This window comes from Prionailurus viverrinus, chromosome F2 (assembly GCF_022837055.1).
Source record: "Prionailurus viverrinus isolate Anna chromosome F2, UM_Priviv_1.0, whole genome shotgun sequence".
NCBI lineage: Eukaryota > Metazoa > Chordata > Mammalia > Carnivora > Felidae > Prionailurus > Prionailurus viverrinus.
Window position 1 is genome coordinate 24657602 of NC_062578.1, and position 72089 is coordinate 24729690.

Below are 72089 nucleotides of genomic sequence, written 5' to 3' on the forward strand. Positions count from 1 at the left end.
CTTTATTGCAATGGTTTGGAAATTAAACCACAAAATCTCTGAGGTATGCCTGTTCCTACTTTTGGAAGTGCAGGGATAGAAAAACACATACAAATACATTTAAAGACAGCACCTAAGTATGCACATTAGTATAAAATGATAGCAGCATGGAGAAAGTGACATTGCCAGAGGAAAGTATCTTCTTTGTAGAATATGTCTGTTTGAATACTTTGAGCTGCAAGTATTTGAATACCCAAGTCAACATGGCCTAAACAATACGTTTAATATCTCTTGCAGGCAGAAACATGGAGGCTAGGTGTTCAACAACAGGTCAATGGCAGAGAGACTCAGACACATCTGTCTTTCCATTCTGCCATGTTGGTAATTCTCTGCTCTCAGGCTTGCCTGTCTTCTTTGTACAAGAACTGCTGCATCTTTAAACTTCACAAACTTATCAGCACCTTCAGGGGCATTTTCTCTTTCCGCATCTCTTTTTATCACAAAAGAAAACCTTGCCAGCCCTCTTCCTCATACTTAAGCAGATTTCCTCCATCCTTTCAGTAACCACTGTTGCCTGTAAATCCATGCTAAATCAATCACTCCTAGCAGGGATACATTGTGTTGATTGGCTTTGACTAATCAACATTCACCTCCTAAGGATGCCAGTTTGACAGCATGTGAAAGGGTGACCACCCCCAGTATACCAGAGGCTTGGAAAAAAGGGGTAGAAGGCTGGTTGTCTGGTTAGGCAATCAATAGTGTCTCCCACAAGACAGTAGAAATCGTAAAGACAAACATGGCTTTCCAAGGAACATCCTTAGCCACAAACCAATGTGTCATTTTTACATGCACTCAGTGCTGAGATGTTCACTCTCCCTGCATGTAGATTTCTTAACAACAAATAAAAATGTGAAGTGATCATCTTTAAGTATTCAAGAATACTGTGTTTCATTTTGCTATTCAAAATATTTGCAGCACATACATTAAATCATATATGACCAGATGTATTATCAAAATGTTAATATTTAATACAATGAATGTTTGAATCATTCTTTTACATAAAAATATGACCGGCAGCACCAAATTGGAAGCCAATTTAAATGCTGAGCCAAAGGATACAAATTTTTTATCCTTGTCTGGTGAGTTTGGAATTAAAACCTTAAAACCAAATCTAATTTTCTTTAATGTAAGCCTTTAGGTATACGATTTGTATATTGTGTGGAAAGGTTTATAATGGAAACATTCAAATATAAATGCATTTAACTTCAAGTCCTTATCTTAACTCCCTTCTTCCCAATTTAAATTCACTTTAAAAATATTTTAAGTAATGGGGCTCCTGGGAAGCTCTTTTGGTTAAGAGTCTGACACTTGATATCTGACTCAGGTCATGATCTCATGATTCATGAGATCAAGCCCAGCATCAGGCTCTGTGCTGACAGTGTGGAGCCTGCTTCGGATTCTCTGTCTGCCTCTTTCTCTACCCCTCTCCCACTGTCTCTTGTGTTTTCTCTCTCTCTCTCTCTCAAAATAAATAAATAAGCATTTAAAAAATTTTCAACTAATGCTATTACTGTTAAGATTTTAAAATTTTTATTTATTTTTATTTTTTTAAAGTTTATTTATTTATTTTTTGAGACAGAGAGAGCAAGAACAGGGGAGGAAGAGGGGAGAGGGTGAGAGAATATCCCAAACAGGCTCCATGCTGTCAGCACAAGAGTCCCATGCATCTTGATCCCGAGTCCCATGCGGCTTGATCCCACAAACCGTGAGATTACCACCTGAGACAGAATCAAGAGTTGGGCGTTTAACCTACTGACCCACCCAGGCGCCTCACTTTTAAGATTTTTTATTTGCTACTCCATATACTTTCAATACCACATTAAAACTGTAGTTTCCAGGAGAGAAAGCCAGTTTTCTTAACCCTGCACAGAAGAGTTATAAATAATTTTGAAAAGTATAAATCAAGCCTTTGGGGCTTAAACTGCTATGAAGTTGCAAAATTACACCTTCTATGAAAGTCATATGTGCACCAAAATCTTTCACCTTCTGTGCCCTCGATAGGTGATGCTTCCCTTTTCTTTACTGTGAGAAGAAGCAAGGTCTCATACTCAACTAGAGGCTTAAATCTCAGTTTTTAGGTTTGATAAAGTGTAATTATATGGTGGAAGGAGACAGGTAGCAGCTTGGGATGATTTGGTAGTTACTGTCAAATATTTTACTTCTTTTGATCGTATGCTATATACTGTAGCATTTAGAAGTAAAGAATTAAAATCATGGTTCGCTATAGAAGGAAAGCAAAGGTAAATGAATTAAACAAATGCTTCTTAATAAAAAACCCTTCCTGTAGAAGGAGCACCACATTCAGTAGAATGAGTTTCCGTGAATTTAAAGTTAGTAATTTTAGTACTCCAGATAATAACACGGACAACAGGGAAACTGACGCTCATTTCCCTATCAGTTCTAGAGCTGGGTTTTTAATTCCTGTTAGTATAGCATTGATAAATTAATTGAGGGTGCCCTTCATATGTCAACTCCAAAACTATCTACATTCCTAGAAAAGAAAAAAAAAAACACTGGTCACCTTTTCTTCTGGTCACTTTGGGAAATGAATGTCCCATATCTTATGGATGACGAAGTGGGACTCTCAACTGTCAGGCAAGTGACAGCTCACAACATCATTCTATGAAACCCCTTCCCCATCTGGTCATCATAAGAGTTTAATGGAGCCAAAAAGAACAACATCTCAATTCTAGAACTGGGTCCTGGAAAACAGAAGTGATCTCCTGGAGAAAATAAAAGAAAAAGCCTTTCTTTCCCCATCCCCTTCTCCCCAGTACCTCTTCCGCATCTCTAGGGTCTAAGGTGTTAACCCATCCCTGCTCCCTCTGCATGCTCTCTGGAGCGCCCCCTTCTCTGTAAGGGTAGTTAAAGCCATTTTAGCATCTCTGGAAGGAACTAGGAAGAAGGCCTCCGAAAGCAGAGGAGCTGTGAGGGGCGGGAGGAGTGGGGGCCCTCCTTTTGCATACGTCCCCCCGCCAGGGTCCAGACCTGTACTCCGGGCCTCTGAATCCCAAAGCACGCCCACAAAGGCCAAGCGTCCAGGCTTCGCCGGGCCGGGGGGGGGAAACAGCGCGGCTGCTCCATGCTCCACAGCGGGCAGCGGGCCAGGCTGAGTAGAGGTGGGGGTGGGCGAGGAGGGGCGCTCACGTCACGTGCGCGCGCAGGGACCGCAATAAATGCCCGGGAGCTCGCGGGAGCGGCGGAAGCGCCCGGCGCCTGGCTCTGCGCACCGCGGCGGCAACGGGTGGGAGCGCTAGGTTGCCGCCAGCCTTCGCCTCCCAGCCCCGCTCCTGTCTCCGCCCCTTGCTCTAGCGGAGAACGCTCGGAGAAGCCCGGGCGCCCACCCCGGCTAGCTAACCGGGCGGCTCCCTTTCAGCCCCAATTTCGAGCTCTAACTTCGGAGCGCTTCGCCTGCTCCAGGTCCTGACGGAACCGCGGAGGCCCAGGCTCGAGTCCACCGCAGTCAGCGCCTCGGACGCGCCGCGCGGGTCCTTCCCGACCCGGCTGTGTGTGTGCAGTCGTGTGCGCAGGCTGGGGCGGCTGCGGGAGGCCGGCCGTCGTGTTGGGCTCCGCTCTCGTAGGGAACTTCACGCTGGAGAGGTAAAGGCATTTCTAAAACGCTTTGCCTAGTCGTCAGGCTCCACCCTTTCCTATCTACCTTTTTCTTCTAAACCTCCAGTTTAAAAAAAAAAAAAAAGCCAGCTTGTAGAGAATGGGCGGACACGGAATGTGGGTGGGCTACTTGGAAAGCTGCAGCAATGAGATTTGCGGGAGCTTGTTCTTGCAAGTGACTTTGTGGGCTTCACCTCCTCCTTGTGTCGCGCGCTTTCCGTTTGGGTTAAGTGAAGAATGTGCGCCTGCGGCGTGTGGGAGGAAAAGCTGAAGTTGCTGATGAACTGTTGGCTTTTTCGGGTGCAGGCCACAGGTTGGGCGCACACTTTCCAGGAAATAATGATTGAATTCTTCTTGCCCTGCGCCTGGTAAGAGGAGACTTCCTCCCAGACCATTATTTCCTATTAGTTCCGTGGGCCCTCTAGATGTGCCCGTGGATACATGTGTGGATGACATTTTGTACTTCTTTAAAACATTCACCACAATTCCAGAATGTGATGGACATTCCGAGTATCTGCGAACTAGAGATAGGACACTGGTCGAAAATAATACCTTACAACGGAGGTATTTACAGAAAACACTGTAAATAGATAATATGCTTTGCAGGCTGTATTTGACACATACATAGCCCTTTTAAGCTTTTCAATTCAGAAGTTAATTTGAAGGGTTGACTCTTTTTTTTGCCATTTGTTTTGTCCTCGTGCATGTTATTTTGGTAATTATAGTTGTCTATTTTGTGGAAACAATGCATTATGAAAAGTCCTCTGGAGGAAAAATGGATTGGAGATAAGTTATTTCAAAAAGTGCGTGGCCATTTGTTGGGATTATATAAACAAATCAAACTGGCCTTTGTTACTGTTACTTTACTTTTGTTATTAGAAAATTAATATCTGCCCAGATTTTCACCTTAATCACACTGCATGTCGTTATAGCCAAAAGGAGTGGAAGAGCCTGTCTTGGAGATTTTCCCGGGGAAATCCTGAGATCATTCATTATGAAGTGTACCGCGCAGGAGTGGCTCAGAGTAACCACAGTGCTATTCATGGCTAGAGCAATTCCAGCCATGGTAGTTCCTAATGCTACTTTATTGGAGAAACTTTTGGAAAAGTACATGGATGAGGATGGTGAGTGGTGGATGGCCAAGCAAAGAGGGAAAAGGGCCATCACAGACAATGACATGCAGAGTATCTTGGACCTTCATAATAAATTACGAAGTCAGGTGTATCCAACAGCATCTAATATGCAGTATATGGTAAGGAAATTTTTCAAATGGTATGTACAAAAAAATGTTCATTAATGCTTTCAGTCTTCCTGGTTAAATTACCTCATGCTATTATTTAATCTTTACCATTTGTCTTGTATGAAATTAAAATTTTTCTTTGGGAGTATATTCCTCTGCATATTCTTTTACTAGATTCCTTTTATTCCAAGAGTGCTTTGAATTTCGGAGTAGACTTAAATACCTTTAGATGCAATGTTTCTGCTAAAAGCTTCACATTCTACTCTTACTAGGAAGATTCCTATACTGAAAATCCTGAACAGCTGATGCATTTGCTTTTAAGTGAGTTAGTAGAACTATTACTTCCTAATTCCTAACTGATGGAACTTTCTTATGAATGGTGGATCTGAAAAATCAAGGAAGAATAATCTGAAGCAGTTTTCTAGATTGTCGATAACTTTCCAAAGGGTCCATGCTTCTTACCAATATGTAAATAACATTGTGAAGGGTATATTTCTGTGGTTGCTTTATGTTATGTGTGCTTTGGCAATGACTTTTTTCTTCTTCTGGATTTATTTATGCACTTTGCACTTTGACAAGTGAAAACAAGCCTGGACAAAGAATTTAAAAAAAATAAGTGACTTATCCTAAAAACCTCATATTAATTTTTAGAATTAAGTACCAAGTTTGGGAATCAAACTTACTTTTAAAAAGCTATTAGTATATAACTCATTAGTGTAATACTCTATGCCTGAAATATTTAGAAAACTTTTCAAATATTTATTATACTAAAATTAGGAAGGTACTAGCAAAAATTGATAATAATCATTGGTGATGGCAATGCCCCTTATGTAGGGTGCAGTTAATTTTATTTTATTTATTTTTTTTTTTTAATTTTTTTTTCAATGTTTTTTATTTATTTTTGGGACAGAGAGAAACAGAGCATGAACGGGGGAGGGGCAGAGAGAGAGGGAGACACAGCATCGGAAGCAGGCTCCAGGCTCCGAGCCATCAGCCCAGAGCCCGACGCGGGGCTCGAACTCACAGACCGCGAGATCGTGACCTGGCTGAAGTCGGACGCTTAACCGACTGCGCCACCCAGGCGCCCCTGGTGCAGTTAATTTTAAAGCGTTCTAGTTTTTGTTCTTTCTGCATTCACAATAGTGTTGAGGGGTATTTCTTATTTAGGCAGCTTTCATGATAGATAGAAGTTCTAAGTTCACATTACCCATTACAAAATATAGCATTATATTATTTTAACTTTTGCCAGAAAAAAAAAAAAAATTTACCCTGAAGAAAGTAGGTAGCACTCAAGAGCACTCAATAGAGGTTAAGAATCAGGACCTGAAAATCAGGTGGTCTGGGTTTAAAGTCTGGCACTTATAGTCACTAGCTGTGTGACTTAGGGCAACTTAATTTCTCTCTACTTCAGTTTTCTCATGTCCAGCATGCGTACTCACCTCAGAGGGTTGTAAGGATTGACAAGATAACCTATGTAAAGTTTAGCTCATTATCAGGCATATTGCAAGATCTCAGTAAGTGTTAGTATGACATATAGCTAATGTTATGTCTCCCCATACTGTTGCAGTAAAGTTCCTAAGAAAAGTCATTAGCTCTTTGCAAAAAATCTGTGTAGGATATGACATGGTAATGTCTCACATGTCTGCTTTTTGTGTATTTTAAACTGTTTGTCCAAAGTAAAAAATTCTAGGACTTCTTCGTTTGTGAGCTTTCAAACAGAAAGAGCCAATTATGGAGCCTTTCCAAGGAGGCCGCCATATGCTTATTCCATGTGCATAGATATTCCATTGCTTTGTATTTAAAATAAGGAAGAACTTGGGAGTTCAAACCCCCAAAAAGAAACCTGAAAATATTTGTGTGTGTTTTAAGTTATATGGAAATAATGAAAGAACAGTTCTGTAATTCGTTTTCATGTTGGACTTCCAAAAAAAATAACTACCTATTGTATGATGTCTAGTCTGGGCTGTTTCTGTGAGTTTCTTTTTAGTTTCGCTGGTTTCATTCTATCCTTGAAATGCAGATGTAGAAACCAGCCAGGGTTTATGTTGTGTTGCCCTTAGATACTGTTAGCACTGGAACTGTGTCTTGGCCATTAACGGGCTGCAGAGGACTTCATTGTCCAACTGTAATACTGGAAAACATTTTCTAGAATACACATTTAAGGGAAGTTTAAAAGAACAATACTACTTTATTTGAAATGTTGTTGACTTATGTAGTACATAGCAGTATAAGTACACATTTGATCAACTTTGTGAGAATATAATTTATTCAAATACTTATTTAAAGTGTATTTATTCTGAGAAAGCAAAATTAAAGTTTGGCTTAAAGATCTGCTTCCTGTAAAATCTGCAGTACTCTCTAGGTGCCACTGCTTTGTCTATTTGTATGCCATATGTCATATCACATTAAAAATGTGAATAGCCAGTTACCTTACTTATACTTGGTGCCTATTTTAGTCTACTCTTTGTCCTTGAACCTATGGCAGTCAAGCCACATCCACCTTTATTAACATCCCATCCCTACCCCTGTTCTTATCCTCATTTAACTAATAGGTTTAAAAATAGACTCTGGAAAGCCACATCTGCCCTTGGAAGAGCTTATAGACTGAGGAGAAAGAGTAGACACATTTGAAAATGTTAAATAAACAAGGACACAAAATTCAATGCTCTAGTGTGTGAATAATGTCAAGAGAGTACAGATAATGGAATATTCCTAATGGTGGGAGTTAATTAGTGGGGAAGATGGGTTTTATGGTGTTCCTGGAAGGTGGTCAGGACCCTGGATTGTGGCAAAGAGGGGAGGGCATATCTCAACTAGAGGAAGAGAAACAGACAAATGCTAGATCCAGGGAAATTTCTGGAAGAAGAGCAAGTGGAAGAAAGCACAGAACTGTGGCAGAATCAGTAAGGGCAGAGATGAATTATTGATTATAGAAACCAGTGATGCTTGGAAAGCCTCCATAATTGGCTATTTGAAAGCTCATATATAAGAAGTCATATAATTTTTTACTTTAGACACTTTACAGAGAGATATTACCCACATTTAATTTAGGGTAAATTGAAAAACTAGAGCTTTTAGGTAATCAAATTAAACTGTTGCTGAAGAGACAATGGATTTTAAAGGGAAAAATAGTAGCCGTGCACCTAGATAGCAGCAAGTTCACATTTGCCTCTGCTCCTCGCTGGTATGTGAGCTCTGTCAGTCAGCAACCACTCTGGGCATTGCTTTTCTCAGTAGTGGAATTGATGTAAAGAGGAGCCTGGGTGGCTCAGTCAGTTGAGCATCTGACTTTGGCTCAGGTCATGATCTCATGGTTTGTGGGTTCAGGCCCCACCTTGGGTTCTGTGCTGACAGCTCAGAGCCTGGAGCCTGTTTCGGATTCTGTGTCTCTCTCTGCCCCTCCCCCCCTCTTTCTCTTAAAAATAAATAAACATAAAAAAACTTTTAAAAATTGATGTAAAGAATAAAAACACAAGCTGTAATGAGATAAGACATTTGATACTGTTGTGCATACTCTTTTCAAGCCTTTCCTTTCCATGAGTTTTAACCTCATCATTTGGTTCTTTTACGTTTCTGGTTATATTATCAACATGTTCTTGTTTCCTGCTGGTCTCATAAAACTTTGTTTCTCAGGTTTTTCCTTTTGGCTGTCTCTCTTCCTGCTGGACATTATACTACTTTGGCTTAAAAACTTTTTTTTAAGTTTATTTATTTATTTTTTTTAGAGAGGGAGAGTGCACAGGTGAGCAGGGGAGGGGTAGAGAGAGAGGGAGAGAGAGAATCCCAAAAAGGCTCAGCACTGTCATTCTAGAGCCTGATGCAGGACTCACGAACTGTGAGACCATGACCTGAGCTGAAATCAAGACTCACAGACTTAACCACTTACCTGACTGAGCCACCCAGGCACCCCCTTACTCCTTTGACTTTAAATACCGTGCGTATATTGATGGTGTTTAGTCCATAGCATAGTGTATATCTCTATCTAACCATCATCTCTTTGAGCTTCATTTACATATTTCCTTCTGCTTTCTGAGTCGTCTCCGTGTGGTGTTACTCCACAGCTACTTCAAGCTTCAGATGTCTGTAAAGAAAATGAACTGCCTTACCTTTTTCCCTCCATCTTTGCCTGTGATCCTGCTTCCTTTCCTGGATTCTTTCTTAGTGGAACTCATTAACACCTGCTTAGTCCTCTGTCAACAAAACAAAATACTCCACAAAATAGAAGATTAAGCCCATTCCCAACTCTTGCCATGCTCCCATTTTTTCTCCCCACTTTAACATAACATATACATGCAAACATGAATACACAATTACTTGCCAAATTCTGTAGATTCTGTCTCAGAAATGTCTTTTGAATTCATCTCTTCCGTTTCATGCTAACCTTTGCTCATTATCTCACCTTTAGATTGGTACCACACCTTCTCACCCAACAGACTCTACCAGTCTGTTCCTACTTTATTTTAACTTTAGTCCACCTTCCTCACTGTCACTAAATCTTTTTATTCCAACAAATCTGTGGTGGTTACTTAGCTGCACAAAACTTCTGTTAACTTCTGTTAACTTCTAGACGCTCACAAGTTCAAGTTCACCTTGATAAATGTATAAAATGAGGCACATTCTGTCAATTCTGCCCCATGGCCCTCAACTCCCTTGTATATATCTGAATCTGTGTTCACATTGAACTATTCACTGTTCTTAAAGGTGGTTGTGCTTCCTCATGTTTCTGTGCCTCTTTACTCATTGATTTCTTCTGAGCCCAGAATGTCTGTGCATCCTATCTCCTCGTGACAATCTCTTACTCAAGACTAAGTTCAAATGTTGTCCTTCTGCAAAGCTTTCTCTTGTACACCTATTCCTCTGCCCTACTCCTTCTGTGCTCCTAAAATATTTTATTCAAACCTTTTTGTAGTATTAAAATTTTGTTGCAGTTAATGTTCACATGTATGATTTCTAAGACTAAAATCCTTGAAGGTAAGCATCAGTCCTTATTTATGTTTATGGCCCTGTGCCTGATGCACAGAAGTACTCAGTAAATATTTGCTGATTTAATATTGTTGGTTGTTCAATAAATGTGTGTTGAATAACAGGATGGATAGAAGAATAGGTAAGATTATATATGAGATAAGTATGAAATATGAGGACAGGCAAGAAAGAGGAATTAAAATAATAAAAGTTCTGAGAGGAAGGATATCAACAACACTGGAGATAGTGACATAGAAAATGGAAATACTAGAGATGAAGGATTAAATGTTTCAAATAATTCAATATTTAAAATACTTACGGTATACTAAAGACTATCCTGTAATACAGAGCTACTGAGATAGTAATAAATATATTCAAGTGTTCTGAAATTCAAGTAAATGGGTATTTACCTCTTGCTATAAATTTTTAACATGAGCCTCTGAAACATTATAGAGTGACTGAAATCCCAAATAGTTCACTGTGATGCAAAGTGTACCTAACTCTAGAATGTACTTTAGCAACCAAGAAATTTTACCTAAAAAAGGGCACATGGGCCAATGATATAAGCTGTTCTCTCACTAAGATAAGTATTTCCACATCTTTTAGGGAACTGTTGAAAGACATTCTGCTGGGAGGGTTGATGGCTGTGCCTGTTTGCTGTCACCTCACGTATGGGCGAAACTGTGGGTACACCTTGGCATTGCACTTGTCCAAATGTAGAACAAAATGCATCTGGATACCTCTCCTTCTGGTAGGCAACCAGAGGTTCGCTGAGCCAAACAACCAGCAGTCCTTTTGGCCCGTGGTGCATGTTGCAATGACTTGGTTCCAGGTTGCCACTTAGAGTCTTTCTAAGGCCATGTTTAACATGGGAAGTCAAGTTTTGTTGTTATTGTTCTTGTTTTTTCCTATATTTCAGTATATCACATGATCCCAGAAACTAGACATGAGTCAACCTAGTTTGCCATATTTTTAATATAGGACAGAATGTACACAGATCAGCTTTTTTTTTTTAATAGTCTGGGTTCTGCCCTATTTCTGTCTGTAGCCTGAATCCATGCCTGAAATAGTGATCTTTGTCTTGTGAGTTGCTGTTTACTCTCATAAATCCATATTTTCTTACATTATTTTCCACCTGCTACATATACTCAGAATAAATGCAGATAATGAAATGATGGCTTCATAAGTCATTTGGCCAAAAGCCCATGTTTACACATTTTTTATCTTGCTGAAAGTGGGAGGAATTCACATCAATTAAGATTTTGTTACAACTCTTGATTCCCCAAATGGTAATTTTTCTCTCTGTATATTGATACTTGCTTGGTAATTTTCAAAAAGTAAATGTTTTCATCTTTTATTGACATACAGTATAATCTACATTCACTTAAAAGTGCATGAAATATCTTTCTTAGTTCAAAGAATGTTATAATTATTTAAAGTTAAGATGTTTTATTCTGTATTTAAAATAGATTATTTAATTTTCCTAAAGTGTTTTTACTTTATCTTAATAATATTGTTTAGATAGAATAAAGTTATGTTTTATTTTCAGTATCTTACTCTATGGAAGTTAAAAATTTACAAAACCTTAATTTGAATAGATAGTTGTTGTTTTTTAAAGATATTAGCACTTGAAATTAATGTATTTTTCTTTTCAGAAGTTGCATTGTAAATGGCAATACCCATAGGAAGAAAGTGACATTACAGCCCAGTTTTATAGAATTTAGTAATTACCTTGGAGTTCTAGGAGATTAAAGATACCTCCTAAATGTAAGCAGCAAGTCAAGGGTCTTAGAAAGGAAAGAGAAGATAAGTAGTTTCAGTAGGAGAATGGAACACTCAAAGTCAGAAAAATGCCATATTTTGAAATTGTTGTTGTTATTTATTCCTTCAATCAGCAGGTATTGGAGGTTACAATTATGGCAGGCACCATCTAGGGCCCAGCGGTAACCACAACAAATATTCTTCCTTGCCTAGAATAGGTATGAAGACCCTGAATCTCCAAATTCAACAAAGGGCCCACGTGGTTGACACAGAGTGAAGGGCGGGAGGTGGGGATGTGGGGGTGGGGGTGGGGGATGTAATGTAGGAAATGAGATCAGGACAGATAAAAATCATTTTAAAAACTCACTTTCAGTCTGAGTGGTAAGAAGCCATTTGAACTGTTTGAACAGAGGAATGGTATGATCTTCTACTTATCCAGAATCCTCTGGCTTTGTTGAGAACAGAAGTTAGATGGTGGGAGGTGGGGCAAAAGTGTGAGAAAGGAGATGAAGCTATTGGAATAATCCATCTAACACTAGGAATAGGTTGGTAGCCATGAAGGTGGTGAGAGGTGACAAGAGTGTGAACACACACTAAAACCCCTTTGTAATCATAACATCAGTCTTGAAATTTTCAAGGAAGCCTTGTTGCAAGACTAATGAAATTGCCTTGGTGAGCCAGGCAGCAGCAGGCTAGGAGTTTCAGCATCAGGTGCAATTTTGAAATCCACTCAATCCCTGGCTATGGTTTTTTGAAAACTGGTGGGAGTTTCCATTCTGGTTTGAAGATCAATGGGGAAGATTCTATATTGTTCAACTGATAGTGGTTTCCACAATGGTTTTAGAGATCTCAGAAATGACTCAGTTACTGGATACACATTTTGCCAACCATATTCCAATAGATCAGAGGAGGTGGAACCAATCTCTGCCTCCCTGCTTTACAGGGTAAGAATGCCTGCTGTTTTCCCATGTGTTTTGCTCTCCTGTCCCACTTGCCTAAAAGCCAGTCTACCTCTCACTCCCTCCATAAACAACAGAGGATGAGAATTTTAGCATGAGAAGCAGAACAGGACAGTGGTCCAGTTCCTGTCCAGTAGTCACCAGTTTCCCTATCATGGGGTATGTCATTAGGATTTTATTTCATTTTGGAGTTAACAGATTTTGGATGTGGTGTATAGCTGTACAGATTTTGCCTGATGAACTAGAAATATTGGAGTTACCGTATTTTTAAGATAAGGAAGAATGTACACAGATCAGGTCTTTTTGTAAAAAAAATTTTTTTGTAATGTTTATATTTGACAGAGAGAGACAGAGTGCTAGCAGGGGAGGGGCAGAGACAGAGGGAGACACAGAATCCAAAGCAGGCTCCAGGCTCTGAGCTGTCAGCACAGAGCTCGATGTGGGGCTCAAATTCACGAATCGTGACATCGTGACCTGAGCCTAAGTAAGATGCTTAACCGACCCAGCCACCCTGGTGCCCCAACAGATCAGCTTTTGGTAGAGAAAGCTGGAGCTCAATTTTGGACATATTAAACTTAAGATTTAGCTTAAATATCCAAGTGAATTTGTCAAGAATGCAATTAGACACGTGGTGTGGGCTAATCTGGAACATGAAGTTAACACTTGTCAGCATTTAGATGGTATTTAAAGCCGTGAAAAGAAATGAGATCATCAAGGAAGTTAGTATAGGTAGAGATGTTTGAGATTTGAGCCCTTGAGACACTTTACAGTGTAGAGGTAGAAAGGTGAGGAGAAACAGCAAAGGGAATTGGAAATTAGGAAACAACAACAACAACAACAACAACAACAACAACAACAAAACAGGGAGCGTGATGTCCTGGAAGCCAGAAATGCTGATCAGCTCTATTAGATACCGCTTATGAAGATAAGTAAAATGAGGACTCTTGAGTTTAACAACATGGACACCACACTGAAGGTGTGATAAAATAGTCTAGGTGAAGTCCCAGTGGTCCAAGGGTAGTTGGGCAGAATAGGATGAAAAAATGAACATGCTTGTTCATTCACTTATTTGTCAAACATGTATGTTCCATGTTCTATGGGCCAGGTAGTATCTGCAGTCTTAACCATTTTCTAACCCAAATTTTTCAACTTAGTTTTAGAAGATGTGATTCAATTAGGGAACATATCCCAAATTTATAACGATGGTCAATAGGAAAATGCAGTTTCTTTGCATAATTATTTTTTTGCAATTACTGTTACTGAATGCCTTCATTACAAACAAAATAATTATCTAATAATTTATAAACACAAGCGAGTGACATTTAGTTCAAGAACATTCTTTGCTATTGTTCAGCTGTGTTCTCTCACACACAGTACTTTTAAGAACTTATACAACCAAATAATTATACATGATTTAAAATTTAAATTCTCATATTTTAATGATTTTTACTAATTCAATTAAAGCCAAATATTTACTAAACTGACATACATATGTCTTATATATTACTGTGTGTAATATATACATATATACAATGTCTAGTTCATTGGAAGAAAATGTACAAATTCAAGTGGTAATGAATTGTCTGTTGAAGGTATTATAATAAGGATGTTTAAGTAACCCTTTCCTTACCCTCTCTCTCTGTCCCTCCCCCATTCATGCGCGCACGCGCTCTCTCTCTCTCTCTCTCAAAAACAAAAAAATTTAAGGAACCCTTTCCTTATTTTCCTATATATGTGTTGCCTTCAAAATTTTAAGAAGTTACAGAAAAGCTGTTATAATTGATAAACCAATTTGTTACTGATAAATTTGTGTTTGAGAAAGCATTTAATTCAACAAAACTGATTGAACATTTTTATGCCTGGCACTGTTCTTGATGCTGGAGAATATATCAGTGTATAAAATGTTCAACAAATTAATGAAAATAAGGAGAATGAGACAGTAGGGAATGATAGAAGTGGAGCTGATCCCACTTATCGGGTGGTTGGGGCAGATTTCTCTGAGTTGGTGGCTTTAGAGCTGAGAGCTAAGTTACAAGAAGTAGTCAGCTAAACAAAAATACAGAGGTCTGGGCTTGCCAGACACAAAGTCTCTAAGTCAGAAATGAAGTGGGGGTCACAAAGAAGGTTAGTGTGACTGAATTTTATTTAGTGATGAGGAAAGTGTTAGAAAATGAAGTAGACTTATAAGCATGGGCCAGAAGTCCTTTTGGGTTATAGGTGAGGAGAAACTTGGATTTTATTCTGAGTGAAATCCACTGGAAAATTTCTTGCAAGGGATTGACCTGGTCAGTTTCCAGTTTCAAAAATTATTCTGACTTCATTATGGAGAGTGGTCCGCAGGAGAGCTAAGGTTGAAAGCAGAGAGACAGAAAGCCATTGCTATATTCTGAATGTGAGATGATGGTGACTGGGACCAGGGGGATAAGTGGTAAAGATGGAGAGTGGTGGGTTGTTTCAGGATATGATTTGACGCCATTGCTGAAGGTTTGGTTGATAGCTTTAATGTGAGGGTGAAGGATACAGAGGAATCTGAGTTGTTACTAGGTTTTTCCTAAGCAGGTTGGTAGATAGACAATTTTGAAATCAGTCATCAGGAAATTAAAGATAGCAAGTATTTTTCATGGAAAAGCAATTAGGTATGATTTGGGGAATAGGAATAAAGGTGCTTTAGTCCAGCACTGCTCAGACTTTAATGTGCATATAAATCCCCTAAACATCTTGTTAAAATACAGATTTTGAGTCAGTCAGTCTGTGCGGGCCTCAGGATTATGCAAGCTCCCAGGTGATGTGGCAGCACTGTCTGGGAATAGACTTTAGGCTCCCTGGAGGACTTGAAACTTTGAATAGACTTTAGGCTCTCTGGAGGACATGAAATATTGACTCTGCAATTCTTATTCTTTATTTTTCCCCTCCTCAACTATCACATTCACCTTCTCCATTTTTAGAAGGTAGCAGCTGTAACTACTAATGTCAGACAACAGAAATTCCTTTTCACTCTTTTAAGAAGTGTTAAGAAACCAAAAAGGTGAAGACATTTGAATGATAAAATCCCCAATGCCTAATGTTTAAGTCAGTCTAATTGGAGGAGAAATGGAAAATGAAATCTTAAAATCAGTCAATGGCACGGTTCTGCAGGATAGTGAAAAGTGAGATGCAGTCAATGACAGAGTAAACAATAAAGGCCATAGAAGTGAAGATGGAGGCAAGTATGGAGGGGCAACTAGATAAGACCCAGGAACGAACATGAGAGTTTTGTTCAGAGACTTCCCCACGTGTGTGTGTTATCTCAGACAATAGAAAATAATCCTGCAAATGGGGCAAGCCAATCAAGGTGTTGGGAGAAAAACAAAACTGTTATCTTATATTTCCTCCAGACATGGCAAATCCATACCTGAAATACCGAATGGCTGTATATAGTGAGACCGGATGTTGTCCAGAAAAGGGATACCAAAGTTCTAGAGGTGTTGGGGGAGCCGTAGCTCTGGACTGAGATGGAATAAGAGCATCAGAACTCCTGCCTACAAAGAAAGGGCAAGAGGTCTGTTCACCAAGAGTTCTGTGAACACAGAAAACTAAACAAAAAGCATCAGTATTTCACAGGAGCACCTGTGCCATGATTCCATATACCTTGGGTTTTTTGATGTTTTTTTCCAGATCTTGCCAAGCCTGCTTACCTTTGCACATGTTAGAATGCTTTCCTTGTTTTCTCTGTAATGGATTTCTTCTCTTAAGAATCTGTTTTTGTCTAAACCCTCCATACAGAGTTAGGTGCACTCCCACTCACTTCCCTGGCTTCCATAGCATTTCATATTTGCCTGTGCCCCTGGTGTTTGCATCCTGTCTCTTTCTCTGACCTTCCATTCCTTTATGGGAAGCGGCTGTGCTTTAGTAATTTTTGCATTCCCCAGCTAAGTGGCTGACAGATGCTTTAATTTGAATTTGAAATTTGCAATTCTACTTCCTCCATCTTCACTCCTATGGCCTTTATTGTTTATTCTATCATTGCACCTCACTTTTCACTATCCTGCAGAACTGTGCCATTGACTGATTTTAAGATTTCACTTTCCATTTCTCCTCCAATTAGACTGACTTAAACATTAGGCATTGGGGATGACAGATGGTAGTTGGAAGGGGAAAAAATGGAATGAATAAATGAAAAATGAAAAGATGACTAGATTTCCACCAATAATTTTAAAATGGGTGCATGCAAAATAATTTGAGTATTTCTGTTCTGATGACAAAATGCTCTTAAAAATTGAAAAAGCATTCTTTTCAGTGAAGTATAGTGTTACATTTTACTTAATTTTATATATTGGTTAGGTAATTTTTTTTGCATTTTGCTTAGGTAAAATCATTCTTTAATAATTATGACAGGTGGCTAATTTAGCATTGGATTTCAGTGTTAAAATGGCCTATGTCTCCTGAAGTGAGGATGTCTAGATCCCTCAGTAAGTAGGGAGACTCAGGAGATATAGGGATCAGAATACTATGGCTTTTGCTGGAGAACTGCTTCTAAAATGTCAATCACAATGTGGTAAAAAGTACAAATTAATATATTTTAAAGTGCATATAAGTCTTAAAGAATTTCAGAAAAAGCAATAATCAGGAAAGGCTTCTTAGAAGAGGTATGTTTTGAAATAGTATGTGGAAGAAGTTTTAGTTATTGTATGGTGGGGAGTCTGGAAGAGCATTTGGGTGATGAGAACCTTCTGAGTAAAGGGGTTGATATGAAAATATGTGTGCAGTTGATTTGAAGGCAAGGACATGGAAGCCACAATCTGAGAACTGATCTAAGCCTCTATTATGGAGATATTTGGGACATATTTTTTCTATATATGATGAAAAGAACCTTTTCAAATGCATATCATGACAGACTGGAGCAGCCTAACCTTATTCATCTTTGTATCCAAATCTAAAAGGAAAAAAATAAAAAAGAAATACATCCTTTGACATAATTTGACAGTATTTGTTTGATTTTTATAAGTGAAACTTATTACAATGGATTTCTAAGCTTAGTGTTTATGAACACTTTTTAAATTATTCCTGTGTATTTATCTGTATCCTATATATGTATGTATGTGTATATATATATATATATATATATATATATATATATATATACATAAAATCTTACCTAAACTTTGGAGATACTTGGGAGCTTCAGTGGAAATATCATCTTAGAAATGTATTCAGGGTGCCTGGGTGGTTCTGTCAGTTGAGCGTCTGGCTTCGGCTTAGGTCATGATCTCACAGCTTGCAAGTTCAAGCCCTGAGCGAGCCCCATGTCCAGATCTGTGCTGACAGCTCAGAGCCTGGATCCTGCTTCAGATTCTGTCTCTCTCTCTGCCCCCTCCCCTCTCCCACTCTGTCTCTGTCTCTCTCTCAAAAAGAAATAAACATTAACAAAATTAAAAAAAAGAAATTTAATAGAAACAAAGGTCTTAAGTTCAAAAGTTTATTGCTAATAGACTCAAAACAAAACTAGGAATAACTTACTTATATGTATAATTAATAGTCTGTTAAATTTGAATTATAAGACTATTTACTTTTTCATTGGGACTTTAGGTGGCAGTAATTATCTTGTTTTTCAGTTACTCAGAATCTTGGATTTGAATTTCTTCCTTAGTCACATAAATATCAGCAATGTTCGCTTGAAAGGCTATGTGAATCACACCAAATTAAGCAGATCCTTAAAGGAACAGGGAGAAAGAGAACATTTATTAAGATCTAATATGGTAGGCAGTTAGCTGATATAAATTCTGTGAGATATTTTTATTCTCAAATATTATTTAGCAGGAAACAATGCCACAAAAACAAGAGTTCACCAGAAGAAGTCATGGGGCTATATTTAGAGTTGTGGACAGGGCTAAGCTGAGCCATAAGGGACCGGGAAGGGGCACCCAGGATTGAATGGCGATGTCACACCCAGGTGAGGACTGGCGTCTGGAAGTAGAGCTGTGTGACAGGACACTGTTGCCATCAGAATGAGGCAGAGGGTTCAAAGGAGATGAGTAGGGTTGGTGAGGGAGTAATGCATACTTAAATACACCTCCCACCCTCTGACTTCCTGTTCATGTCTTCCATTAGCCAAATCCAATTGGAATCCAGGGGCAAGAGAACCTAACCTAAAGTAAGTTAATGTGTAGAACTGAGTCTTTTGAGACATAGAGAATGGTACTTAGGGACTGAGAATGGCTTTGTGGAAACAAATGAAGAATATTTAACATAATATTCTTTCTCAGATTTTCAAATAAGGACCTTTATAAACCATATTTCTTAGAATCATCATCTTAGTCATTGTTAATTATTGAAGAAGACAGACCTAAAGGCATATTCCTAAAGGGCACCTGAAAACCTGATTGCTGTGGTTATTAACTTCCCTTGAGTTTCCTAGCAGCCAAGGAAAACGGGAAACCATATTTACATAGCTCCTATTGACTTCTTGGAAGCATAACAGTTTATCATTCTTGAGATGGGAATTAGTGAAAAGTTAACACAGAATTCTCACTATAGGAACAATGAGCAACTTACTATAGCAGTTTCATTAAAACTATGTAAACATATTCTTTTAAATGTTTCCTATATTAGCATTTGGTTAAAATTGAAGGTACACTGTTAAATTATAGGCTTAGGTTTCTATGTGTCCATCAGCTTTTTATTTTCCTGGTTTGCCTAAGTGTTTTATTTGTTAATCCATCTCTTTATTTCTGAAAACTAGAAAAGCATCCCTAAATATAATACATAAAAGCAATTAATATCTTATTTACTTTCAAAACCCAAGTTATATTCAAATAGTGAAATACAAAATATAAACTATGGGAATGCAACCTGGTGCAGCCACTCTGGAAAACAGTATGGAGGTTCCTCAAAAAACTAAAAATGGAACTACCCTATGACCCAGCATGCACTACTAGGCATTTATCCACAGGATACAGGTGTGCTGTTTTGAAGGGACACATGCACCCCCATGTTTATAGCAGCACTACCAACAATAGCCAAAGTATGGAAAGAGCCCAAATGTCCATCGATGGATTAATAGATAAAGAAAATGTGGTATGTGTATATACATGCGCGCGCACACACACACACACACACTGGAGTATTACTCGGCAATCAAAAAGAATGAAATCTTGCCATTTGCCACTACTTGGATGGAACTGGAGGGTATTATGCTAAGTGAAATTAGAGAAAAAAATCATATTGCTTCACTCATATGAGGACTTTAAGAGATAAAACAAATGAACATAAGGGAAGGGAAACAAAAATAATATAAACATAGGGAGGGGGACAAAACAGAAGAGGCTCAAAAATATGGAGAACAAACTGAGGGTTTTGGGAGGGGGGATGGGCTAAATGGGTAAGGGGCACTGAGGAATCTACTCTGAAATCATTGTTGCACTATATGCTAACTAATTTGGATGTAAATTTTAAAAAATAAAAAATAAAACAGGTTACAATAATAAAAAAAATGTTAGATTTAATTTCCTAAATCAGGTACCAAATTTAGAGGCCACTAGGGTAGGAGTCAGATCCAGCAATTGTCTTGTTTATTCTTGTTCATCCTCATAAACATATACTGTTGTGAAGGAAGTTTGAAAAGAGTTAAGTAATAAAAAGTTACTGCCTGATTTAAAAAAATATATATATAAACTAATGCGTAAGTAGATACTATAGGGTGATTTATTATGAGAGTTTATATTTCCTCTCATATATTTTTCTAGGCTTGACTCATTGATCAATCTTGCATTTCTCTAAACTTAATGAGCTGTAAATAAACTAAAACACAGGTGTTAATTCTTATAAATTTATCCATTGCCATAAATCAAGGCTTATATAAGTGATGGATGGTACTTTTTCAGTTACTAAAAGATTTCTTTAAATAATGAAGTCTCCTCAAACATCTAGAACATGGTCTTGAAGATTATTAACTACTCCTCTCTTAAATGACTAAAAATAAGGAAGGCATCACAGCCTTGGATTAATCACAAAGTCAGTACAAAGGTATGATATTTACAAAGCATAGGTACATTATGAATACCCTTCCGTCTGAGTTTATATCACACATGTATGTTTAAGGCAGAGAACTTAGGTCCTGGATCTTCATCTCAGTTAGTGTCCCGTTCCCATGCCAGCTATGAGACAAGAGGTAATTGATGGGTCCATACCGGCAATGCATAATATGCCATATTTTATATTAGGTGCCATGGAAAACACACACAAAAGTGTGAAGCAAAGTTTTTATTTCAAATTCTAGTTTGGGAGTTAAGACTCAAAACAATGGAGACAGATCAAGGGGAATATATAGTAATTGGTAAATTACATGCTTAAGAAGGTTCAGAGAAGTGTGTGATAAATGGAGTATCATAGTTGGAATGACTTCCAAACGGGGAGAGACTATGAACAGGACTTTGGTGAAAGGATTAAGTTTGAGTAACTAAGAACAGAGAAAGAGCAGTTCCTTTTGGGGAAAATATCTAATGGATTCAGTTGTCCAAGAAACTAGACAGGTGCTAGAAGCTTGCAACTCTGAGTGTGGTTATTCATTGTGTGGTCCTAGCTCCAGGTCTTAGAAAATAGCTTAGAGTTGTCTCCTAACCTACAAAATTGGAATCTGCATTTTATTTATTTATTTATTTATTTATTTATTTATTTATTTATTTATTTATTTATTTATTTATTTATTTATTTTAACGTTTATTTTTGAGAGAGACAGACGGAGCGCAAGCGGGAGAGGGACAGAGAGGGAGACACAGAATCTGAAGCAGGCTCCAGGCTCTGAGCTGTCAGCAAAGAGCCCAACACAGGGCTCAAACCCACAAGCTGAGAGATCATGACCTGAGCCCAAGTAGGCCTCTTAACCTACTGAGCCACCCAGGTGCTCCTGGAATCTGCATTTTAAAAAGTTCTTCTGGTGATTTACAAGCTCTTTAAAGTTTCAGGGGCGCCTGGGTGGCGCAGTCGGTTAAGCGTCCGACTTCAGCCAGGTCACGATCTCGCGGTCCGTGAGTTCGAGCCCCGCGTCGGGCTCTGGGCTGATGGCTCGGAGCCTGGAGCCTGTTTCCGATTCTGTGTCTCCCTCTCTCTCTGCCCCTCCCCCGTTCATGCTCTGTCTCTCTCTGTCCCAAAAATAAATAAACGTTGAAAAAAAAATTTTCTTTTAAAGTTTCAGAAAGTCACTGTTGAGGGTCCCTCTTGAATAGAGGGTAGGATATAAGTGATGTAGTTAAGTTATGGCTGGACTGGGAGGGCCTTGGCAGTGAGATGAGATGAGATGAATCAGTAGATGTTTTGTAGAAATAACAAGGATTGTGTCAAGTTAATGGCTCTGCTGTCTCACCAGGACAATCTCCCCTGCATCATGCATTCAGTCTCTCTGTATAATAGCGAAATTATGTGTTTAATTGAAATCTTCATGTGTGTTTTTCCATATGTTAAATTTCCATTTAAAAAATATTTCAGTTTTAGGGGTGCCTGGGTGGCGCAGTCGGTTAAGCGTCCGATTTCAGCCAGGTCACGATCTCACGGTCCGTGAGTTCGAGCCCCATGTCAGGCTCTGGGCTGATGGCTCAGAGCCTGGAGCCTGTTTCCGATTCTGTGTCTCCTTCTCTCTCTGCCCCTCCCCTGTTCATGCTCTGTCTCTCTCTGTCCCAAAAATAAATAAACGTTGAAAAAAAATTTAAAATAAAAAAATAAAAAATATTTCAGTTTTAATGAAGTGAAGAGGCAGATCCCTAAATTACAGGTTGCTACTTTTTAAAGGTTTTAAGGCTTTGTTTTAAAGTGGATTTTAAGTGAAATACTGCCACATCTGCCTCTTATCCCTGTAACTTCCCGGAGCCCCTCAGAAGTGCATCGCCTGGAGGTAATGCTACTTTCTCGGTACCTGCCCTCTGTGCGTGGTAACACAGGTGTTCCTTTTGAAATCTGAGCCTCGTACATTTTCCCTGTCACTACAAAGTCTTTTCATAACAGATGAAATACAGTAGTTAAACACCTGAGGTAATTTCCGAGTTGTAAGGAATGTGTTACTGTGGTTTTCTATAGTGCTTTTTATACCAGACAACTTTATCACAAAAAACATCATATACTCTTTCAGCATAGATTGATTTGCTTATTTATTTCCTTGATGTCAGTTTCCTTACTGTAAGTCTGATAATACCACCAAGAGGGATCAAAATAAGGTGACTTGAGAAATTTTATAATAAGGCATTTTATTTGGAATTTAAATCTGAAATCTCGTGAACTGTCAAATGTGTGACTTGCGTAGAATGACAGATTCTTTCTTGGAGGTCACGTTATTGCTGTTGAGAGAATCGTGTTGACAACTTGGCCTGTCAGATTTTTGGATTGCACTTTCTGATTCATATAGGAGAACACAAAAGTGATTTGGGGAGGGATTTAGTTTTGATGTATGATGGATAATTTATAAACCTGTTTTTCCAGAAGTGATGCCACAATAAGAATTATCTTTTAAATAAGGTGGTATTTGGAAAGACATAACTCTATATGTCTTTGATTTTCTTCAACCACTTCTACATTCATGAGCTGACTGAAAAATTCTTGTTCTATTTAGCTGTGCAGAAAAATTACATGTATATCACATGTATTTATGTCTTGGAAATCCATAAAACTATATCAGTTTTACAAAATGATATGAGCTGGCCAAAAATTCTTGTTCCTTTGGCTGTGCAGAAAAATTACATGTAGACGTCTGTGTCTTATTTCAGAGATTTTACCTTTATGTTTTCAGGATTAGGCTGAAAGGGTCCTGGTTTTAAGTTCTCAGCTGAGAATATATTCTTGTCATATTCATTTAAGTTTCGGTCATTTACCTGTTTTGGACAATATTAAAACTTTCTCTAACAGAGATGATTCAGAAACAATTGAGTTCTTCCCTAGACTTACAACTGGAAGATCTGAAACTTTTCTGGTTTTGTAATCTTGTAAGTCACAATACAGCTTTAATTTTATTTTTTTTAATTTAAGTGCAGCTGGTATACAGTGTTATATTAGTTTCAGGTGCACAACATAGTGATTTGACAATTCTATATATTATAGTTTGACAATTCTGTATATTTTGCAGTGCTTGCCATGATAAGTACAGTTACCATCTGTCACTACACAAAGTTATTATGCTATTATTAGCTATATTCTCTATGCTTTACTTTTCATCTCAAAACTTTTTTTTTATTTATAACTAGAAGTCTATATCTCCTAATCCCTTTCAAGCATTTCACTCATCCCCCTACCCCCACCCCTCTGTCAACTACCAGTTGGTTTTCTGTATTTATGAGCGTTGTAATGTTTTTTAACGTTTATTTATTTTTGAGAGAGAGAGAGAAAGTGTGTGTGAGTGAGCGGGGTAGGGGCAGAGACAGAGGGAGACAGAATCTGAAGTAGGCTCTAGGCTTGCCTGACACAGGGCTCAAACTCACAAACCATGATATCATGACCTGAGCTGAAGTCAGATGCTGAACCGACTGAGCCCCCTAGGCGCCGCCTTATGAGTCTGTTTCTGTCTTTGTTTAGATTCCACATATAAGTGAAATCAAATGGTATTTCTTTTCTTTGAGTTATTTCACTTAGCATAATATCCTCTAGGTCCATTCATGCATGTTGTTGCAAATGGCAAGATCTTTTTGTTATGGCTAAGTAATATTCCATTGTATTTTAATAACATATCTTCTTTATCAATTCATTTTTTGGTAGATATTTGGATTGTTTCCATCCTGGCTATTATAGATAATGCCACAAGGAATGAAGGGGTAGATATATCTTTTCAAATTAGTATTTTTGTTTTCTTTGTTTAAATAGTACTGGAATTACTGGATTATATAGTATTTCTATTTTTATATTTTGAGGAAATTCATTATTGTTTTCCACAGTGGCTGCACCAATTTGTATTCCCATTAACAGTACAAGAGGGTTCCTTTTTTCCACAGCCTAACACTTGTTATTTCTTGTTTGTTTTTTTTTTTTATATTTTTTATTCTAACCATTCTGATTGGTGAGGTAATATCTCATTGTTTTGACTTGTATTCCCTGATAGTTAGTGATGTTGAGCCTTTTTCATGTTCCTGTTGCTCATCTGTATGTCTTCTTTGGGGAAAAAAATGTCCATTCTAGTCCTCTGCTCATCACAAAACAGCTTTTAATCACAAAACAGCTTTTGCTTCTTAGTTAGAAATGCCCTTAATTGTCATCAGAACTTTTACAGACTTGTACAGTTTGTACGTTTTTACGAGGTTTTATAAACAATACAGAGCATTCTATAAGGGACAATAAGTGCAAAATAATAGAATTTTAAAGCTGAAAGCAATTGAAGAGACTTATATCAGCTTCCTATTTTTATAGATAAGGAAACAGAAGGCAAACTTGACATAATCAAGAGATAAGTTTGAAAGTACATAATTTAAATAGGAAAGAAAACTCTTCCAGGGTGTATCATGTGTTTTAATTACCCATTGAAATACTTTGAACAAGTGCAAGCTTATTTTTACTCTATACAAAGAAACGAAAGAAAAATTTATCACTAATGACCTTACTTGCATGTATCCAGAAGACTAGCACTAGGGAAAGAGTGTTTTTAATACAATTGAAAGCTAGTGTGCTGCCATTACTTCTGACAAACATTGACTGCTCAGAAATGAGGTAGGCCTGGAGATATAAGGGTGGTATTCTGAGTTAAATTTGCAGATGTATATGTCTCAAAACAAGAATGTTTGTGAAATTCTTTTTTGTCAAAATTTATTTCAAATGCTAAGATAGTTTTTAAAAATAATTTTATCATGCTATTTATAGTTTTCAGTGGTGGGAAGTAGACCAGAACTTCTAGCCTAGACTGGACTTCCAACATAATTGCCTTTTCAACACCACTGTGTGTTCATAACGTTATTACTTTGTCAGGAAGCAATGCATATTTTAAAAGTCCGTATTAAATTGCAAATTGTATCATGGACTGATGTTTGCATTTGATTAGGCTACCTAATAGTGTGATAGTCAAAGACCAATTTTGTCTTTTGCATTTATCTTGGAAATCCATTAAAAAATCAATTTGTCAAAAAGGTATAATGAGTTGGAACATTATTTCTGTATTAGATACTCTTTTGATTTGTTGTATAATTAATTACAACATTAATTATATTTTCCAGTTGTTTTGGAAAAAGTTTACTTTCACGATTTAAAGACATTTTTCTCAACAGGTCTTGGAAAAGACCTATCGTAGCTTCATCCACTTAGGTGGAGTTTTGTGAAATGGTAGAAAATCTTGCAATCCTATTTCTCCCTGCTTAGCATGACATATAACAATTCTGAAATTATATGAGAGTTTCTATCCAACAGATTATTTCTGTGTGCATTTAAATGTGTCAGACTGCTTAAAATTGGTTAATTTCCTATTGAAATGTCTTTATTTACTCATTTACATATTTTCTTTAGTGGTGAATCCAACTCTGTAAAATAAAGTACTTAACTTCAGTGTCACCTAGTGTATTCCCTTTGGTAGACTAATTATCATGATACCTTTATTAATAAGTGTATACTAGTAATTATGTGGGCTGATTGATGCCCATTGTGTCCACCCCTCTCACTGATCTTTGGGTAATTTATGTAGAGTCCTACTTAAATTTTCATCAGACAGATAATCTCACAAAATTTTACTCCATGTTCTTTAATACAGTCTAAAGTGAAAATGATTAATAAATCCTTTAACATTACTCTGTGGGAAATTGTTTGATTTTTATTTGAAAAATAGCCTACCTTTTATTTGAGCTTTTTAAATAACCGTTTTGAAGGTTCAATTATAAGAAAATGCTTATCTTCAGGAAAAGTCTTAATGACTAACTTTGGCCTTTAATTCGTTTGATGTATTATAATCATAATTTTGAAGCTATAAAGATTAAATGATTTCCAGGACATGAATTTTCAAATTATGTTTATCTGGAAAGAGCTGAAAATTTACTGTGGTCAAGAAGATATATTTGAAAATACTTAATCGTTTTCAAGAGACAAAACTATTCTGAGTTTCAAACAGAAAGGAAAAGTAATATCACTAACATTATCACTGGTAACCTAGTATTAACTCTGTTAAAACTACATTCCTGTGTGATTTCTCGCTATCATTATCTATTACTGTAGGAGAGCATGTATTTTGCTAAGAATATGAATTGTATATGTTCACTCATGTTTCACTGAAGATAATATAATAGTGGAATTTTATGTACATGTCTAGATAACTATATACTACATTTCCAATTTCTACCAGTATGATATTTCAGTACTAAAATTGCTTTGTATTTCTAGGTTTACTTTTGGAAGTCCTTTGTTAACATTTAGGATTTCTCATATAAGCACACACATACACAAGAGGAAATGATAAAATCTCCATGTTAAACCAGCTTTAAAAATATCACTGGAGACAAAGAATTCACTAGTATTCTAAATGTTTCTTTTAGTACTAAAACTTCATTGAACACTTCACTGTGCTCTGAGAAGAAGCACCTTACAGATGTAATTGGAAAATAGACTGGTTTTCATTTCTATACACCTCAAGTACCCATTTTTTAAAGAAATGGTAATTTTAAGTGTGGTTTGGGTTTAAATTAGTGCTGGGTTAATAGTTCAGAGGGGGGAAAAAACATCTGTCAGGACATCTTGATTTTATTTACAAACCTGAATTTAAATAGAAGTGTGTAAAGACTAACTTACATTTAAACGGGATGGGTATGAATTATTGGTGGTCGTAAAACATGTAATACAATGTTGTGGCATAAAAATAAACATTGTATGCTGTTTTCACAATAATATTTCTTCCAGGACAGCTATATTTTCATTAGATTTTTTTAAAGAGTCTTCTTGATATTCATTATTGAACTTTACCTAGTAAACACCTATGCTTGACTAGATTCTTTAAAATAATTATTTTAAAAATTGTCACTAATTAATTTGTTAAATATTAATAGGAAATTTTAGTTGTATGTTCCTCTGCCTCTGTTTTTATATTAAAATAATGTGTCCCTATTCTAGAATTACTACAGTTCATTTGATATGCTTCCCCCCTTATTTTTAGTGGATTATATAGAAAACCTACCATACCTTAAAAAAATAGCTTATCCATAGTGTATACTCAATAATTGAATTTTAGTCCTTGAAGGAACCTGAGTTATCTTCTATTTCACATTTTGCTAATAAGAAAGCCTAGCCTAAAGCATTTGAATGATATGTTTTAGATTTTATTTCAATTTCTATACAACAGAGTAAACAAACTTTTGCAATATAACATATTTGTAAATCTGGAGCTAGTTGTTTATCCTCTATAAAAAAGCATCCATCTTCAGTTTCATCAGAAAAACTGACGTCTGAGATTGTAGAATCAGATATAAAACAAGAGTAGATTGACCTTGAAGAAGGGTCCTATGGTCTCTCTTAAGGGCTCAGCTGAGTAGTTCCTATTTGTGATCTCTTACATGTTTGTTTGCAGTGACCTAAACTTGCAAACTGACTCATGCCTGGGCGAGGAAAACTCAATGGAAACTCGTCCTGCATCCCTCAGTCTGTGTGTGATCTCTCCACATTATCTTGCCAGCTAGGTCTTCAGGGTAGCCAGACTCTAATTGTTGCCCCAAGTCTGTCAAGATGTGTGTCTTAAAAGAGAACTGGATAGAGGCTGCATTTCTTAACCCAGTCTGAGAAGTCTCAGTCTCGTTCTGTGTGTTAGAAGAGAGCCACTCACTATCCAGCTCAAACTGAAGGGAAGAGGAGGAAATTCAATACCACCTTTGTGGGACTTGTGGGGAAGAGTATTTTAAAATCATCACAGTGGCCTCAAGGCTTGTGTGTGTGTGTGTGTGTGTGTGTGTGTGTGTGTGTGTGTGTGTCTTTTTCCCTTGGTGTGTGTTCCTTTGGCCTACAGTCATGACTATGTTTCTTCTATCCTTTAAAAATCAAGACAAACAAATCCTCCCTGAGAACCTGGCATGTTACTTTTCTTTAACTTCTGCCTATCTCTCTTCTTCTTTCTAAAGTATTAACAGAGTAACCCACACTTGGTTTCCCCACTTTCTCCTTCCAGTCGCATATGTGCCTGTGTGTTCTGATTTTCTCCCCAGCATTGTTCTGCGATTGCTTTTGATCGTGAATTAGTACTTAGCATCTCTTGTCTTTCTGGAATTTTCCGTGGCATTTGATTTTGTTGCCCACTCTCTAATCCTCCAATCCTTGTCCCATTGTTTGTATAACTTAATCTTCTTTCAGTGTTCCCTTAACCTTTCGATCCCATTTTCCCTGGTTTATGTTACTAATTCGTTTTTTTTTTCCTCCCTTTCAATTTTGATAGCCCCAGAATTTTCTTTTCATTCCTCTTCTCATTCTGTATCATCTTCCTGAAGAAAGTCATCTTTGGGTGATAATTCAAAATTCATGTCTTCATCACAAACTTCTTTTCCCAGAACCTCATTCATGTATTTCTACTCTACTTGGCATACATACTGCATGAATCACAGATATCACCCTAGAAATTTGCATTGAAATACATTAGACATATTTCCATGACAATAATCTATTCCTTCTCTATTTTCTTTCTCCGTATTTGTTAACCGTCATTGTCTTCATCTTTTTTTCCTCCCTCACCACCTACCTTTAGTCATCTGTCAACCTCTAGGAATTTAAATTCTGCAACATGATTTCAGTCTGTCTGCTCTTCTCCAGTCTCGTTGCTATCACCTTAGGTTGTGTCCTCATGTTCCAGTTCCAGAACTATTTTTCAGTCTTCTTAACATGCCCAGAGTTCTGTTATTTTACCAAGGTTGAACCCAGCTCTGTTTCTACCCTCACATTTACCAAACACTGCCGGTTTTTCAAATTAGCTAATTGAATATTAAACCTAGGACATAGAAAATAGTTTCAGTAGTAGTTTTGTAATTTTAAATACTTCTTTGTAAATTATTTTACTTTACTTATTTTTTAATGTTTATTTTTGAGAGAGAGAGAGAGAAACAGAGTGTGAGCGGGGGAGGGATAGAGAGAGAGGGAGACACAGAATCTGAAGCAGGCTCCAGGCTGTCAGCACAGAGCCTGACGAGGGGCTCGAACTCACAAACTGTGAGGTCATGACCTGAGCCGAAGTCAGCCGCTTAACCGACTGAGGCACCCAGGCGCCCTATGTAAATTATTTTAAAAGTACAGTTTAATCACTCTCATTGAATGTTGTATATAAAAATGCATATATATTTTTATAGGAATCAGATTCATTAATCATTCATGTACTCAATAAGCGTTTATTAATCACCTTATCTATATGACAGACACAAAACACAAAAAAATAGGCTAAAGATAAGTGGCATGAGTTAAATGATTGCCTCTGAGCAACTCATAGTCTTGTTAAAGAGACAGACACATAGACAGATACTAACACTGCATTGTAATAGCTGCTAAACAAAGAAGTATTACAAAGTTCTAAGAGCCCTAAGGAGAGAATAGCTTACATCTGAGAAAATTGAAAAGGTATCTAGACTGTATTATCTAAAGCTGGATTATGAAGAAAGAATAAGAGTCTGTCTGACAAATAATTGGGAGAAGAATGTTTTAAACAGAAAACAATGCCAGCAAGAGCTAAGAACAGCATGTTTTATAAGGAACTGTGTGACCAAGGATCTTGAACTTTATGTTTATGGGAGTTTGTTCTATGTGTTTAGACAGAAGAGTCAGTTAAGCATATTTGTGCTCACTTAGGTAATTCTAAAATTTTGTGGGGCAGATTGTAGGGATAAGAGATGGAGGCAGGGAGACTAGTTAGGAAGCTTGTGTAAAAATCTAGGTGGAAGATGGTGAGAACTCAGATTGAGATGTTGACCTTGCAAAGTAGTAAAAAGGGGAAAAACAGAACTGAATAGAACCACATTATAGCCTGAAGAAAAACCTGAATTCTACCTATACATCATATGTGTGTTTCTGTATTTTGTTTCTGTTTTGAACTATAGACATGGGATGTTGAGCTGGAAAGATCTGCAGAATCCTGGGCGGAAAGTTGTTTGTGGGAACATGGACCTGCAAGCCTACTTCCATCAATTGGGCAGAATTTGGGAGCCCACTGGGGAAGGTATGTAAAGTGTAACTTTTTTGTTTTTGAAAACATAAATGATTGAAATACTTATTAATTCATTAATGAGAAATTTTCTGAGGCTTAAAGCCTAAAAAGAAAGCAAATAATCACACCAACAAAATAAAAGTAATAGCAGAATAACCAGCAATATGTTAGACTTAGTTTTTGTTTTAAACCATTGATGTAGTGGTAACGTAATGGGTGTAGTACTTAAGATTAATAACTTACACAAGAATCTCTCTCTACCAGACTTTATCAATACATTTTGCAATATTTGATTTTACTTTTTCTCCAATTTTACTCACTCTTTTGTGGTTATTTTCTCTCAAATAGATATAGACCCCCAACATTTCATGTACAAGCATGGTATGATGAAGTGAGAGACTTTAGCTACCCGTATGAACACGAATGCAACCCGTATTGTCCATTCAGATGTTCTGGACCTGTGTGTACTCATTATACACAGGTATGTTTGGGGTATATTACGCCTCATTTTTCTAAGTTGAGTTTGTGTAACTGCAGCAGAATTTACACAACTGAATTTACATACTGAACGTGGATGTCTTTCTTAGTGAATTTGGTATGGTTATTGAAAAAAGATATTGATGTCTGTAGAATAGGTTTATCAATTTCTATAAAAGATAAAAGTAATTATTAGAAAAAGTCCAAAAGTCAGTTTAAAAAAAAGACATTATCTTGGGACACCTGGGTATTTCAGTCTGTTGAGTGACCAATTTCGACTCTGCTCATGATCTTGTGGTTTGTGAGTTCGAGCCCCACATAGGTCTTGCTTCTGGCAACTCAGAGCTTGCTTCTGATGCTGTGTCCCCCGTCTCTCTCTGCCCCTCACCCCCCCACAAAAATAAACAAACATTCTAAAGAAAGAGGTCATTTCAATGATTTTACATGTAAAACATGTTTAGTCTGGCCTCAGGAAATGCAAACGAGGAGGAATTTACCATCTTCAGTATTTTTTATTTTCCAAAGAATAAAACTATAGGTTATTTACCATGACATTCAATATTGACCTGTGTGCAGCGTTTACCTGTTTTTTTTAATTCATTGTTCACATTTCGTATTGGATAACTTCTAAACCTCTAAATTGAACAACGAAAGGTGGATTCAACTAGATAAACCACAGACCTGAGTTACTAGCATTTTTATGGCTGACTGTTAGTGAATATAAAGCAAATTGTTCTGTCTACCTTTGCATGTGACAAGATTAAGATCAGTGATGAATCCCATAATAACCAGTGGTGCCGTGAAAAATACACATTATATTAGAAATTGAACCCATAAATTTTTGTTCCAATACAGCTTAAGATGTGAAATTCTGTTCCTTTGTTAGGTAAGCTTTTTCATGGAAACATTAACATAGCATTTAGGTTTGTGAGGATGTAACTTTTGAACTATTTAGTAAATGTGTATTTTGAAGATGCTTACTTTTTATAGTTAGAGTTACTTACTCATAGCACTCTTCTTCAGATTGAATTAAACCCTGCCCAAAGCCTCAGGAAAAATATCCTTTTGGCATTGCCTTATTTCATCTTAAATGATAAAGATTCATTTCTCAAGTTCAGTTTTATACATTTCTCTCTGATATATATTGTTGTCTTCATCTCAGCCTACTTTCTCCAAGCTTTTTGGTTTTTTTTTGTTGTTGTTTTGTTTTTTTTTTTTTTAATTTAAATTCAAGTTAACATACAGTGTAGTCTTGGCTTCAGGAGTAGAACCCAGTGATTCATCTCTTACATATAACACCTGGTGCTCATCACAAAAAGTGCTCTGTTTAATGCCCATCACCCATTTAACCCATCCCTGCCACCAATGCCCCTCCAAGCAACCCTCAGTTTGTTCTCTGTATTTGAGTCTCTTATGGTTTGCCTCCCTTTCTGTTTTTATCTTAGTTTTCCTTCCCCTTCCCCTTCCCCTATGGTCATGTGTTGAGTTTCTCAAATTCCACAGATGAGTGAACTCATATATCTTTCTCTGACTCACTTACTTTGCTTACCATAGTATCCTCTAGTTCCATCCACATTGTTGCAAATGGCAAGATTTCATTCTTTTTCATCGCTGAGTAGTATTCCATTGTGTATATATTTTCTTTTCTCTAATGTAGGTGGTGTGGGCAACAAGTAACAGAATAGGCTGTGCCATTAATTTGTGTCATAACATGAACATTTGGGGGCAAATATGGCCTAAAGCTGTCTACTTGGTGTGCAACTATTCCCCAAAGTAAGTAGACAAAACATTACTTTTATATGTAAATTTGTATATATGTATTATCATATATATATATAGTTGAGTATATTGCTTTAACTCAGTTTACTTAATATGGCAACAATTATGGTTGCCTGATGCATAACCTCAGCCCTTAAAAGGAATATGAAAATTGAAAATATGATCTTTGTCAACACAGGGATTATATTTTTATGACTTCAGTTTTACATATTATTATATTCCACAGGTATTTTTAATACTTTGGATTTATTAGAGAAAAGCATCTATAGATTAAATGAGAAATGTATTTTCACCTGTGTAAAGACCATTGAATGATTATGTTGAAAATATTACAACTGTACTTAGGGTCAAATCTAAGTCTCAAGTCTGTTTATTAAAACGAATGGAATATAGATGAATATCCCATAATAGAGTTTGGTGTTCTGTAAAAGTTTAATTTTGTAATTTTTAACAATGTACATAACAATTACTTAGAATATTTTCAAAATAATAAGGCAGCAGTTTACATAGAAACCTAGTAACCAAAGGGACTCCGATGAAAAATATAAATGATTTAAATATGCATACCAAAGTCGTTATTTAGAAGATAGTAATATTTTATAGTGTCTCATAAATTATGTTATTAGACTACCTCTTACTAGAGTGGATCTTCTCTTTAAGGGGAAACTGGTGGGGTCACGCCCCCTATAAACATGGACGGCCCTGTTCTGCCTGCCCACCTAGTTTTGGAGGAGGCTGCAGAGAAAATCTATGCTACAAAGGTATGTGCTATTGTGTCACAGTATTCAGTTTGATTTATATTTTAATCCAACATCTGCATTAATTTGTACTTGAAAGGCAAAAAGCATATTTAATTATTACTTACAAAGTTTCCAGAACTCTATTCAAAATATCTGAAGCCATTAAAAATATTTTAAAAATATATGAATGTCTATTATAGCAAATTTGTATTTAAAAGAAAGTTTCATCATTATTCCACATAACCACTTCTAATTCTACTTTGAGATTATCCTAGAGTGACAAGTATATTTGCATTTTTAAAAGCAATCTTGATATATTATTGACTAGAGTTGTTTTCACAAGTGTCTTCATTTTTGAAGGATTTAGCAATCTAATGCAATTTATTTTTGACACTTTAAAAGTTTTTGCCCATATACCTATCCATGAATGTTACTGAATGATGGTCAATGAATTACACTAACTCTCTGCTTCTTGCTACAGAGTATATAATCTCTCATGGCCAACATGACAAATAAAAAAGATAAAATAGTATTGTAAAACTGTTGTAAAAGTAGTGCTCTGAAATGCATTTAATGTCCTAAAATGTGCATATAAATGCAGTGTCCTGTTTACAGCACATGAAGAGCAAACTTAGATGATAAAGCTTTGTAAAACTTCCACTCTTGTTGGGCATCTGAGTGAACACTTCTACTCCCTTATACTTTTTTCTTCCTGATGACCAAATGAAGATTAATGTAGACTAAGTGTTTTAGAAAACATGAATAAATGCAGCTCTTTTTCAGTATTCTTAAAGAGATGTGCCTTTTTTTCCCCTTGATGACTGAGTGCTCATTAGTATAATGAGCAGACAAGAAGTAACAGTATAGTATTTCACTGTTATGAGCCATTTTGCATTCCTGGAAGCATTTTTCATTGTGTGTGAGTCTGTTTTCCATTTTTGGCCATCCCTAAACCTCCGACTTACTTGCCCCTTCACCAGTGGCCACTGTTTTACTTAAAACTGACTTTCCTCTGAAGTCATACTTCCCTTTTCTAGGTTCAGAGTTCTTGGACATGCATGAAAATAACACACCTTTCCAAATTGTGCCACTGTTAAGCCCTTGATATAAATAACCTGGAAAAAAATTAAACTCATAAATTTCTGCATTTTGAATTTCCTTCTAAAAGAGAAAAACCTTTCTGTGGAAACTGATATTGTAGTAAATTAAAAGGGCATGTCAGTCCTTCTTTAAGCTAAATTTCCTATTGGGAGAATTTTAAATGTGACGCTTTTGGAAATTTTAAATGTGATTCTCCTAAAAATATGATTTCATGTCATACAAAAGCCCTGACTTCATCAGATCACTGCGTAGACTTCATGGTGGCATTATGAAAGGCAATCACTGATACCACTCTTAAGTATAAATCAAAGTTTAGAAATGACTCCATTTAATATTAGCTGATTGTTTTCATTTATTAAGCATAAATGAATCAAGAGCTCAAAGGCTTATCCATGTATTTTATTTACTCCAGCGCAGTACATAAGATCACCACCTCAAGCCAAAATCTGTGCCAAGAAACTACAGATTTTTCTAGTTTTAAATGTTACACAGGCATATAAACGTATACCATTATGTGATGATTTGTGCACATTTAAGGTGGAATCATATTTCTTACATCCATTCTCTCTAACAGAAGGATCAGACAGGTATTACCCTCCTCAAGAAGAAGAAACAAATGAAATTGAACGGCAGCAGTCACAAGTCCGGGACACCCACGTTCAGACAAGAGCAGATGATAGTAACAGAAATGAAGTCATAAGCACACAGCAAATGTGTAAGAGCTCTGCATTATTTACAAAAATGTTAAAGTTTATGTTGATGACAGATGCAACTATATTTTGTTAATTTGGACATTTTTAGAGTGGCAAAAGCTTGATGAATTGTAGTGACTTATACATTATCTAAATTATTTTGGTATATATATATTATATATATATATATATATATATGGATATATATGGTCATGATATATATATATGGATATATATGGTCATGTGTTGAGTTTCTCAAATTCCACAGATGAGTGAACTCATATATCTTTCTCTGACTCACTTACTTTGCTTACCATAGTATCCTCTAGTTCCATCCACATTGTTGCAAATGGCAAGATTTCATTCTTTTTCATCGCTGAGTAGTATTCCATTGTGTATATATTTATTATACTTTTTTCTTGTAATATATATTACAAGTGTAAATATATATACACTTTTTTTTTTAACTTTTCAGCCCAAATTGTTTCTTGTGAAGTAAGATTAAGAGATCAGTGCAAGGGAACAACCTGCAATAGGTAATGTTTATCCTTATTTTCAAAATTACCTGACAAAATACAAGTAATATTTTTATTTCACACTAACATTCAGAAAAACTAAATTTTGGTCCTGATTTCTTTCATCTAGATATGAATGCCCTGCTGGCTGTTTGGATAGTAAAGCCAAAGTTATTGGCAGTGTACATTATGAAATGGTAAGTATAATAAATATAATGATTTTGGAACAGGATCTTTCTATATAAAGTTTGATTTTTTTAATGCAAACACAATGATTTATATGAAGTATAGATATTTTGCTCAGGTATGTGTGTTTAATTTAAAGTCATTTAAGTAATAGCTAGTCATGTCCTATGTAGCAGTCTTAGTGTTTTAATATTCTTTTCTCCCTTCCTTTTTCTCTAAGCAATCCAGCATTTGTAGAGCCGCAATTCATTATGGCATAATAGACAATGATGGTGGTTGGGTGGATATCACTAGACAAGGAAGAAAACATTATTTCATCAAATCCAATAGAAATGGTGTTCAGACAATTGGGTAAGTACCCAAATGACCTTTTGGATGAGATGATTTTAAATCTTAATAATGAGTTGACAAATTCTTTTAGAACAAAGCATAGAAGAATTTATAGAGAAGTTTGGTAATTGTCATTTCAGCTCACTTCAGCTGTGTAATTTCAAAGACAAAAAGGAGCCAAAGTATCTAAATTCAACGTTGAACATTTTCTGCTTCTAAAGAACATGCTAAATAAAGCTCCACATTTTCTGGAGTTTCATTGAAGATGTATAGATTGACAGTTATCCCTAATGTAAAGCAATAGATTTTTCAGCTATAAAATAAAATAGCTCAGAGAAGGCTAATTGTTTTGTGTACTTTCCTGCCCTGTTTATGGAAAATGGATTATTTCATGCAACAGTAACTTTGCTAATAAGATAAACTATATTAGTAGGTAAAAGAGCATTTTGAAAAGTTCTCTAAAATGTAAATGTATACTATGTACCTTTTGTCCATCTAAATGTAATTGAACTCAACATAAAAGCATTAACTTTTGAAATGTTTCTCATATTAAATATATGAAACATATTATTTTAGAGCACGGCATATTTTGATATAAACTATACAAGTTAGAAAAATGTGGCCATTTGAAATAGCTTTGTAGTGTGTTTCTTCTGTGTAAAAAATAAACTTTGAACCTCATATGGAAATCCTTTTCTTAGGATGTATGACATAGTTTCTTTCCTTTGTTAACTATACAATTGCATGACTCCACAGTGGAGGATTCATAATGATAAGAAAGAATTTATTAAAAACTCTTGAAAATTTGATGGAATGTTATTCTATGTAAATAATTTTGTTCAAAGGCTTTATGGATGGTTTTCAGTGCCTAGCAATCTCTCTTAAGCAAAAGCTGTATAGAAGCATTTATTGATTGGCTTATTAATTCAGTAAAATGTATTAATTACCTTCAATGAATAACAAAAGTTATGAGCTTCAGTAAGCCAAACATTGGGTGTTGGATTCAAGAAAATTGGTCCTATTTACTTTTTTTTGTTTGAACTTAATTTTTGTTTATTACAGAAACTTGAAACATGAAGGGTGTGTCCTATTAAAATACTATCACAAATAAGCTTTATCTTTTGTAGTAGATATTTTTCTGAAACTCTGGGTATAATTAAGCCAAATAAAAATTTTGATACATAATGGAATACCTATTCTTCTATCCTGCTTTTTAATGATGCATACAATAAGGAGGAATTCATTCAGCGTTGACATTTTACTAGATACTGGGGGAACAAAAAAATGAATAACACACATTCCTTTTAGGTACTTATGATCTAAAAGTCTTTTTTTTTTTAAATTTTTTTTTTCAATGTTTATTTATTTTTGGGACAGAGAGAGACAGAGCATGAACGGGGGAGGGGCAGAAAGAGAGGGAGACACAGAATCGGAAACAGGCTCCAGGCTCTGAGCCATCAGCCCAGAGCCTGACGCGGGGCTCGAACTCCCGGACCGCGAGATCGTGACCTGGCTGAAGTCGGACGCTTAACCGACTGCGCCACCCAGGCGCCCCTAAAAGTCTTTTTATAATGCTACTTTGTATTTACCATTGTGAGAGCTTAAATAGTTCTGTTCTATGGTGACAGGGAATTAGTATAGTTAGAGTTTTAATTTTAATAGGAAACAAATATGTAGATATAAATCTATGTGGCTTTATGCTATTATCTATATGTTTTTGAGATTAGTCATGAGAAGAGATCGTCCTCTAATATCAAGAATGATTAATTTGGTTCGTATTGATTTGGTTCATACTTGAAGTTAATATGGACTTAACATAAAATAGATGATGTATTCTTATACTACAGCTTACTTAGATATTTAAGTAAGAATGTTTAAGAAGAAACAAAGTATTCACAGACCGAAAAAATACCAGAAACTATGTCGATGATGATGCATCTAAAAAATGATTGACATTTTTATGTTCTTATTTTCAGCAAATATCAGTCTGCTAATTCCTTCACAGTCTCTAAAGTAACAGGTTAGCACTTTTTTAAACCTTATTTTCTTACCACCCTGTTGCATGTTATTATTGCCAAAGAGTTGCTTATTGTCTTGTGTTTTAATTCTTCAGTTCAGGCTGTCACTTGTGAAACAACTGTGGAACAGCTCTGTCCCTTTCATAAGCCTGCTTCACATTGCCCAAGGTAATGTTTTCTAAATTGTCTCATTATTCTTGACCAGTGAACATACGTGGATTGGGCTTTTACTCTGTGATAACTGTTTTTGCCTGGACTTCTGCTGTCTCCAGGATTTGAAGGGTGTATGATCTTATGAATGGATAGAATTATCCATTTATAATTGTGGTCTTGAACTGCAAAGCAAAAGGGAGCATGGTTCATCATGAACTCCCTGCTCTCCAGACACTCCTAGTGTGCTTTCTCCAAACGCCAGAGTGCTTTTGTCTGTTCCATAATACCAGGGCTGTGCGTGTATTCTGTATGTTCACATATCTTAGTCTGCCCAGGCTGCTGTAACAAGATACCAAAAACTGGGGGGTGGGGGGGGGAGGGGGGGAGGTGTAAAAAATAGAAATTTATTTTCACGTAATTCTGGAAGCTGGAGACGAGATCAAGGTGTTGGCAGTTTTGGTTTCTTCTGAAGCCTCTCTCCTTGTTGCCAGATGGTACCTTCTCTTTGTGTCCTCACAAGGCAGGGGAGGTAGGTTGAGAGAGACAGAAAGAGAGAGAGGAGAGACTCTCCTTTCTTGGGATCAAGGCCCAATCCTGATGATCTCATTTAACCTTAATTAACTCCATAAAGGCCAATCTCCAAATACCATCACAATGGGAGTTGGGCTTCAACATATGAATCTGGGGGGGACACAAACATTCAGTCTGCAACACGTCATTACCACTGAAACTATAATGACACACATATTTTTAAGTATTTCCATCCACTTCCTAAATTAGATAAATCTAATTGAGATTGGTATGTCAAAAAGCCCATCTTCTGCCTTTCTTTTATTTTTGTTTTGTATACTGTCTTTTTAAAAATTATAATGGAGTTTATCTACTACACACTAATGAAAGAGTGCTTCTGGGGCGCCTGGGTGGCTCAGTCGGTTAAGCGTCTGACTTCGGCTCGGGTCATGATCTCACGGTTTGTGAGTTCGAGCCCCACATCGGGCTCTGTGCTCAAGCCTGGAGCCTGCTTTGAATTCTGTGTTTCTGTCTCTCTCTGCCCCTCCCCCGCTTGCACTCTGCCTCTCTCGTTCTCTCTCAAAAATAAACATTAAAAAAAAAAGAGTGCTTCATTTATCTTGACCACGCTAAGGTGAAAATTGTTAGAAGTATTATGGCTATAAGTCATAACCGTACATAGGAAAAATGAAGAAGTTCTTTTCATATCCACTCTTATTTCTATCCACGTTTCTTCCATTAATACAAGGAAATCACATATTAATTCCAAGAACCAATACTGAGATTTGAGATAGAATTATAATTGATAAACTGTAGTTACTAAAAAACTGAAGGAGCTCACTTTTTATGGAAAAGTTTATTTTGGAAAAGCTTCATCGCTTAGCCTTTTATTTAAAAAAAAAATTTTAATGTTTATTTATTTTTGAGAGCATGAGTGGGGGAGGGGCAGAAAGAGAAGGAGACACAGAATCTGAAGCAGACTCCAGTCTCTGACCTGTCAGCACAGTGTCTGATGTGGGGCTCGAACTGACGAGCTGTGAGATCATGACCTGAGCTGAAGTCGGACGCGTAACCTACTGAACCACCTAGGCACTCCTTCACTTAGCCTTTTAAAACTAAGGTAATGTTTTACTTAAAGAATAATATTGGTTGTTCACAAGGCAATAAAAGACTGTGATGATGTAAGAAGTGGGTACTTCTTGGGGCACCTATGTGGTTCAGTCGGTTAAGCGTCCAACTTAGGCTGAGGTCATGATCTCAAGGTTTGTGAGTTCAAGTGCTGTGTCAAGCTCTGTGCTGACAGTTCAGAGCCTGGAGCCTCCTTCAGATACTGTGTCTCCCTCACTCTCTGCCCCTTTTCCACTCATTCTGTCTCCATCTCTCATAAATAATTTAGAATTATCCATTAATAAATATTTATGAAATACCAACTATGTACAGTATAATGCTAGGCCCTCTCAGCCATGTGACTAGGCTATGAGGACCAAATAGTAAGGATAATCCCGATAGAGTATTCCAGCATAAAGCCTTCCTCTAGTAGATGCTAAGTAAATGGCAATTTTAATGTCTGTGGCATAAATTTATAGTAATATTGTTCAAAATAAACAGAAAATCACTCAAGTACACTGTTAATGCATTTTTCCTGTTTCTTCGGTTATTCCAGAAAGGGAAATATTGCCCCAAAAGAAAAATTCTTCTAGTTAAATTTTATCTTTTACTGCTACCAACGTAACAAATTGGTAGAAGTAATGATTTATACATAATTTTGACCTTACGTAGTCTGGAAATTCACCCTTCTGTTTCCTTTTAGAGACTACTGAAACAAAGGGTTGTCTTTTCTCATATAAAAAATTTTAATAGTTTCATAAATTATGTTATAACACATTATTTATATGACAGTTTATAACTTTTGGGGAACCATGTGGTTGGTACATCTGTTTCAGAATTTCATATAACTTAAATAAGTTGAGACATAAATCTTTTGGGGAGAAAATGCCCAGGGCAAATAAACGAAAGGAAATTAACTCAAGATGAGCATGAAGAAACAATATTTACCTGTATAGTTGTGTCCTTGAGAGGTTCCATAGCTGATAGAATAGACCCAAATAAGCAATCTCTATGATTCAGTACCATAACCTTATAAGTATCATGTGTTTGTGTGTGTTATTAGAAATCTTTTTTTCTGGCCTGGGGATGACACATGGAGGGGGAGGGCAGAAATCATATCATGCTTAACATGTATCTATAAATAATTAGAGCTTTGAAGCCTATTGAATGTCCAAAATGTAAAAGCAGGTATCACTAAAATGTTGATACATTTTTATTCAATGCTTATAAGTAAATTGTATATAAAAGAATGTTTACCAGGTCACTGTCGACATTCTTAGTCACACGTAACAAGGTGTTATAACCAGAGATTAGAACACAATCAAGTAAAAACCTCCTTCAGTCTATCTTTGATCTGAACTTGCCTAAGTAGAAACTGTCTCAGTTTGGAGCTACTCACCTTGGCCTTCCACAAACCAAGTGCCAAATATGGTCAAGGTAGAGCCAGCACAGTATGATCCTAAGGGCTGAGCACCTATTACTACCATAGGATGGGCAGTGAATGCCCAACTGTTCTCAAACACACATAGAAAATTTCACATTCAATGGGGACAACTTTCCTCCTATAGAAACCCCCAACAGCATCTTTTATAAAAATCAACTCTTTAAAGTTATAAAACTCATTTATTTATATTTAAATGCTTCTGGTTTAGATGCTATAAGAAGCATATATCCTCTAAAATAAACAGTATTATACAGATTTTAGAAATAAGAAATGCAGCTATTTCTTAAAAGCTATCTTAGGAAGGAGTTGCTTCAGCTGGTAAAGGTAGTTGCAATTGAAGTATTTTTAGAATACTTTGGGGAAGGGGCCCCTGACTGACTCAGTGGGTTGAGCCTCTGACTTCCGGTCAGGTCATGAATTCACGGTTTGTGGGTTTGAGCCCCCTGTCAGACTCTTTGCTGACAACTCAGAGCCTGGAGCCTGCTTTGGATTCGGTGTCTCTCTTTCTCTGCCCCTCCACTGCTCACAATCTGTCTCACTCTCTCAAAAATCAATAAACATTAAAAAAAGAGTTTAGAATACTTTTGGTAAAATCATTGATTCCTTCATCAGACAGTGATTTTCATGTAGTCATTTTGTTGAGACTCTGATTTATTTACTAAAATGAATTCCCTTTTCCAGATGTAGTTTTTAATGTTATTTTATGTGTGTGTGTGAATCAAACCTTTTGTGTGTGTGTGTGTGTGTGTGTGTGTGTGTGTGTGTGTGAATCAAAGAGCCCATTGATTTAAAAAAAAAAAAGTGCCACTTGATAGTTTCTTAAACTCTCAGAGTGGAGTTTTTAATCATGTGATTGATTGAACAGTGATAATTGGATCCTATGTGGAAATAAAAAGCTTTTGGAAATGTTATTTATTTTTTATTTAAAAATTTTTTTAATGTTTATTTATTTTTAAGTGAGAGAGAGATAGAGCATGAGTGGGGGAGGGGCAGAGAGAGAGGGAGACACAGAATCTGAAGCAGGCTCCAGGCTCCAAGCTGACAGCAGTAAGTGTGACACAGAGCTCGAACTCATGAGCCTTGAGATCATGACCTGAGCAGCCAAAGTCGGACATTTCATCGACTGAGCCACCCACGTGTCCCTTGGAAATGTTATTTAAATGAGCTAAGCCAATCAGATATCAGTAAGGCAATAGGATATCTGGAGAAAGAATATTCCATGCTCAGAGACAGATAAGTGCAAAGGCCCTGAGGAAGAGCCTATTTTTGTATGTTTGAGAAGTGGCAGGCCAATATGACTGGATTTGGGGGAAGAAGTGGAAGAGGAGGAGGATATGGAGTCAGAAAGATAATGGGGGGACAGGATATGCAGGACTTATTGGCCATTGTAAGGATTTTTTTCATTTATTCTGAATGAGATGGAAAGCCACTAGAGTATTTGGAGCAGAAGAATGATATGATTGGTCTTGTGTGCTTTAATTCAAGTGGGAAAAAAACCAACACTGGAAGGGGCAGGGTTGGAAGCAGGGAGATCATAGGAAAGCCTATAGCAGTAAGCTAGACACCAGATGATAAAGTCTGGAGCTATAGTAACTGAGGTGTTTAGGGATGCTCTGATTTTATTTCATGGATGACCAATAGAAATTGCTGGCGGACTGAATGCAAGGTGTGAGATAAAGAGAGGGATTGAAGCTAGAATAAAGTTTTTGGCCTGAGGATCTGAAATAATGGAGTTGCCATTTATTGTATGAAGCCTACATAAGGAACAGATATGGGGACTGGAGGAAAAGATTAGGAATTTGGTTGTAAACACCCTTAGTTTGAAATTGTTATTAGATTTTAGTGGAGATATTGAATAAGCAATAGGACACAAATTTGGAACTAGGAGGTCTCAACTGGGGATACATATTTGGAAATCAGTAACTTATAATCACAATTAAAACCATGGAATTGAAAGATGTACCAAAGATGTGAACATAGAAGAAAGAAACTAGATGTGTGAGTCAGACAATGAGTCGGTTTTTCAAGTTAGCTGTTTATTAAATTCTACAGAAACATTGGGTACAGTTCCCAGATACTGAGAGATACAACCTGATGTGTCTTTCTGCTTAACCCCTGAATTAGAAAGCTTCCTGGTTAAGTTAGAAAATAAAAGAAACACATTTGTGCCAAACGCTAGAAGTGGGTAAATTAAGCAGAAGCAATTGCATCTACTGCCTGGCTTCTACAATTGACCTATTTTAGAAAAAAAAAAAAATGAATAGGGTGAGAATGCTGTTAACATTTGTGTATGCATGTCTGTGGTCTTATGAGTAAGAATGGCTAAAGAAACCCGCTACTTAATATTTGTATATATATATTTTTTTTTTCAGAGTCTACTGTCCTCGTAACTGTATGCAGGCAAATCCACATTATGCTCGTGTAATTGGAACTCAAGTTTATTCTGATGTAAGTATCTTAATTTATGCAGCTCTCAGTATTCATGGATATATGTGTTTACACAATATTTAAATGTATGTATATACATTTATATATAGAAAAAGGAAACATTCTGTGTTGGTATACATATTCTCAGAGAAGCTAATCAATAATAACACTGAAAAACAACTATTCTTATGCAAATATGAGTGCATAATAATTTATTTTTACCAAAATTTTTTTTTTATGAAATTTATTGACAAATTGGTTTCCATACAACACCCAGTGCTCATCCCAAAAGGTGCCCTCCTCAATACCCATCACCCACCCTCTCCTCCCTCCCACCCCCCATCAACCCTCAGTTTGTTCTCAGTTTTTAACAGTCTCTTATGCTTTGGCTCTCTCCCATTCTAACCTCTTTTTTTTTTTTTTTTCCTTCCCCTCCCCCATGGGTTCCTGTTAAGTTTCTCAGGATCCACATAAGAGTGAAACCATATGGTATCTGTCTTTCTCTGTATGGCTTATTTCACTTAGCATCACACTCTCCAGTTCCATCCACGTTGCTGCAAAAGGCCATATTTCATTTTTTCTCATTGCCACGTAATATTCCATTGTGTATATAAACCCCAATTTCTTGATCCATTCATCAGTTGATGGACATTTAGGCTCTTTCCATAATTTGGCTATTGTTGAGAGTGCTGCTATGAACATTGGGGTACAAGTGGCCCTATGCATCAGTACTCCTGTATCCCTTGGATAAATTCCTAGCAGTGCTATTCTGGGTCATAGGGTAGGTCTATTTTTAATTTTCTGAGGAACCTCCACACTGCTTTCCAGAGCAGCTGCACCAATTTGCATTCCCACCAACAGTGCAAGAGGGTTCCCGTTTCTCCACATCCTCTCCAGCATCTATAGTCTCCTGATTTGTTCATTTGGCCATTCTGACTGGCGTGAGGTGATACCTGAGTGTGGTTTTGATTTGTATTTCCCTGATAAGGAGCGACGCTGAACATCTTTTCATGTGCCTGTTGGCCATCCGGATGTCTTCTTTAGAGAAGTGTCTATTCATGTTTTCTGCCCATTTCTTCACTGGGTTATTTGTTTTTCGGGTGTGGAGTTTGGTGAGCTCTTTATAGATTTTGGATACTAGCCCTTTGTCCGATATGTCATTTGCGAATATCTTTTCCCATTCCGTTGGTTGCCTTTTAGTTTTGTTGGTTGTTTCCTTTGCTGTGCAGAAGCTTCTTATCTTCATAAGGTCCCAGTAATTCACTTTTGCTTTTAATTCCCTTGCCTTTGGGGATGTGTCAAGTAAGAAATTGCTACGGCTGAGGTCAGAGAGGTCTTTTCCTGCTTTCTCCTCTAAGGTTTTGATGGTTTCCTGTCTCACATTTAGGTCCTTTATCCATTTTGAGTTTATTTTTGTGCATGGTGTGAGAAAGTGGTCTAGTTTCAACCTTCTGCATGTTGCTGTCCAGTTCTCCCAGCACCATTTGTTAAAGAGGCTGTCTTTTTTCCATTGGATGTTCTTTCCTGCTTTGTCAAAGATGAGTTGGCCATACGTTTGTGGGTCTAGTTCTGGGGTTTCTATTCTATTCCATTGGTCTATGTGTCTGTTTTGGTGCCAATACCATGCTGTCTTGATGATGAGAGCTTTGTAGTAGAGGCTAAAGTCTGGGATTGTGATGCCTCCTGCTTTGGTCTTCTTCTTCAAAATTCCTTTGGCTATTCGGGGCCTTTTGTGGTTCCATATGAATTTTAGGGTTGCTTGTTCTAGTTTCGAGAAGAATGCTGGTGCAATTTTGATTGGGATTGCATTGAATGTGTAGATAGCTTTGGGTAGTATTGACATTTTGACAATATTTATTTTTCCAATCCATGAGCAGGGAATGTCTTTCCATTTCTTTAAATCTTCTTCAATTTCCTTCATAAGCTTTCTATAGTTTTCAGCATACAGATCCTTTACATCTTTGGTTAGATTTATTCCTAGGTATTTTATGCTTCTATTTTTACCAAATTTTTTTTATGTCCTGCCCATATATGTTATATCAGACACTTTTGAAATAGACCAGAGGCATCCTTCTGAAGGAAAATTCATTTTGTATTTTTATTATTTTTTATTTTTTGAAGTTTATTTATTCTGAAAGAGAGAGAGAGAGCAGAGGAGGGACAGAGAGAGGGAGAGAGAGACCCAAGTAGACTCCACAGTGTTAGCACATGGGGCTCTATCTTGGGAACCACATCATGACCTGAGCCAAGATCAAGAGTCAGACACTTAGCCGACTGAGCCACCCAAGTGCCCCTCATTTTGTTTTTTTAAATCTTCCTTTTGGTTCTTCAGTATTTGTAGTGTAAACTTGATAATTAAGAGATTGTCATATGTATGAACAATATCTTACACTGTCAAGGGAACATGTTTTTCTTTTGTTTTAAAAAATTTTACTTCTTTTTTTACCAGTTTTTTAAATTTAAATTTTAGTTAACATACAGTGTAATATTAGTTTCAGTAGAATTCAGTGATTCATCACTTACATACAACACCCAGTGCTCATCACAAAAAGTGCCATCCTTAGTATCCATCACCCATCTTGCCCATCCCCCACCCACCTCCCTCCATCAACCCACAATTTGTTTTCTGTCATTGAGTCTCTGGTGGTTTGTTTCCCTCTCTCCTCTTTTTTACCCCTTCCCATATATTCATGTGTTTCGTTTCTTAAATTCCATATATGAGTGAAATCATAAGGTATTTGTCTTTCTCTGATTGACTTATTTTGCTTAGCATGATACACTCTAGCTCCGTCCATATTGTTGCAAATGGCAAGATTTAAAGAGCACCATAAAATCAAGAACAGATAATATGTTAAAATACATATGAAAAGAAAGCACTTGAGGGGATGTTATAATGGACAACATTACTGGGTTGGACAAGGACTCTTAGCTGGGAGGCCTTTGGTATGGACAAGTGCTTTTTGAGCCAGGTTTCAAGTGTGGGTTGGGGAATTGGATTAGGGACACATTCTAGGTGGGATGAACAACATTTACAAAAACGGGGAGATGACAGCAAGCGAGATGTATGCATAACACATAGGTTTGCTTATCTTTGAACAGGTGAGCATTGAATCTAAAAGGGGTTGCAGCCAATTTTGTGTGAGGGGTGGAGTATCCAGCTCTTGAAACATGTAAATGGAGAATCTGAATGCATGTTGATGAGTTTAGATTTTATGTGGCAGACATTTAGAAACCGTTACAAATTTCTAAGCCAGAGAGTTGCAAAAACAAATTCAGGAAATATACTCTTGAAGCACATATTCAATAGAATACCATGGAAATAGGTTTGTAAAAAGAGACCTGAAATAGTATTTACCACCTTATTTCTGTTGGTGAGTTCATTGAAGTCCAGGGTTTGTTTTCATTCAGCTTTACCTTTGCAATTGTTCTCCACATCTGAGTCCCTCCCAGGCTTCAGCTTTGCTGTGTACTTATTTGCAGCTTAAAAGGCCATGCTGGTATAATAATTTATTAGTCCTCATGCTTTACTTATTTTCCTGTCATTCTTCACATCCTAATTTATTGCCACTTTCTCTGTGGAGTGTTTTGCTGGATCTCCTACTACATGTATTACATAGCCCTTCTTTCAACCCCTAGAACTTTATTTTTTTTTTTTTACTTTTAGCACTTACCTGATTCTGTTAGTGTTATGACTGTTTCTCTATCTTTTTTATTATTTTGAAGTTCCATGAGGGCAACAGCTAGGCAATTGGAGCGTCATTTTTTATTAACAGTTTGATGTATGCCAACCTTTGAACAAGACAGAATTATATCCTGCCTTAACAAAACTTAGAGCACACAGTGACATCAGAAATTTAGCGAATACCTTGCACATAAATATTTGTTGAAGAAATAAATCCATAAATGTACATGAATAAGCCTATCTAGAATCTTCAAAGATTTCAGAAGAAGTTATTCTTTTTAGATTGTCCCTTTAAGCACCAAACTTTAAATTTTAATCATGCCTGGTGAAAATCTTTCATAATATCCTATACCTTCTTATACCTATAGGCCGTCTATTTTTCTAGAGTTTAGGTTTTGTTAGACTTTGTGTCTTGAGATCATTTTATCTTCCTACCTTATTGGACTGCATAGGCAATTATGTATAGGAAATGATTGTATAAATCATTTTAAGAGTTAGTTGGAAATGCAAGGACTACTATTATGTGGTCAGTGCAGATTCAGAGATTCAAGCATTAACTACCAACCCCCCCTCCCCCCCACACAAAATATATTATTTCTTTAAATACAAGATATGAAAAAATATCTTCTCTCTGCCTCAACCCCTCCACCTTTCTCTCTCTCTGTTTCTTTCCGTTACTACTTGTACATTTTATTGCTTTGAATTTTTATCATTTGTTACAAGTAAAGTTAATTTCTGCATTCATTAAAAGTGTTCCACTGTTTTCACAGATAAATTCTTTTTTCGTGATATGTTAATTCTTACAAAGTACGGGTATAAAAAGAAAATCTCTTCTGACCTTTGAACTCAAATAGGAATGCCTGCTGACTGCGTAGTTATGGGCAAAACAATAGTTTCAAAACATATTAAGTGCTTGGATTTAGTGAATGTTATATGTAAGCACTTTTATGCCTTGGGGAAAATGCTGATAATACTCTTTTAACAGAGCAAGATAAATACTGAAATGCGTACAGAATTATTTTTAATTTCATCTGTTATGAACCATATTGGATACAAATGTTAAATCAGTGAGGAACTTTAAACTGTGAATAAAATGCCTCTTCGGAGTAACGATACGAGGTTTTAGATATATGGTATTTTTTGATATAGCAAAAGCATGAAAAGGATTAAACAGCTTGGCATTCAGGCTCTCTGATCTAATAAGTTCTGACTGATGCCACAAAGTTCAGAGCACAGTAATAAAGCAAGGTCATGTAAGATGCACATGCTTATGTGAACTTAAAAAAGCACATTAAGTCACTCACATGTGCATAGAGAGAAAAATAGAACACACTAGTACGATCAGAAAAGACCCCTGGGATATGAGGGGGGATTGTTTCATACAGAAACAGTTCAAGTGTTTCATTTTGTGGGATTTCCTCAGGCTGTATTCAGCTATTGACAAATTTTGGTAGAACATTAGGATTAAAGCAAATGTTAAAATCTGGAGAAGTCTTGAATGGGGCAAAATAAAAAAAAAAAGTCAACTTTTAGAAGTCCGTAGGTAATGGTTTTAAAAACATGGACCTGAAACAATAATTTTCTCTTCTGTAGAACTCCAGTTCAATTAAGAAGGTATAACTGGTACAATGTAAACATAGTGCCTTATGTCAGACCATTCAAACCAAGGTGATAGACATTGCAGATATAGGTTGGAAGCTGTGATTGTTCTTTATATTTTGCTTCATGGTTAAATTTTCTCTGTGTAGGCTACATTATTTAATAGAAGAAAACTCCCCATTTAGTACACACCTGTATTTTGGAAAAGGAACCGTAAAGATATACAGAACTATTATCTGTTAATAAGACAAAAATGAACATAAACCAAGTACAGATAATGTAACCTGTTAACATTTGGTCAGAATGACTAGCAAAAGCTAAAATTTAAGCAATAAAAGGAGCAGGGATGCCTGGGTAGGTCCGTTGGTCAAGCTTCCAACTTTGGCTCAGGTCATGGTCTCACAGTTCATGAGTTTGAGCCCATGTTGGGCTCTGTGCTGACAGCTCAGAGCCTGGAGCCTGCTTTGGATTCTGTGTCTCCCTCTTTCTCTACCCCTCCCTGCTCATGCGCGCGCTCTCTCTCTCTCTCTCTCTCTCTCTCAAAAATAAACATTTAAAAAAGAGATAAAAAGAGCAAATTTGTATCTGATTACTTACTTCCACTATAGAAAAAGCATGATGTTTGGAAAGGTAAGTGTTTGTTAGATTAAACGGTGATGGGAGTTTACCATTGTGGCCACCCTTGAGATCTGCTTTCAGACTTTCTCAGAATTGGCTTTAACTCTGTGACTTTTGCAACATTCCTTTATGCACAGAACATCAACCTGTAACTGCTGACTATATGTATAGAGACAAGTGCCAGTGACTTTGGTCCAACAGAACAGTAGACTGGACAAGTTCAGCAGGAATTTCCTAATAACGGTGGGTTTTTCCTTGTTGCCTCAGCTGTCCAGTATCTGCAGAGCAGCAGTACATGCTGGGGTGGTTCGAAATCATGGTGGTTATGTTGACGTCATGCCTGTGGACAAAAGAAAGACTTACACTGCGTCTTTTCAGAATGGAATCTTCTCAGAAAGGTAAATTTAAAAATCTGTTTACATATATATTTTGTATTTTATATACTCAGAGTCTCTCTCCCTCTCTCCTCCCGTGTCTGTCTCTCTTTCTCTTTCTCTACATATACATACATACACCTTTATGCTTGCTTTATAACCAACTCACTTTAGTATGGGTTTGGAGTTATGTGGCTGTGCCAGTGTGTTTCCTTTGCACGCTGAAATAGTTGGTCTTCCAGGGATGGGAGAATCTGAAGTACCAGAGGTGCCTGTCTCCTCCAGGCTTATAAAAATCAACATGAAAATCGGATTATGAGTCAGAACCACTCTTTTGTTAATTGTTAATAAGGAAATTTCTTTCATCCTCCTTTGGATTTTCTAGATTAGTTTTTATATATAATTCTTTCTAGGTGAGCAGGGCACTGAATATTTTTCTAATCCAGTTATATGACAAAGTATTTGATAAAAGAGTGAGTCTGATTTTCTCCAGAACCAAATTCTCTTTTTGATTGGAAGTTGGATATCTATTATGACATAAATCCATGCTTTCTGGTCATCTCATACTATTTGGTCCATTAGTATTATATATTTTTGTGGTTTGGGAAAATTCGTATGACTTACTTTATCAAGTAAGTTAAGTATCAAGTAACTTATTATCAAGTAAGTTGAGAGCACAGAACCTATAGTGATTTTTCAAATCATTTGTACCTGTACAAATAATATTAGCTCTTATGTATATTGTATGGATACAGAAAAATTTCTAACTTTTAGACATTTACTGTATTCTTCAGAATTGCTAGTGGAGGTTCCACATCTACGGTAAAGTTTCTCTAAAGGACACCAAAGGATGTGCCATGCAGGGTATCTAGATTGACTTCCACATAACCTTCTGAGTGCCATCTTTATAAAAAGACAGCTTTGCATTTACCATCTATTTTCAGCAGACCATATCAAGAAGCCATTGTTAAGAAGGTGATTTCTCTATAACCTGACTCATGTGGTTCATAGGAAGTTTAGAGCACTAACTTATTATTTCATAAGTCTGACAAAATTTAAATCATGTTGCTATCATACTGATAAATATTTTTAACATCTATGGTTTCAAGAAAAAAATTTAAGTTTATTTAGAGAGAGAGCACAAGCAAGTGGGGGAAGGGAGAGAGAGAATGCCAAGCAGGCTCTGCACTGACAGCGGAGAGCCTGATATGGGGCTTGAATTCACAAACTATGACATAGTGACCTGAGCTGAAGTCAAGAGTCAGATGCTCAACCGACTGAGCCACCCAGGTGCCCTGGTTTCAAGAAAAATTTTAGTGAGGAAATTTAATGGTCAAATCTGAAAGATCCTAGGAATGTCTTCAGTAAAATGGAAACACACACATACACAGCACTTAATATATACACATTATATTTATAATATATATTGTATGATATATATAAAATAGATATGTATAAACTACATTTTTGAGTTGTAGAGTGTGATAGGCAATTTAATAAGCTAAAACTAAGTGGTGTTTCATTTACCTGTCATATTTCTTATATTTATTCTAAAAGTATAAGATGATATCCTGAGAAAACTGAGAATAATAATTATTTTTGAGCACCTACTATGAATTTCCCAGACACTGCTGAGCACTTTTAGTAGCTCAGCTCCACCAATGGCCCGGTAAAGTCAATTCTGTAAACCCTGATTTAATAAATGGGTTAACTTAGGCTCATAAAGGTTAAATGATGTGCCCAAGCTCTTCTAACTAGTCAGTCTCAGAGCTTGGGTTCAGCAGTAGGTCTGTAGACTAAGAAATATGCATTTTTCCAGTGTATCACTGTGTACAAAGAATAAGTACACCAAACACAGCTAATTTCTAGAGTACTCTGTCAGTGTCCTGTAGATAAGTATGGCTTTTGATTGGCTATCTGCTTGTATGAAAAACCTAGTGTGTCTGTGTGAGTACATGTTTATGTGCACTCTTGTGATACCCTCATACTTCTTCACTCTAAAAAGTCTCCTCTTTCTTTTCTTGTATGTAAATATATATGTAAAAGGAATTGCACTTGGTCTCCCTCCTAGCATTTATTGTGTTTATCTCTAAAAGCCCCTTTTTATTATTGAGAAAAACTTCATTCAAAAATGTAAAGACTTCAAAAGTTTACATTTAATTAGACTAAACAACAATTATGGTATTATCGATGTTTTACCTTTTACGCATTTAAATGAAACATATCTTAACTGATATTGCCAAATAAAATATAAATAATTTAAGAAAGAATTAAATGTATGACTCTGTATCACTTTTAATTTGTGTTTTAAAATACGTTGTGTTTAAAATGAGATTGAGTGCTTGTATGCGTGATTCCATTTCAGTGAAGAAATTCTTAGGACCTTTCAGATTTGACCACTAAATTCCTCACTAAAACTTTTCTTGAAACTATAGATGTTAAAAATATTAAGTATGGTGGCAACATTATTTAAATTTCATCAGGCTTAAAAAATACTAAGTTATTATTCTAGAGTATTGCTTAATTATCACTGTCTTCTCAACTTGCAGTTAACTTTTAACCATATTGGTCAGTTGTAAACCTGGATCTCAGTACTCCTCCAGTAAAATGGAAAAACAGCTGCCTAACTCTGTTTTATTAGAATCAAAGGTGGTAATATGGGAAAACATGATCTGGAATCTACTAAGTTCTATATAAAATACTATTATTACTGTGCACCTTAAATTTTAGTAAACTTTCAGCTCAGCATACAACCGAGATTTAAAGAATTATGTCATTCTCACTCAGGCTTTCCAATAGCTATAAATTATAGTAGCCTAAGAAAGTTGGCCATCTGGATTCATAGAGCTGCTTTCTTGACTGTCATAAGTAAGCATGATTTATTTGGAGGATTATATGTAGAGATGACATCAATATACTTTTTGTATTTTTTGCAGTTTACAGAATCCTCCAGGAGGAAAGGCATTCAGAGTATTTGCTGTCGTGTGAAATGGAACACTTGGAAGAGGATCGTAAAGACTATTCCAAATGCCATATTTCTGAAGTTTGTATAAAATTGTAACATTACTGTACAGAAGATATCAACTATTTTCATCCCCCAAAAAAGTGCCAAATGCATATAAATCTTGATAGACAAAATCTGCAAAAATAAAACATGGGACATTATTAGCTTCAGGAAAGGTAATGAATATGTAATGGTTTTAGAAATCCTGTGTTAAATATTGCTATATTTTCTTAGCAGTTATTTCTATAGTTAATTACATAGTCATGATTGTTCTACATTTCACATGTTCTTTTATATGGTGCTTTGAATATGCCACTAATAAAATGAATCTAAACATTGAATGTGAATGGCCCTCAGAAAATCATCTGGTGCATTTAAATATAATCAACTCTCAAAAAATGAAAGGAACCATATCATCACATTTTTACCAGTTCAGTACTATGCCATTACCTACTCCAAATAATCTGAAATTGTTTTCCACTTAATACCTGTATAGTTTTTCTCTTATGTTAAGTTTAGGCATATAGAATATTATGTCCTGATATTGCACTTCTTATTTTGTATAAAGTAATTCCTTAATATCCAAATGAATCTATTAAAATGTTTGATTCCTTGGGAATGGCTTTACTAGTAAGTGGAATGAACTATTTATTCCATAGTAGAATAGTGGTATGAAAACATTCCTAGTGATAATATAGTAAATATAGGGTTAAGCACAGGCAGCCAGAACTTTCTATGTGTTGTTCAAACTGAGGTCACACATTTTTCTTTTGTATCCTGGCAAATACTCCTGCAGGCCAGGAAGTATAATAGCACAAATTTTAACAAAGATAAACTAATGTATTGCATCACCATTGCCACTGATTTTATTAATGGTAAATGGCCTTGTGTATAAATGTTTCCATATTATGGTACCTATGATGGTGATATATTTGTTTCTATGAAAAATGTATTGTGCTTTGAGACTAAAAATCTGTAAAATGTTAATTTTGGTAATTTTTTTTTCTGCTGGTGAATTTACTCTTTCCTTGTAAACATATTAAAATTAATCATGTTTCAAAATATTTTTAGTTTAATTTATTCCTTATTTTGATTTAGAAATCATTTTAAATTAACAAAATTATTGCAAGTCTTTTAAACTTGGGTTACTGACATTAATATAAATAACATCCTTAATACCAGAAGTCTGTGAAGTCAACTTGATTATTTAAGTATTTGTATATGAAAAAGAAGACCAGATAATCATATATTTATAAGCATTGTATCAAGGGAAAATTTGAATAAAACGAGGAAAGAATCTGAAGGATAGAAAATAATTACTAAAAATTGACCAGACAGTAAATACTTCATACATTTTCAGAAAATAAGTGACTATGTGTTCAGGAGCAGAGAAAAGGGAGATAAATCTCATGCAGAATCTGGGAAAGCAAGACAGCTGGATAATAGAAAAACAAGAATAGAGAGGCTCATATTGACTGCTGCTGGAGAACAAATGGTAAAGAAAATAATGTCATGATCACTTATCAAGCACTGGCCAGAAATTCAGTAGTTCAAAATATAAGTAGTCAAAACTTAAGCATTTGTAGATTAAAAATATCAAAATTTAAAGCAGATTTGTGGGCACATTTTTTTTTCCAAAGACACATTACATCTTCTTAAATAGCATGATTGAAATGTAAACTTTGCCCAGATTCATCTTTTGCTCCCCATTGCACACTCCCCCTCAAATAGGGAAGTCCCATCTATTCTTGTCAGTACACGGTTTCTCGTATTTGTCCCTAGTCTAGATATTCATCATCAATTTCCTATACTATTTCAGTGTCTCCAACTGGAGCCTCATGTTGTTTCTCTCCATTCCTTTTCAATCCGTCCTCAAATTTTTCACTGGAATTACTCTCTTCTGTAAGTTTCCATTATCTAAGAAAACCAAATCATTCTATAAAAACATTTAAGAACCTCCATAGCTTGGGACACCTGGGTGGCTCAGTCAGTTAAGTGTCTGACTTCTGCTCAGGTCATGATCTCAGTTTATGGGTGCAAGCCCCACATCAGGCTCTGTGGTGACAGCTCCGAGCCTGGAGCCTGCTTCAGATTCTGTGTCTCCCTCTCTCTCTGCCCCTCCCTCAGTCATGCTCTGTCTCTGTCTCTCTCAAAAATAAATAAACATTGAAAAAAATTAAAAAAAAAAAAAAAGAGAACGTCTGTAGTCTTGCTCCATATTGCTTACCTATGCTTTTCTATACAAGGTGTGGCCTTGAGTAAGTTATTTAACTTTCTACACTTTACCTCACCTAAAAACTGGGACAAATAATACCCAATAGGGATTACTCTAAGAATTAAATGAAGTATTTTGTATAATGTAGTCAATGTCAAACATGTGCTATGTGGTCAGTATATGTTAGTCTTGTTATTATAATCATTCTGTTATTTACCTTGGGAAACTATGCATCTATCATGCTACACTACCTATCCATCAGCACTTGAAGTGAAATCCTGTAGGAATTCTCCTGCAATTCTCCTGGTAAGAAGTAAATAATGCCCTTTTAATTTGACCATACTAATTTTTCAATTTTGCCTTTTATTATATTTAAGGATAATCTCCTTGAGAATTTTAACATTCTTATCTTTTTACCCCAGGGACACAGTGATTTTTTACATTCTATAAATGGTTGGTCAATATTGATAAACGGTTATTCCAAAAATTCCTAGTTTTATTCTTGACACAAATGAATATTGCTGCATATTATCACATCATATTAGAACTAATGAAAATAGTTTATTGATAAACATTCTAAATGTGGGTTTAAGACAGGTCAGTGCTTATAAAATACTATTGATATTATTTCAACTTTTAAAGTTTACCAGACCATGTGTTTCCTTAATGTTCTGAATCTAATAAAACTGATCTGTGTATTTCAAGCAAAGCAGAATTCTCCAAAAAGATTTTCTCTTCTAACCTATTAAATGACACATTATAATGTATGCTTTTCTATTCAATATTATATTTTGAAATATTGACTTCTCTAGCATTTCTAAAATGTTTCAAAAAGAACTGTAAACTCTCGAAGAACACAGTAAGCTAAACAGAGCTATCATTTCTGCAAATATACCAAACGTCAGATTTAGGGTTTAAACTAATTTATTGCACAAAGAATGACATCGTTTAAGTTGAGTTAAAACACTTATCTGAAGTGATATTTCAACCGTGGCACCATAATTTTCAGGAGTTGAAGAAATAGTTTAGCCAAATAATGTGATCCTCTTTCACTAATCTTTTAAAATTAAAGGCTAAGTTATATCAATTTGAAGTTTTTAAAGGCACTAGGGGATGCCCACTCTCCCGTGGATTCAGAATCTGGAAAAGTGATTACATCATACTCCGTTTAATCCTGCTGATTTGGGACATATCCAGCCATTGTAATTCACTGGTGCCTCCCATCATCTCTGACCCTGGTCAAGCCCGCATGCCTTCTGAGATCCCGGGAGGTTTGGTTCTGAGGTATCGCGAGATCGGACTTTCGCAGCATTATCAATTGTGCTGTGGAGCAGGAGGGACTCTGGTAGCTGGGGGTTTTCGGGAGAGGTCCACTCCTTCGGCTTGTCCTAGCGCTACGCACCCCAGATCCTGAAAAATCCCAGCAATCCTGGATGCTAAGCAGGAACCTCGCATAAACAGCTCGCTCGCTATCCCTTCGCCTTTCCCCGCGTGTCCTGGAACTGTAGGCCCGCGTTAACAGGGGCCGCCCCAGCCCACCATCTGCCTGGGGCTGGGGGCTCCTCCTGCTGCGTTCCCCCTGACTAGTGTGGAAGGTCGCGTGAGCCAGAGGTGTGTGGAGGACGCACAGGGCGTCTTGGGGAGTCAGGTCTCCCACGTGCCTCTTATCCGCACTTAGCTGCACTGCTCTGGATGGCAAGACTGAGGAGCTCCTGCGGTATCTGGCCGCAGGGGAATAGGCCTCTCGGCTTGGGGGCCTTCTGGACCTCGGCAGCTCAGTGTGTACCCCAGAAGTCCAAGTCTGTGGGCTGCTCTAGCCTCCACTGCCCAGACCCAGTTGGGGGCAGCCTGGACCTTGCAGTAATAGAAGTAAGCCAGACCCTGTAGTTGCACTTAGCTGAGAGGTGAGTGTTCATTTATAGCTGGTAAGTACAAGTGATCTTTATTTTAACTCAAAGAATTCCACCAGAAGTGTTTATCATACATTAGGGGAAGAAAAGAATTGGAGACTGTTGTTGCTGCCTAATAATAAGATTTTTGCTCCTACTTGGCTTATTGCTTTGGTACTGCTGAGATGTTCAATGGAAGGAAATAATTATGGTAATATTATCCAGAACAGATGTGCTGGAAAATGTCCCATAACTTTGATATGGTTTTAATCGACAAAACAAAACAAACAATCTTGGGCTCCTTTGAGAACTGTAGTTGGACAACTTCTGCCTGTCTTGTGTGTGAGTTTATGTGTGTGTATAAATTTACATTTGTCACAGATTGATGCTGTGTTAGAGAAATGTCTTAGAGTTCATCTAACTACCATTTATTCTCTCAGTTTGCTGATGGAAAAAGAAAATGAATATGTACTGTTTTGGCCAAAGTCACATAGAGCTGTGACTAATTTCAAATAAATTCTTTATATTTCCAATCATATTTTCTATATTTCCCTGAGATACAGTCAGGAATAAGAGCACAAACCAAATGTTAGAGTCCTGATACCTAAATACTTTGATTAGGTCCTCACAAACTTAGAAAGTATCAAAAGTTATCATAATGTAATCAAATACTGTACATGTAAGGGTGATTGCCATACTAGTAAGAAATAAACCTAATTAGGTAGTTAAATGTGTCAGTTTAGGAGCATATTGGTTTGTTGCATCTGAACTTATTTTTAAAAAGTAAGATAGGGGCACCTTGGTGGCTCAGTCTGTTAAGCGTCTGAGTTCGGCTCAGGTCATGATCTCTCGGTTGGTGAGTTCACGCCCCACGTCAGGCTCTGTGCTGACAGCTGGATCCTGGAGGCTGCTTTAGATTCTGTGTCTCCCTCTCTCTCTGCCCCTCTCATGCTCTGCCTCTAAATGATAAATAAACATTAAACAATAAAATTTTTTTTTAAAGTAAGATATGTCTTTTACCACATAAGCTCTCTCAAAGATCTTACAAAGCAATCAGACAACTAGTATTTCTGTGTGAAATAGAAGCCTATCAAATGCTTTTTATAAATAGTACTAATAGCCATTTTCACATAGTGCTTGTTTGTGCCAGGCACTGTCCTTAGCAGCTTACACCTAAACTCACACAATCGACACTACAATGCAGTGAGGAGAGTACTGTTATTATCATGTTCATTTTATAGATGATAAGAGGGGTTCAGTAACTTCCTCAAAAATCATCCAAGAAATAATTATTGGAGCCAGGATTCGAACTGTTAAAATAATGGCTCTGTATTCTGTGCTCTAATTAGTTATTTCCCCTTCGGTAGCCAGCATCTTTTTCAGTAGGTGTAAAAGTAGGTTTACAGTCTAATCTCTGTATGTAAACATCTTTTTCAGAATAGGTACAAAGTATGAAGATATTTTTGTCATAAAAAGATTCCCTGAAGAAGTCATTTATTACAGAGGAGGCATCCAGCAACCAGACATGCTCCCCTTGGGTTCCTAAGAGACATCACTTACACACTTAAGTCCCTTGTGCGATTCCCTGGCCCCTTGATTATATTCCTGTGTCTTTCCACCCCCCACCCCTTTGCTTCCCATCAGTCTCATGTTGTGAGAGCTATCCCTCCACAAGCAAACCTGTCAAAGCATTGCCCAATAAAGTTTGTGTGTGCTCCTTGTACCTCTGGTTATATATTTTTCCTTGGTCAGCTCTGAAATATATTTACCCCCTATGGTTAGTATATATTTTCCATTTGCACATCTGTTTTCTATTCCTTGTTCCTCCTTTTTTTGTCTACTTTTGAGTGTATGAGGTTTTATTTAATTATTTCATTAATCTTAAAAATACAACTGTCAGTTATTTTACCAGAAAAAAAAATACATATATTATGGGAATAGCAAAGAATTGCAAGCTGGGATGAGTAAGCTACAGCAAAACTATAGGCAAGTTGTGAGGACAGAGGGGAGGAGCACTTTCATAGAGGAAAGGGGGAGAATTGGGAGGACTGTTTTTTTTTTTTTTTTAAACTTGTTATTGTGAGTCTTTTTAATTTTTTTTTTTCAACGTTTATTTATTTTTGGGACAGAGAGAGACAGAGCATGAACAGGGGAGAGGCAGAGAGAGAGGGAGACACAGAATCGGAAACAGGCTCCAGGCTCCGAGCCATCAGCCCAGAGCCTGACTCGGGGCTCGAACTCACGGACCGCGAGATCGTGACCTGGCTGAAGTCGGACGCTTAACCGACTGCGCCACCCAGGCGCCCCGGGGAGGACTGTTACAAATAAAAAGTCCATTGGAGGAAACTGGGAGTTCAGACTATGTGGCTTTTCATTGGCTGAGTTGTTATTGTCCTTCATTGGCTGGGTTATGGTAGGGAGAAGAGAAGAAATCTTTCCCTACTGCTGGTGTGGTGCCGTAGTACCTAACATCTTAGTAAGGACTTGCAAGGTATATCTTTTCCTGTTGGGTTTGCAATTGATGAATAGCAGTGCAGGAGAGCTCCCTGCTGGCCTCTTGACTGCCTTCTAAAGGTTTTTTTTTTTTTTAATTGGTTTTCACAGTTCCATTTTCTCCTTCTCCATTCAGAGTTTAGCTCTGTTATTTTTCTTACAGTGGTAATTTCTAGAGAATGTACTATGCATTCTTTATGTATTACTGTCTACATTAAATTAGCACATTTGTCACTTCTCAATGCAAGCACTTTCAAACAGTTAACTGTTTGCCCCACTCCTGCCTTTTGTGCTTTTATTGTCCTAAATTTCACTTCTACATTTGTGATCTGCCTTACAAGATACTATTGTTGTTCACTGGAGTAGTCAGTATTCATTTGCATTTACCTTTTCCAGTGTTTGTCTTTATTTCTGACGTTCTGTTTCCATAGGGTCATATTTATTCAGTATGAGGAACTATCTTATAATATCCTGTAGTGAAGCCTACTGATGGTGCATTTGCTCAGTTTTTATTTATCTCACGCATCTTTACTTCACTTTCATTTTTGAAGGATATTTTTGCTAGAGGGAATTCTAGGTGAATTGTCTTTTTCTTTTAGATCACTTTAAAGATATTCCATTGTCTTCTGCCTTCCATACTAATGATGATCCTTAAGGTGTAAATTTTAGTCTTTTTTTTTTTTCTTTCTGGTGCTCCTTTGAAAGCAAAGTGTGATTTTCTTTGGCTGCTCTTAAAATTTTCTCTTTCTCTTTATTTTTTGGCAACCTAACTAATAACCAACAAGTAACTAAAATATCTAAGTCACCTCTTTATTTCTTATTTCTCTTTGATTCTTGGTGATTTGTTTATTTTCTTTTTGCATGCCTCATATGTTTGGACTGGATCAAAATTGTAGAAATTCAAAATGATGTTATCTTCCTCCAGGTGGGCTAAATTTTCTTTTGGAAAACAGCCAGAGCACTAGTGGATCACCTTGGTCCCATTAAGACTTGGTTTCAGTCTTTGTTAGGGCTATTTTATTTTTGTCTTTAATCCCAAGGCGTAGCCCTTAATATTAGAGCATAGCCCTTCTAGGGTCTCAGATTTAAGCCTTGGAAATTTACCAAAGCCATCCCACCTTGGCAGTGTTTGAACTCTAGCTATTCTCCCAACACCCTGTGGCTGCTGCAATCTTGGCTTGAGCATTTTAACCTCCCACATTCTGTCTCTACTAAGACTTAAAAAAATTTTTTTGGAGTCTTAATCTCTGAGTGCAGTTTAGAAGTCAGCCCGTGATTTAGGGGAGATTTGTATACTAATTTTTGAACTCTCTGGGGTTTCCTTTTCCCCTGCTGTTTGTCCTTTAAATGGCAGTCAGCATGGCAGTCCCCAAATCTGCCCTCAGTCTCCTCCGTGCAGCAAGACTTGCATTTCCTGCCTAGTTCTGTTTCCTTTGTCTGATATTTGGAAAATGACTTCAGTGAAAAAGGCCAGACGGAATATGAATCTCACATTATACATTCCCTTCTCTCAAGGAGGTTAGCCCTTCAAGCCTTTCTATATTGGATGCCTTCCAAAACCTTCAAATCCATGTTTTATAAAATTTTCCAGCTTTTATAGTTGTTTTTTGCTGGATGATCAGGCCAAAACAAGCCATTCTACTGTGGCTGGAACCAGAAGTCACATGTGTTTATTTTTATGAATTGTAGTTTATTCAGAAAAGGCAATGTAATCCATGACGGCAATGAAAAAGAATATGGAAATTTAAAAGGTATATGATGAAAAGTATATTTTTGTGACCCCCAGTTTCCCTTTATAAATTCAACTAAGCTTCATATGTATTTACAATCACAGATATGCATGCATTTGAATGTATGTATGAATTTGTGCATATATGCATGTGAACTCTTAACCATTTTGCTCCTCTAACTAAGAAACTAACACTTCCTAGGGCTCCTGGGTGGCTCAGTTGGTTGAGTGTCTGAATTTGGCTCAGATCATAATCTCACAGTTCATGAGTTCAAGCCCCATGTCAGGCTCTGTGCTGACAGCTCAGTGCCTGGAGCTGCTGCCCGCCTCTCTCTCTCTGCCCTTCCCTGCTTGTGCTGTGTTTCTCTCTCAAGAATAAATAAACATTAGGAAAAAAAAAAAAAGGAAATTAACACTTCCTTAGTATTTTAAGCTGCTTTTGCCAGTCAATTTTCTTTACGTTTTAAAAACTTTGTATGTTGTTAAATTTATCAAATCTTTTTCTTAATGATTTCTGAATTTTGTGTTATCTGCTTTAAAAGGGTCATTCTTACTCCAGGCATATGTTAAAAAAATCTTCATTGTTTTCTCCAAGCACTTTAAGGTTTTCATTTATTATATTTAAATGCTGCATCGATCTCAAATTTATTTTGGTATATGGACTGAGGGAAGGAGAAATCCAACTATATTTTTCCAAATGGCTATCCATTTTTCCTCGCACTGTTTTTTAAATAATTGATCTTTCCTACATAAATTTGAAAATGTTGCTATATTTGAACCAAATTTCTATAAATATTTGATATAATTATTGGCTTTATCTTCTGATCTGTTACTATCTTCTGATTATCTATGAGCCACTGCTAACATGCTTTATTAATTTGCTTTGTAATATGTTTTAATGTTTGGTATGGCTTACTACTCATGTTTTAACATTTTCCCAACTAGTCTCACATCTTTTTCACTCACATTTTCAGTGTAAAAAGTCATTTTTTGTCATTAAATACTCCAGTTTGAGAAACACAGGTAAAATATTGAACACCCTGTGCTTTTGCTTTTGGTTATAATTGTGGTTCCTGCTATTGTATTCTCTATCCTTTCTTTTATTTATTTTTTTTTTATTTAAATTCAAGTTAGTTAATGTACAGTGTAGTCTTGGCTTCAGGAGTGGAATCCAGTGATTCATCTCTTACATATGACACCCAGTGCTCATTGTAGCTCTAGAGCCGGTGACTTGAGGTCATATGTGGTATGCACTCTGTGATGTTCTAACATGTCCCTATTCCCCCTGTGCACATCCTCAGGCAAAACCTCTTGAGAGTTCCTTTTCTTTTTCTATCTCCTGGTACAAAACTAACTCTAGTCCATCTATATAGGACTTTGATGACATAAATGTTTAAAACATACCACAGGGGCGCCTGGATGACTCAGTTGGTTAAGTGTCGAGTCTTGATTTAGGCTCAGGTCATGATCTCATGGTTGCTGAGTTCGACCCTCACGTTGGGCTACACGCTGACAGTGTGGAGCCTGCTTGGGATTCTCTTTCTCTGCCCCTCTGCCGCTCAAGCCCTTTCTCCCTCTCTTTCTTAAAATAAATAAATAAACTTAAAAAAGAAGTACTGGATATAAACATGCAACAAGTTGTACTCAGTACCAAAAAGAACAACATAGCAAAATCTGTGTTTCAGCTTTGAACTTTGCATTGAACTCACATAATTCTCACTTCCTATGCTACAAATATTGATTATATTGTTGTGAATAATAATTCGTCATACAATGCTGAATGTACACAGATTCTAAAATTTTAAATTATGATTTAAAACTTTAAAGTATGATTCCAGTCTATATTTTATGGAAGCAAAATATATTACAAAACTCATTTAATATTAACACAGGCTTCTATTACATCTTTTAATAGATGAAAATTATATTAATTTTTGTTATGCTGATGGAAATGTCACATAATAGTTCCTGATATTCCATTAATGTCTTACAATTTACAAAATTTTGTCACATATAGTATTTAATTTGAGTTTGACAAATACTTCCTGGAAGTAAATGCTTGTATTCCCATTTTACAGCTGAGTAAAGCAAAATGCAGGAATGTTAAATGATTTCAGACTCAAACTCTTATTCACTGCACTCCAAAAGGAATTGAAAATAAATAAGACACTTTTGTTTTAAATGTGATAGCTATTAATTTTGTACTAAAAAGCTTATTAAGAACCTGTGGTCAGGGCACCTGTGTGGCTTGGTCAGTTAAGCGTCTGACTTCGGCTCAGGTCATGATCTCACGGTCTGTGAGTTCGAGCCCCGCGTCGGGCTCTGGGCTGATGGCTCGGAGCCTGGAGCCTGTTTCCGATTCTGTGTCTGCCTCTCTCTCTGCCCCTCCCCTGTTCATGCTCTCTCTCTGTCTCAAAAATAAATAAATGTTAAAAAAAAATTAAGAACCTGTGGAGGGGATTCCAAAATTCTTCTTGCATTTATTTAAACACTGAAATCATTGAAATAGTGAAATGATACACGTTTTATTTTACCTGTTATGACTTACACATTTTATTTTACCTATTATTAATATCAGAATATTTTCTTATCACAAGAAGTTCAAATATCACTTTTTTTCTAATAGAAAGCCCATGAAATATTTTACCTCAAAAGAATAAGCCGTCAACAATCATAGAGACATAGAAAAGTATTACTATTGTACATTTCAAAGGGGAAAACTAAAATTTTGGGGGAAACTAAATATTTCTGTCATTTACTACTTTATTTGAAATGTCAAACAATTTAATAAGGAGGAATTTTTAACACAATTTAAAAAACTGAAAAATAAACTGAAAAATAAAAAATAATAAACTTTAAAAAACATTGTTTTATTAATGGGATAGTATCGATAAATATTTACACATCTAACAATTTATGTGCAAGAATACACATAGATATAGTATATACATATTAACCATTTAAGTATAAACACAAGACAAATTTACTTATTACATATGGGTTATTTCTTTTTATCTGTAAACACTCTATTGCCTAATAACACCACAGATGATAAAGTGTTGAAATTATAGCATTTGGCATGAAGTACAATAAATATGAGGATTTTACAAACATTTGAAAATGAAAATATGAATAAGAAATCCTTTATGTGCTCTTTACTAATAGGTATTAATATAAACTTCATTGCATATGTTGTATTGTCTTTCCTTCTTTATATGAGTCATCTTGTTTAAACCATTGAAACAATTTCCTTGTATCAATTGAGGATCTATCATAATCCTGAAAGGAAAAAAAGAATGTTCCTCCGCAGTTAAAAAAAAAATTATACCAAGCCACAGGTAATTTCTGCTGGTTCCAATGGCTCTTCCCCAGCTCTCTTGGTCAATATGATGTTCTATTTGACAGTAGCTGTTAGTGTAGCACTGCCAGAAAAAGCTAGCCTGTGCATGCACCAGCCAATATTCCTCCACATCCTCACATGTTGAGTAAATCTTTGCTTACTGGCAGCCTTGTCTACTGGTTGGAGCACTTGACTGGAAAGGAGAAACAGATATAGATGTGAAAACTTGGTCTGAAAGAAAGAGGAGACATGGAAAAGTTCGGGGGGAAAAAGGGAGAAAGGATTTGAGAAATCTTTTCCTTAAAAATAAAAAGAATAAAAATTTTAGAATGATGAATCAAAGTAGAAAATATTCATGTATAATTCTTAGCCACCTAACCATTGCTTCCACAGATTTTTAAAACAACACAATACAATGAAAAAAGTGTTTAGATAAAAGTATCAATAGTACTGACTTGTTACAAATTCTTTATACTCCGAAGAAACACAGTTCTTGCAAGAGCAAGATGAACGTTTACTTCCAGGGAAACATGCCACCATAATCGACAAGGAAATGCTGTCATTGTTCTCAATTAAAAAGAACATTTAATGTTTATTTATTTTTGAGACACAGAGACAGAACATGAGTGAGGGAAGGGCAGAGAGAATGGGAAACACAGAATCCAAAGCAGGCTCCAGGCTCTCAGCTGTCAGCACAGAGACCAATAGGAGGCTTCAACTCACAAACCATGAGATTATGACCTGAGCTTAAGTCAGATGCTTAACTGACTAAGCCACCCGGCCGCCCCTCTTCTCAATTTTTCTGAGCCCATATTTAGCCAATATGTTCTCGTCCTTTCGAGTCTTCTTAAAATGTCTACAGATAAATGTATACTAGCTATCATTTCCATTTATCCCTATACAAGAAAGAAGTAAGTTATTTCACTTTGATAGAAAGTGTCAGATTGAAAAGACTTGATAGTTGAACAGATATTGAAAAATATTTCTTTCTATTTCCAAAACCCTAATAATCACAGAATAAGTGAAAGAAAATGTAAGTATATGTTCTGATTGAAAAAAAAATAAAGATTTATGTTTGTTTGCATTAAGAATTTTTAATCATAGGATGATAACCTAAGTAAAGTATAAGTGAATTCCTAAGCATAATATAACCATAACTAACAGCACAAATGTCATAATAAGTAAAACTCGAGTATTTGTTATGTTCTAGGTGTTTATAATTTATTCTATACCTTATATAACAAAATAAAAGCTGAAAGTTTTCATTTTTGGAAAGATGACAAGGAGGATCAAGAATAAATAAGCTCCTGGAATAAGAATATATTTTCATAAACATCATTAAATATAACTACAAATAAAGGTTAAAATGTTTAAAGTTATTAAGGCCATCATACTTCCTATTCTACAATCATTTTTAAGCACATTCCTTTCATAAACATAATGTGTACAGGTTAACTTGTATGAAGAGAGAACAACAAACTACTTTGTCTTGCATTATCAACAGATGAGTAGTCATCTATGAATGAAGTAGATACAAAAAACTTGCCAATATCAAACTTTCAATGAGATTTTTTGTAAACATATTCAACATACGAGGATAGATATATAAATTTCCATAAGCATCAGTTGTTTAAGGAACAGTTTAGATACCTTGGACAAGCTGGATATGTAATGTAAAAGGTTAAGCAAGATAAGATATTACCAGAACTTAGAATTCAAAGACTAGGCATAAGGTAAAAGAATACCCATGATGTAAGTGTGTTACATTGAAGGCAGGGCAGACATAGAAAGCAAATTAGAATAATGGAACAAGTATCAAAGGGTTAAAGATTTTGGCTGAGATAAGGAAGTTGAGAAATAATGTATCCCTGCATATTCATAATAGAATCGATATAGCTGGAGAATGAATGAGTTGAGAGATTGAATTAGGGAAATCTCCCAGGAAGCAGCAAGATAATATAAAGTTATAGAAAACAAACAAGAAATGCTAAGAGATAGTGAATCCAGAAATAGAAACGTGTAAATCCACACAGAAGCTTCCAGAATAGAGAGTGAATGTAGAAAATAGTTGAAGAAACAATTAACCTAACATTTCCAGGATTGAAAAAAAAAAGGTGAAAAGTCTGAGGTTGCAAGTATTCATAGTAGAAAAGAGGAGAGAAGAAAATTCACACCTAGTGCAGTGAATTTTAAGAGTATTAAAGTCAAAGGGAAAATTTTAAATATTTTTAGAAGGAAAGAAAAGACCAAGGAGAACAAGCTTCAGATGAACATCAGGGATTTAAGTAGCACACCAGGTGTAAAATATCAAAAGGGTAGTATTTTTTTTTTAAGTTTGGAAAATAAGAACTTAAAATTTTAGACTTTTCTATTCAAGCATATTAAATTCAAAAGTGAAGATACAAGAACCATATTCTCAGGCATGTATAATTTCAGGAGGTTTTACATGAAGATGCACATATTAAAATTAAACACTCTTAGATGTAGCAATCAGATAAGAGGAGAAACCATTATAAGAGAATCCTACAAGAAGTCTACCAGAATAGAGTAGCCCATTTCTCCCAGATATTCTCCCTTACAACTAAAAATGCCTACACATAACCCACAACAGGGAAGCATTGAGTATCTCTCAGAGGCAGAAAGAAGACAGGTTGCTTAGGAAACTCAGACTTGAAGAACTAATTGTTGGTGAGTTCCTTGGGTTTCTTATTGCTCCTGGACAGTCTGGATGTACTGATGTATAAGCCTCCAGTCTGGAGAGTACTGATTAAAAAAAAAAGTGGGGGGTAACCTGATAATAGAACATGTTTTTGGCAATATCTCCCCTACTTCAGTCAAACACCAACAGAACATCCACCCCTATACCTGTGGTTTCAGACAAACGGAGGGTGAAGTTGATCTTCCACACTATGCCTGCCTCACAGAATCCAGTGATTCTGACGGCCTCATTGGCTGTTGGTGGGCCCATGCAGGCAGCTGACCTTCCATTCTCAAACAACTTAATTAGGAGATGCTTTAGTTCCCTAGGTAGGGTAGTGGCAGTGGGGCTAAACGGGAAACTGGCGTCCGTTCCCCACCCAACAGAAGTGGGCATTGCTCCTTTTACCCCCACCCAGGTAGTTTCAGTGTAGTCCAGTGATTGGTGAGCCCCCACGTTACCTGGCATCAAGGAGACGGAACAAGGTGGTGCAAAGCACACTACTCACCCCTCTACGGCCTCCCACCCCACTACTCACTCCTCTGCCACCTCCCACCCCAGCATCAGCAGGATTCAGTGAAATAGTAAGAGATAGGACTAGTTTGTATTCTGCTCTTTCCTCTCTCTTCCACTAGTAGCATAGGGCCCAGAAAGGGCTTGCTCTTATACTTCTACTTGGAAGAAATTGTGCTGCACTAGTGGGTACCCCACTTGTGTGGGGTGGTGTAGTTGGACCAAGCAAGAGCTAATCTTAAATACCTGCTTGGCCTTCGTGCTACACCTCAACAGGGGAAAACCTTTTGTAAATAAATATATTATAATTTATATAAACACATAATATATATATATAGAATTCCTGGACATAACACAAATTATATTTATATGTATGTATTTCATTTTATTATATTACAAAATCAAAAAAGTCTAGGATGCAATTAAAAAATCCTATCAGGAACCAGGAAATACCACCATGTGAATGAGAAAAGACAGTAGCAACAAAGACAAATCAAATGTTGGAATTATCTGATGAAGATTTTAAAGTACCCATCATGAAAGCACTTAAGCAATTTAAAATTCTCTTGAAACAAATGAAAAAAATAAAGCCCCAAATCTCAGTTAAAAAATAGAATATCAAAGGAGAACCAAGTGGAAATTACTGAACTGGAAAATACAATAGCGGAACACATAACTCTCTGGATGGGTTCAGTACTTAAGTGGAGATGTCAGAGGATAAAATAAGTTAACTTTGACATATCAAAAGGGTTTACCTGGCCTAAATAACAGAAAATGGAATGAAAATAAAGTATTGCCTATATAAAGAAACAAGAAAGATCCCAAGAAAGTAACCTAACTGTATGCCTTAAGGAACCAGAAGAAGAAGAAAGAAGAAAGCAGCAGAAGAAATGAGCCCAAAGTTAGCAGAAGAAAGGAAATAATAGAGATTAGAGCAGAAATAAATGAAGTAGGGGACTGAAACATTATGGAAAAGATTATCCAAACTAAGAGTTGTTTCTTTGAAAAGATAAAACCAAAGCCAAAAATCCTTAGCTAAACTAATCAAAGAGAACCCATATCAACAAAATTATAAAAAAGGAGACATTACAGCTGATACCACATGAATTCAAAGGATCATCAGAGACTACCGTGGACAACCTAGAAGAAATGGAAAATATCCGTAGATACATACAATTTACCAAGACCAAATTAGGAAGAAATAGAAAATCTGATAGACCAATTACTAGTAAGGAGATTTCTTCAGTGACACTGAACCTCCCAACCAATAAAGGTCAGGACTAGATGGTCTTACTGGTGAGTTCTACCAAACAAACATTTAAAAAATTAATACCAGTCCTTCTCAAACTCTTCCATAAAACTAGAGAAGTTCAGGCTCCCACGCTCATTTTCCAAGGCTGGTAGTGTCTTGATACCAAAACCAGAAGAGGATATTACCAGAAAAGAGAACTATAGGCCAATATTCAATGAATGCAGATGCAGAACTTCTCAATAAAATATCACCAAACCAAATTCAGCGGTGCATTCAAAGGATCATTCACCATGATCAAGTGGGATTTATCCCTGGGATGCAAGAATGGTTCAGTGAACAAATCAGTAACTTTGATAAACCACATTAACATAATGAGATATAAAACTTACGTGATCACCTCAATAGATGTAGAAAAAGCATTTGACAAAATTCAACAACTATTCATGATCAAAACTCCTTAACAAATTAAGAACATATCTCAACATACTAAATAATGACAAGCCACAGCTAACATCATACTTAACAGTGAGAGGTTGAGAGCTTTTTCTCTAAGATCAGGAATAAGACAAGAGTGCCCAATCTCATACTCCTGTTCAACGTAGTACTAAAAGTCCTGGCTAGATCAATAAGACAAGAAACTGAATAAAAGGTATTAGAATTGGGAAGGAGGAAATAAAAAAGTTTCTGTTTAAAGGTGACATGATCTTATGTACAGAATACCCTAAATACTTGATAGTAATAAAAAAAAAAACTTTGAGAACTAATAAATGAACTCAGTAAAGTTGCAAGGTCCAAGATCAACATAGAAAAATCACTCACATTTCTATACACTAACAATGAACTATTTGAAAAATAAATGAAGAACACAGTCCCATTTTATTTTTTTTTAATTTTTTATTTAACGTTTATTTATTTTTGAGACAGAGAGAGACAGAGCATGAACAGGGGAGGGTCAGAGAGAGGGAGACACAGAATCTGAAACAGGCTTCAGGCTCTGAGCTGTCAGCACAGAGCCCGACGCGGGGCTCGAACTCACGGACCGCGAGATCATGACCTGAGCCGAAGTCGGACGCTTAACCGACTGAGCCACCCAGGCGCCCCAGTCCCATTTTAATAGTATTTAAAAAATTAAATACTTAGGAATAAGATTTAACTGTGGAGGTGAAGAAACAAACCAAAAAATAAATGTAAAGATTTTATATGTCCATGAATTGGAAGAATTAATTTTCTCATAGTCAGTTTCTCAAATACTCTGACAGACAAATAGAAAGTAAATAGCATTTGAACAGATATGCCTTCTTTTTGATACTCTTTAACCATTGGGCATTTCTTCTTTTTGTTTGTGTTATCTCTTAAAACATGAAAAAAAAACTATTTTGTGTAGGAAATTTAAGAAATTAATCATGGGTGATTCTGTGTTCAATTTTATTCACAATATTCTTATATATTCATGATTGTTTTTCCAGTTTAACATATTTTAAAGATCCTCCTTTCTATCTTTCAAATACATTGAACTGCATTTAAAAAAAATATTAATCTTCTGGCTTTCTCAGTTGTCAGCCTGTAGCATACATTTTTTACAAGGGAAACTTACCTTCCATACAGAATTTATAAAACTGAAATAATGATTCAAATACTGAGTTTATAAAGTATGAGGTGCCCCAAAGGCTCTCTTTTAAAACGTAGGGGAGAAGAAAACTTTGGCAGGAAAGTCCTATGTAAAGCAATTCTTTCTTCCTGGAAAACTGTGGGTATTAGCAATTTTTGATGTTTTCATTAGTTAAAAGAAAATACCAAAGTCATCCTCCTGTGGTTTTGTCTTTTTAAACTTGAATCTGAGTTTCCATTTTTTTAGGCAGCATATTCCTGCTGCTCAGTACTTTACACTGGCAAGGATGCTAGACCTCTGAAGAAAATTTTGAATGAAACTGCTCAGGTATTAGATAACAGGACAGTTGCTAATTCTGTTGCTAAACTGATTCATGAGTAGTCTTTTTCACCATATACCTATCCTTATATCCTTATAGACATGTTATTCACAATGCCAAATATTTTTACTAAGTCATAAATCGGATGTATCATTTCTCTGCTTATGAGGCTCTCTTTTGCCTATGGGATATTCCAAGCTCCTTCTTGATCCTTATAAAGCTTTCCATTACTATGAAATGGGTGATTTTATAATCAGCCCCATTACTTGCTTCTCTGGCCCCAGAATTTATGGTCCCACTATACCAAGGTATCTGTAGATCTCCACAATCTAAATACAGAATACTCTTTACTTCTCTACTTCTGCTTGTTGGTTTTAGAAGTCTTTTCCATTGGAATAAAACAGCATGTTGCAATGTTGGGGGGGGGGACATTACTTGAAGGCATCTATTTAAATCTGCATGATATTTGTATAAACTTGGCTCAGACCCACAGATCTGTATTCAGTTTCCATATGTGTAAGATGGTAGGCAGTATCTCATGTTTTCACTTAGATTGCTGTGCACTCCTAGGATCTTACTTTTTGTGGTGACTGTGGGATCCTAGTTCTTGGTCCTATTGAA

General features: G+C 36.4%; 1 protein-coding gene across 2 annotated transcripts; it reads left to right on the forward strand.

Annotated features, from left to right (window-relative positions):
- The first annotated feature begins 3576 nt into the window (after positions 1-3576).
- CRISPLD1 (cysteine rich secretory protein LCCL domain containing 1) lies at positions 3577-54413 on the forward strand. 2 transcript variants are annotated; one of them, XM_047842445.1, is made up of 15 exons: positions 3577-3639; positions 4584-4903; positions 30549-30667; positions 31004-31136; positions 32790-32905; positions 33572-33672; positions 35327-35467; positions 35920-35980; positions 36090-36156; positions 36366-36496; positions 38452-38495; positions 38589-38661; positions 44080-44155; positions 50301-50431; positions 53344-54413. In XM_047842445.1, exons 2-15 carry the CDS (start codon positions 4646-4648, stop codon positions 53393-53395), a joined length of 1503 nt encoding a protein of 500 aa, XP_047698401.1. In that variant the 5' UTR covers positions 3577-3639; positions 4584-4645; the 3' UTR covers positions 53396-54413. The 2 variants fall into 2 exon arrangements, with proteins under 2 accessions (XP_047698401.1, XP_047698402.1); XM_047842446.1 differs by lacking the exons at positions 3577-3639; positions 4584-4903; positions 30549-30667; positions 32790-32905 and having other exon boundaries at positions 31069-31136.
- The last annotated feature ends 17676 nt before the right edge of the window (positions 54414-72089 follow it).

What these genes read in the sequence shown, in the direction of transcription:
- CRISPLD1 (XM_047842445.1), top strand. Translation starts at nt 4,646, where the DNA reads ATGAAGTGTACCGCGCAGGAGTGGCTCAGAGTAACCACAGTGCTATTC. An exon ending in CATCTAATATGCAGTATATG is followed by an intron (nt 4,904 to 30,548) that starts GTAAGGAAATTT and finishes TTTGAACTATAG; the next exon opens with ACATGGGATGTTGAGCTGGA. An exon ending in TGTGTACTCATTATACACAG is followed by an intron (nt 31,137 to 32,789) that starts GTATGTTTGGGG and finishes TCTCTAATGTAG; the next exon opens with GTGGTGTGGGCAACAAGTAA.